Here is a 72,089-nt window from a genome sequence, read left to right on the forward strand (position 1 = left end):
ATAGAGGAATAAACACACTCCACAGCAGGGCCACTGTCATCTATATAAGACCTACCGGCCGTTAGGCTGTTGCTTACGGCCATACCACCCTGAACACGCCCGATCTCGTCCGATCTCGGAAGCTAAGCAGGGTCGGGCCTGGTTAGTACTTGGATGGGAGACCGCCTGGGAATACCAGGTGCTGTAAGCTTTTTTTCATTTGCCACATTGAATGAGCAATCGTCATTTATGAATGCAGCACTAACTAAGAAAATGGCACTGCTCAACAATGTCACTTCTAACCTTTAGCAGCCCAGCCTATAATAGAGGAATAAACACACTCCACAGCAGGGCCACTGTCATCTATATAAGACCTACCGGCCGTTACGCTGTTGCTTACGGCCATACCACCCTGAACACGCCCGATCTCGTCCGATCTCGGAAGCTAAGCAGGGTCGGGCCTGGTTAGTACTTGGATGGGAGACCGCCTGGGAATACCAGGTGCTGTAAGCTTTTTTTCATTTGCCACATTGAATGAGCAATCGTCATTTATGAATGCAGCACTAACTAAGAAAATGGCACTGCTCAACAATGTCACTTCTAACCTTTAGCAGCCCAGCCTATAATAGAGGAATAAACACACTCCACAGCAGGGCCACTGTCATCTATATAAGACCTACCGGCCGTTATGCTGTTGCTTACGGCCATACCACCCTGAACACGCCCGATCTCGTCCGATCTCGGAAGCTAAGCAGGGTCGGGCCTGGTTAGTACTTGGATGGGAGACCGCCTGGGAATACCAGGTGCTGTAAGCTTTTTTTCATTTGCCACATTGAATGAGCAATCGTCATTTATGAATGCAGCACTAACTAAGAAAATGGCACTGCTCAACAATGTCACTTCTAACCTTTAGCAGCCCAGCCTATAATAGAGGAATAAACACACTCCACAGCAGGGCCACTGTCATCTATATAAGACCTACCGGCCGTTAGGCTGTTGCTTACGGCCATACCACCCTGAACACGCCCGATCTCGTCCGATCTCGGAAGCTAAGCAGGGTCGGGCCTGGTTAGTACTTGGATGGGAGACCGCCTGGGAATACCAGGTGCTGTAAGCTTTTTTTCATTTGCCACATTGAATGAGCAATCGTCATTTATGAATGCAGCACTAACTAAGAAAATGGCACTGCTCAACAATGTCACTTCTAACCTTTAGCAGCCCAGCCTATAATAGAGGAATAAACACACTCCACAGCAGGGCCACTGTCATCTATATAAGACCTACCGGCCGTTATGCTGTTGCTTACGGCCATACCACCCTGAACACGCCCGATCTCGTCCGATCTCGGAAGCTAAGCAGGGTCGGGCCTGGTTAGTACTTGGATGGGAGACCGCCTGGGAATACCAGGTGCTGTAAGCTTTTTTTCATTTGCCACATTGAATGAGCAATCGTCATTTATGAATGCAGCACTAACTAAGAAAATTGCACTGCTCAACAATGTCACTTCTAACCTTTAGCAGCCCAGCCTATAATAGAGGAATAAACACACTCCACAGCAGGGCCACTGTCATCTATATAAGACCTACCGGCCGTTAGGCTGTTGCTTACGGCCATACCACCCTGAACACGCCCGATCTCGTCCGATCTCGGAAGCTAAGCAGGGTCGGGCCTGGTTAGTACTTGGATGGGAGACCGCCTGGGAATACCAGGTGCTGTAAGCTTTTTTTCATTTGCCACATTGAATGAGCAATCGTCATTTATGAATGCAGCACTAACTAAGAAAATGGCACTGCTCAACAATGTCACTTCTAACCTTTAGCAGCCCAGCCTATAATAGAGGAATAAACACACTCCACAGCAGGGCCACTGTCATCTATATAAGACCTACCGGCCGTTATGCTGTTGCTTACGGCCATACCACCCTGAACACGCCCGATCTCGTCCGATCTCGGAAGCTAAGCAGGGTCGGGCCTGGTTAGTACTTGGATGGGAGACCGCCTGGGAATACCAGGTGCTGTAAGCTTTTTTTCATTTGCCACATTGAATGAGCAATCGTCATTTATGAATGCAGCACTAACTAAGAAAATGGCACTGCTCAACAATGTCACTTCTAACCTTTAGCAGCCCAGCCTATAATAGAGGAATAAACACACTCCACAGCAGGGCCACTGTCATCTATATAAGACCTACCGGCCGTTAGGCTGTTGCTTACGGCCATACCACCCTGAACACGCCCGATCTCGTCCGATCTCGGAAGCTAAGCAGGGTCGGGCCTGGTTAGTACTTGGATGGGAGACCGCCTGGGAATACCAGGTGCTGTAAGCTTTTTTTCATTTGCCACATTGAATGAGCAATCGTCATTTATGAATGCAGCACTAACTAAGAAAATGGCACTGCTCAACAATGTCACTTCTAACCTTTAGCAGCCCAGCCTATAATAGAGGAATAAACACACTCCACAGCAGGGCCACTGTCATCTATATAAGACCTACCGGCCGTTATGCTGTTGCTTACGGCCATACCACCCTGAACACGCCCGATCTCGTCCGATCTCGGAAGCTAAGCATGGTCGGGCCTGGTTAGTACTTGGTTGGGAGACCGCCTGGGAATACCAGGTGCTCTAAGCTTTTTTTCATTTGCCACATTGAATGAGCAATCGTCATTTATGAATGCAGCACTAACTAAGAAAATGGCACTGCTCAACAATGTCACTTCTAACCTTTAGCAGCCCAGCCTATAATAGAGGAATAAACACACTCCACAGCAGGGCCACTGTCATCTATATAAGACCTACCGGCCGTTAGGCTGTTGCTTACGGCCATACCACCCTGAACACGCCCGATCTCGTCCGATCTCGGAAGCTAAGCAGGGTCGGGCCTGGTTAGTACTTGGATGGGAGACCGCCTGGGAATACCAGGTGCTGTAAGCTTTTTTTCATTTGCCACATTGAATGAGCAATCGTCATTTATGAATGCAGCACTAACTAAGAAAATGGCACTGCTCAACAATGTCACTTCTAACCTTTAGCAGCCCAGCCTATAATAGAGGAATAAACACACTCCACAGCAGGGCCACTGTCATCTATATAAGACCTACCGGCCGTTAGGCTGTTGCTTACGGCCATACCACCCTGAACACGCCCGATCTCGTCCGATCTCGGAAGCTAAGCAGGGTCGGGCCTGGTTAGTACTTGGATGGGAGACCGCCTGGGAATACCAGGTGCTGTAAGCTTTTTTTCATTTGCCACATTGAATGAGCAATCGTCATTTATGAATGCAGCACTAACTAAGAAAATGGCACTGCTCAACAATGTCACTTCTAACCTTTAGCAGCCCAGCCTATAATAGAGGAATAAACACACTCCACAGCAGGGCCACTGTCATCTATATAAGACCTACCGGCCGTTATGCTGTTGCTTACGGCCATACCACCCTGAACACGCCCGATCTCGTCCGATCTCGGAAGCTAAGCAGGGTCGGGCCTGGTTAGTACTTGGATGGGAGACCGCCTGGGAATACCAGGTGCTGTAAGCTTTTTTTCATTTGCCACATTGAATGAGCAATCGTCATTTATGAATGCAGCACTAACTAAGAAAATGGCACTGCTCAACAATGTCACTTCTAACCTTTAGCAGCCCAGCCTATAATAGAGGAATAAACACACTCCACAGCAGGGCCACTGTCATCTATATAAGACCTACCGGCCGTTATGCTGTTGCTTACGGCCATACCACCCTGAACACGCCCGATCTCGTCCGATCTCGGAAGCTAAGCAGGGTCGGGCCTGGTTAGTACTTGGATGGGAGACCGCCTGGGAATACCAGGTGCTGTAAGCTTTTTTTCATTTGCCACATTGAATGAGCAATCGTCATTTATGAATGCAGCACTAACTAAGAAAATGGCACTGCTCAACAATGTCACTTCTAACCTTTAGCAGCCCAGCCTATAATAGAGGAATAAACACACTCCACAGCAGGGCCACTGTCATCTATATAAGACCTACCGGCCGTTATGCTGTTGCTTACGGCCATACCACCCTGAACACGCCCGATCTCGTCCGATCTCGGAAGCTAAGCAGGGTCGGGCCTGGTTAGTACTTGGATGGGAGACCGCCTGGGAATACCAGGTGCTGTAAGCTTTTTTTCATTTGCCACATTGAATGAGCAATCGTCATTTATGAATGCAGCACTAACTAAGAAAATGGCACTGCTCAACAATGTCACTTCTAACCTTTAGCAGCCCAGCCTATAATAGAGGAATAAACACACTCCACAGCAGGGCCACTGTCATCTATATAAGACCTACCGGCCGTTAGGCTGTTGCTTACGGCCATACCACCCTGAACACGCCCGATCTCGTCCGATCTCGGAAGCTAAGCAGGGTCGGGCCTGGTTAGTACTTGGATGGGAGACCGCCTGGGAATACCAGGTGCTGTAAGCTTTTTTTCATTTGCCACATTGAATGAGCAATCGTCATTTATGAATGCAGCACTAACTAAGAAAATGGCACTGCTCAACAATGTCACTTCTAACCTTTAGCAGCCCAGCCTATAATAGAGGAATAAACACACTCCACAGCAGGGCCACTGCCATCTATATAAGACCTACCGGCCGTTAGGCTGTTGCTTACGGCCATACCACCCTGAACACGCCCGATCTCGTCCGATCTCGGAAGCTAAGCAGGGTCGGGCCTGGTTAGTACTTGGATGGGAGACCGCCTGGGAATACCAGGTGCTGTAAGCTTTTTTTCATTTGCCACATTGAATGAGCAATCGTCATTTATGAATGCAGCACTAACTAAGAAAATGGCACTGCTCAACAATGTCACTTCTAACCTTTAGCAGCCCAGCCTATAATAGAGGAATAAACACACTCCACAGCAGGGCCACTGTCATCTATATAAGACCTACCGGCCGTTATGCTGTTGCTTACGGCCATACCACCCTGAACACGCCCGATCTCGTCCGATCTCGGAAGCTAAGCAGGGTCGGGCCTGGTTAGTACTTGGATGGGAGACCGCCTGGGAATACCAGGTGCTGTAAGCTTTTTTTCATTTGCCACATTGAATGAGCAATCGTCATTTATGAATGCAGCACTAACTAAGAAAATGGCACTGCTCAACAATGTCACTTCTAACCTTTAGCAGCCCAGCCTATAATAGAGGAATAAACACACTCCACAGCAGGGCCACTGTCATCTATATAAGACCTACCGGCCGTTAGGCTGTTGCTTACGGCCATACCACCCTGAACACGCCCGATCTCGTCCGATCTCGGAAGCTAAGCAGGGTCGGGCCTGGTTAGTACTTGGATGGGAGACCGCCTGGGAATACCAGGTGCTGTAAGCTTTTTTTCATTTGCCACATTGAATGAGCAATCGTCATTTATGAATGCAGCACTAACTAAGAAAATGGCACTGCTCAACAATGTCACTTCTAACCTTTAGCAGCCCAGCCTATAATAGAGGAATAAACACACTCCACAGCAGGGCCACTGTCATCTATATAAGACCTACCGGCCGTTATGCTGTTGCTTACGGCCATACCACCCTGAACACGCCCGATCTCGTCCGATCTCGGAAGCTAAGCAGGGTCGGGCCTGGTTAGTACTTGGATGGGAGACCGCCTGGGAATACCAGGTGCTGTAAGCTTTTTTTCATTTGCCACATTGAATGAGCAATCGTCATTTATGAATGCAGCACTAACTAAGAAAATGGCACTGCTCAACAATGTCACTTCTAACCTTTAGCAGCCCAGCCTATAATAGAGGAATAAACACACTCCACAGCAGGGCCACTGTCATCTATATAAGACCTACCGGCCGTTATGCTGTTGCTTACGGCCATACCACCCTGAACACGCCCGATCTCGTCCGATCTCGGAAGCTAAGCAGGGTCGGGCCTGGTTAGTACTTGGATGGGAGACCGCCTGGGAATACCAGGTGCTGTAAGCTTTTTTTCATTTGCCACATTGAATGAGCAATCGTCATTTATGAATGCAGCACTAACTAAGAAAATGGCACTGCTCAACAATGTCACTTCTAACCTTTAGCAGCCCAGCCTATAATAGAGGAATAAACACACTCCACAGCAGGGCCACTGTCATCTATATAAGACCTACCGGCCGTTAGGCTGTTGCTTACGGCCATACCACCCTGAACACGCCCGATCTCGTCCGATCTCGGAAGCTAAGCAGGGTCGGGCCTGGTTAGTACTTGGATGGGAGACCGCCTGGGAATACCAGGTGCTGTAAGCTTTTTTTCATTTGCCACATTGAATGAGCAATCGTCATTTATGAATGCAGCACTAACTAAGAAAATGGCACTGCTCAACAATGTCACTTCTAACCTTTAGCAGCCCAGCCTATAATAGAGGAATAAACACACTCCACAGCAGGGCCACTGTCATCTATATAAGACCTACCGGCCGTTATGCTGTTGCTTACGGCCATACCACCCTGAACACGCCCGATCTCGTCCGATCTCGGAAGCTAAGCAGGGTCGGGCCTGGTTAGTACTTGGATGGGAGACCGCCTGGGAATACCAGGTGCTGTAAGCTTTTTTTCATTTGCCACATTGAATGAGCAATCGTCATTTATGAATGCAGCACTAACTAAGAAAATGGCACTGCTCAACAATGTCACTTCTAACCTTTAGCAGCCCAGCCTATAATAGAGGAATAAACACACTCCACAGCAGGGCCACTGTCATCTATATAAGACCTACCGGCCGTTATGCTGTTGCTTACGGCCATACCACCCTGAACACGCCCGATCTCGTCCGATCTCGGAAGCTAAGCAGGGTCGGGCCTGGTTAGTACTTGGATGGGAGACCGCCTGGGAATACCAGGTGCTGTAAGCTTTTTTTCATTTGCCACATTGAATGAGCAATCGTCATTTATGAATGCAGCACTAACTAAGAAAATGGCACTGCTCAACAATGTCACTTCTAACCTTTAGCAGCCCAGCCTATAATAGAGGAATAAACACACTCCACAGCAGGGCCACTGTCATCTATATAAGACCTACCGGCCGTTATGCTGTTGCTTACGGCCATACCACCCTGAACACGCCCGATCTCGTCCGATCTCGGAAGCTAAGCAGGGTCGGGCCTGGTTAGTACTTGGATGGGAGACCGCCTGGGAATACCAGGTGCTGTAAGCTTTTTTTCATTTGCCACATTGAATGAGCAATCGTCATTTATGAATGCAGCACTAACTAAGAAAATGGCACTGCTCAACAATGTCACTTCTAACCTTTAGCAGCCCAGCCTATAATAGAGGAATAAACACACTCCACAGCAGGGCCACTGTCATCTATATAAGACCTACCGGCCGTTATGCTGTTGCTTACGGCCATACCACCCTGAACACGCCCGATCTCGTCCGATCTCGGAAGCTAAGCAGGGTCGGGCCTGGTTAGTACTTGGATGGGAGACCGCCTGGGAATACCAGGTGCTGTAAGCTTTTTTTCATTTGCCACATTGAATGAGCAATCGTCATTTATGAATGCAGCACTAACTAAGAAAATGGCACTGCTCAACAATGTCACTTCTAACCTTTAGCAGCCCAGCCTATAATAGAGGAATAAACACACTCCACAGCAGGGCCACTGTCATCTATATAAGACCTACCGGCCGTTATGCTGTTGCTTACGGCCATACCACCCTGAACACGCCCGATCTCGTCCGATCTCGGAAGCTAAGCAGGGTCGGGCCTGGTTAGTACTTGGATGGGAGACCGCCTGGGAATACCAGGTGCTGTAAGCTTTTTTTCATTTCCCACATTGAATGAGCAATCGTCATTTATGAATGCAGCACTAACTAAGAAAATGGCACTGCTCAACAATGTCACATCTAACCTTTAGCAGCCCAGCCTATAATAGAGGAATAAACACACTCCACAGCAGGGCCACTGTCATCTATATAAGACCTACCGGCCGTTAGGCTGTTGCTTACGGCCATACCACCCTGAACACGCCCGATCTCGTCCGATCTCGGAAGCTAAGCAGGGTCGGGCGTGGTTAGTACTTGGATGGGAGACCGCCTGGGAATACCAGGTGCTGTGAGCTTTTTTTCATTTGCCACATTGAATGAGCAATCGTCATTTATGAATGCAGCACTAACTAAGAAAATGGCACTGCTCAACAATGTCACTTCTAACCTTTAGCAGCCCAGCCTATAATAGAGGAATAAACACACTCCACAGCAGGGCCACTGTCATCTATATAAGACCTACCGGCCGTTAGGCTGTTGCTTACGGCCATACCACCCTGAACACGCCCGATCTCGTCCGATCTCGGAAGCTAAGCAGGGTCGGGCCTGGTTAGTACTTGGATGCGAGACCGCCTGGGAATACCAGGTGCTGTAAGCTTTTTTTCATTTGCCACATTGAATGAGCAATCGTCATTTATGAATGCAGCACTAACTAAGAAAATGGCACTGCTCAACAATGTCACTTCTAACCTTTAGCAGCCCAGCCTATAATAGAGTAATAAACACACTCCACAGCAGGGCCACTGTCATCTATATAAGACCTACCGGCCGTTATGCTGTTGCTTACGGCCATACCACCCTGAACACGTCCGATCTCGGAAGCTAAGCAGGGTCGGGCCTGGTTAGTACTTGGATGGGAGACCGCCTGGGAATACCAGGTGCTGTAAGCTTTTTTTCATTTGCCACATTGAATGAGCAATCGTCATTTATGAATGCAGCACTAACTAAGAAAATGGCACTGCTCAACAATGTCACTTCTAACCTTTAGCAGCCCAGCCTATAATAGAGGAATAAACACACTCCACAGCAGGGCCACTGTCATCTATATAAGACCTACCGGCCGTTATGCTGTTGCTTACGGCCATACCACCCTGAACACGCCCGATCTCGTCCGATCTCGGAAGCTAAGCAGGGTCGGGCCTGGTTAGTACTTGGATGGGAGACCGCCTGGGAATACCAGGTGCTGTAAGCTTTTTTTCATTTGCCACATTGAATGAGCAATCGTCATTTATGAATGCAGCACTAACTAAGAAAATGGCACTGCTCAACAATGTCACTTCTAACCTTTAGCAGCCCAGCCTATAATAGAGGAATAAACACACTCCACAGCAGGGCCACTGTCATCTATATAAGACCTACCGGCCGTTATGCTGTTGCTTACGGCCATACCACCCTGAACACGCCCGATCTCGTCCGATCTCGGAAGCTAAGCAGGGTCGGGCCTGGTTAGTACTTGGATGGGAGACCGCCTGGGAATACCAGGTGCTGTAAGCTTTTTTTCATTTGCCACATTGAATGAGCAATCGTCATTTATGAATGCAGCACTAACTAAGAAAATGGCACTGCTCAACAATGTCACTTCTAACCTTTAGCAGCCCAGCCTATAATAGAGGAATAAACACACTCCACAGCAGGGCCACTGTCATCTATATAAGACCTACCGGCCGTTATGCTGTTGCTTACGGCCATACCACCCTGAACACGCCCGATCTCGTCCGATCTCGGAAGCTAAGCAGGGTCGGGCCTGGTTAGTACTTGGATGGGAGACCGCCTGGGAATACCAGGTGCTGTAAGCTTTTTTTCATTTGCCACATTGAATGAGCAATCGTCATTTATGAATGCAGCACTAACTAAGAAAATGGCACTGCTCAACAATGTCACTTCTAACCTTTAGCAGCCCAGCCTATAATAGAGGAATAAACACACTCCACAGCAGGGCCACTGTCATCTATATAAGACCTACCGGCCGTTATGCTGTTGCTTACGGCCATACCACCCTGAACACGCCCGATCTCGTCCGATCTCGGAAGCTAAGCAGGGTCGGGCCTGGTTAGTACTTGGATGGGAGACCGCCTGGGAATACCAGGTGCTGTAAGCTTTTTTTCATTTGCCACATTGAATGAGCAATCGTCATTTATGAATGCAGCACTAACTAAGAAAATGGCACTGCTCAACAATGTCACTTCTAACCTTTAGCAGCCCAGCCTATAATAGAGGAATAAACACACTCCACAGCAGGGCCACTGTCATCTATATAAGACCTACCGGCCGTTATGCTGTTGCTTACGGCCATACCACCCTGAACACGCCCGATCTCGTCCGATCTCGGAAGCTAAGCAGGGTCGGGCCTGGTTAGTACTTGGATGGGAGACCGCCTGGGAATACCAGGTGCTGTAAGCTTTTTTTCATTTGCCACATTGAATGAGCAATCGTCATTTATGAATGCAGCACTAACTAAGAAAATGGCACTGCTCAACAATGTCACTTCTAACCTTTAGCAGCCCAGCCTATAATAGAGGAATAAACACACTCCACAGCAGGGCCACTGTCATCTATATAAGACCTACCGGCCGTTATGCTGTTGCTTACGGCCATACCACCCTGAACATGCCCGATCTCGTCCGATCTCGGAAGCTAAGCAGGGTCGGGCCTGGTTAGTACTTGGATGGGAGACCGCCTGGGAATACCAGGTGCTGTAAGCTTTTTTTCATTTGCCACATTGAATGAGCAATCGTCATTTATGAATGCAGCACTAACTAAGAAAATGGCACTGCTCAACAATGTCACTTCTAACCTTTAGCAGCCCAGCCTATAATAGAGGAATAAACACACTCCACAGCAGGGCCACTGTCATCTATATAAGACCTACCGGCCGTTATGCTGTTGCTTACGGCCATACCACCCTGAACACGCCCGATCTCGTCCGATCTCGGAAGCTTAGCAGGGTCGGGCCTGGTTAGTACTTGGATGGGAGACCGCCTGGGAATACCAGGTGCTGTAAGCTTTTTTTCATTTGCCACATTGAATGAGCAATCGTCATTTATGAATGCAGCACTAACTAAGAAAATGGCACTGCTCAACAATGTCACTTCTAACCTTTAGCAGCCCAGCCTATAATAGAGGAATAAACACACTCCACAGCAGGGCCACTGTCATCTATATAAGACCTACCGGCCGTTATGCTGTTGCTTACGGCCATAGGTGGTGGTATGTGCTATAGAGACTGTAAAATATAACCCGCCATCATTAGTGTTGCCAGGTCCGCTTATTATAAGCGGCTTTGGGCTTCTTTTTCTGTGAAGCTACTTGTAAATATTGATAGTTGCGGATTGCGGTTTTTGGCCTTGTTTCTAAAGTTTTAAGTGTAGTTGCTTATTTGGGCTTGTTTCCTAATATTGTTTAAACCAGTGTTTCATAAACATTTTCACGGACTCCCATCTGAAAATATTTCTGTGTCAGACCCCGTACCAGATTTTTTATTTTATTTTCATAGCCGATCTACAAGCTCGCTTGTTTTCATAAACATGGTATGGTTGCTTATTTCTCTCGCACAATGTGGCAACACTGGTTGCAACCCGCCATCATTCCATGAGGAGGAAGCAATGTTGCCAGATCTGCTTACTATAAGCGACTTTGGGCTTGTTTTTCTGTAAAGTTGCTTGTAAATATTGATAGCTGCGGGTTGCGGTTTTTTGGGCTGAATTGTTTCTAAAGTGTAGTTGCTTATTTAGTTGCTTATTAAACCAGTGTTTCTTAAACATTTTCATGTCAACGACCCCCACATTAATTTGTATTTGTCTGCGGACCCCCATTTGAAAACATTTTGTGCCAGGGACCCCCAAACAAGATATGTGTTTAAAATATATTAAATCTAAAAATATTCAAAATGTTTCACTTTTTCCCCCAAGATTTGTTTGAACACAGCAGATCTACAAGCTTGTAGATCTGCTATTTTCAAATAGCCGATGCATAAAGGTTTAAACATTAAACCCAAAGTCTGGTGACGCGAGGTTCCACCAGACTTTTTCCAGGTTTAAAGTGCTCATGTGACCCAAGTTGCTTCTTTTGGGCATGTTTCCCTGGACCTAGTTGCTCATTTTTCTCACAAAATCTGGCAACACTGGCATTGCTGTGCAAGGCGGAAAAGGAGGACGTCCATCCACATCAACAACAGCTCTGCATTATATTATATTATAAAGACTATACTTTTATACACATTATAGCACAACAACATTTACCATTATCCTTCTATTCTGTTGCTAGTTGTGGTTGTTTCAATGTGTTGCTGTCGTCGTATAATAATATCCTAGACATTTAGTTTAGTTATAGTCGCTGACCCCGGGGGACGTGCACTGAGGTAAGATATCATATAAACATTAACAATATTAATGTTATTAAAAAAAGTGAAGTATGTATATGTGAAAACGTGTCGGAGTTATTGACGAGACTTCAGTATAAACGAGTCTTTAGTTAGTAGCCTACTCGGACGTCGGCTAACGTTAGCCTGTTAGCTTCGTGTGGCACATGCGTGTCGCAGCTGAATATTGTAACTTTCACATCATGAACAGTTTGGTAAAGAGTTTTACAACGGTTTGCATTAAGCCCGGGGCTTCTTGGTTGTTAAAGTACATGATGAAATACAGTGGTGGAAAAAGTACTGATTTTTTTTTTACTTAAGTAAAAGTATCAATACGGCAATCTGGTTGCAAAGTCAGGAATTCAAAATGTACTTGAGTAAAGGTACAAAATACAAAAGTATTTGCATCAAAATGTTACTTAAAGTACCAAAAGTAGAAAGTACTCATTATGCAGAATGTCCCATTTCACCACTTTTCCAAATGTATAAACATCTTTTGAAAATGGCAGATCTACAAGCTCACAATGAGTCGCATCGCGAGTGAGCTTGTAGATCAGCCATTTTCAAATGGCCGAAGTGTATATAGGGCTGAAGGGGTTAATGTATGTTTTGCAATAATAATCTAAATCTACAAAGTAACAAGTCATTTTTCAAATAATTGTAGTGGAGTAAAAGTGCAATATTTGCCTCTGAGATGTAGTAGAGTAGAGGTAAAAGTACAGAAAAATGGAAATACTCAAGTGAAGTAAAAATGCCTCAAAATGGTACTTAAGTACAGTACTTGAGTAAATGTACTTAGTAACTTTACACCACTGACTGCATGCTACATGTTGATGCTTTGTGTTGCTGTAGTAACTATATTATGCTAATGCTACGCTGTTAAGCCTCGTTTATACGTACGACGGTGTCAGAAGTTAGCCTGCCGAAAATAACTAATATACAAGGCAAGCCCTTCTTTTTCTTTCGTTTTTTGCACTGTGACACACCCTCGTGCTAAATACTTTTAGCACTACATTAGCCTTGGATCAAGACTACCATAGATGTATCTGATCGAGTCTTGACTTTTACTTTCGTAGATATGAAAGTAAAAGTCAAGACTTGATCAAATACATCTACTGTATGATGGTCTTGATCCAAGGCTAGGTCTAACATATTTTGCAGCTGGGCTGGGCCACAATGCTACAAAACTGAGCATGAGTGGGTTTGAGATGGTTTCTACCTTGGGGTCACTAGCAGTGTTGCCAAGTCTCGTGAGAGTAGTAAGCCAACTCTTGCTAGAAATATAAGCCACATCGCACCTCGAAAAACAAGCCACAAAATATGGCTATGTATTCCTAATAATTTATTATCATTTAGTTTTGGTTATTTATTATAGCATTACACACATATTTGAGCCAGGGGCTTAATAAGTAGACACAAGACCGATTCTGTTAGTCAACGTGATTCACACTAACGGGAATTATAGTATATACATCAAAGAAATGTTGGCTTGTCAGATTTGCCAAAGAAGCCACCGCGCTTTTAAAACGAGTCACAATCCGCGACTCCCCGCAACTCTGGAAAAAAACAAGCCAAAAGTTGCAGTAAATAAGCAGACTTGGAAATACTGGTCACTGGAGTGTTTAGGCCTCCGGGCACTTCCAGTACAAACAAGGGTTTCTGCATAATTACTAAATAATTAACTTTCTTTGCACTTGTTCAGCTGCACAGTTTGTTTTGCTTACAACAACATATTTGCTGTGTTTTTCTTTTATATATTTATACTTTTCCTTTTTTCTCTAAGGTGGATAAAATGTCAAGACAGAGGTCGCGATCGCCACGCTACAGGTGAATGCATTTTCATCATGCTGATCTGCATAACTGATTTTATCACGAACAATTTCAGAACTGTATTGAGTATGTTTGGACTATTTAAAAAAAATTGTTTTATTAATTGCCTTGTCAAATGTTCTCTTTGCAGATCGAGTCCCCCAAGGCATGAAGGCGCAGGAAGCCATTCACGGAGGCCTCCTTGGAATGTTGACTCGGGATCGCACATGGGGCCGGCAGAAACGGATGGGATACCGTTCGAGCGCAACAGACACCCTAGAGACGATTCTGGAGAACATTGGAACTATTTCAGAGAGGAGACTCGCCAAGCGCCAAAGAGACGAACGCCTCCCTTCAGAGAGGAGACCCGCCAAGCGGGCAAGAGACGAAGCCCTCCCTTCCGGGAAACACGTCAGCCTGGGCAACAACATCACCCCCACCCAGAAGAGTTCTGCCAGAGAACACCGCCCTCCCAGCCTCGAGAGCCAAGCTATGCCGAGCGTAGGAGGCTGTCTCCAAAGCAGCCTTTCCACAGACACGAAGGTGGTGACAGAGGAAGAGGAGACTTGAGGGTCTTTGAAGATGAGGAAAGGCAACACCTGTCGCCTCAGAGGCTGCCTAGGGAGAGATTCTTGCCGAACCCCACAGCTCCATCACATCCCAACCACCAACAACAGAGAGAGCAGCCTGTGATAAACTGGGCGAGAGAGGATCGCGGGAGCTCAAGGGGCAGAGTTGCCCGGTCAAGATCGCATGACCATGGACAAAGAGATGGAAGGAAAGACCCACTGGGTCCGTACAAGGAGCGACGAAGAGCAGAACCACACCATGAAAGAAGCCCCGCCTTCTCAAACAGGCAAAGAAGAGAGATGGATGATGCTTTGAGCCATGGGTAAAGTTTAAAATAAGAGTGGTTCATGCTGCTATCAAGGGGAAAAACAGAAAAGAAGAATGCTGAGGAGCTGCCATCTTTCCTGCTTTTCAGGAAAACCTGACCTGCACCTCATTCGTCGTTCGCTATTGTCACATTCTTTAGAAGCATTATTTCTTGCTTTTTATATTCTAACCCTTGTAAATTGTCTTGGTGTGGTGAACATAGATGTTAATTAACTGTCCACCATTTTGCCAATTCTAATCTTAAAGGTAATTTCTGACTGTTGATTTAGTTAAGTTCTTTTGAATTAGAATAAATCTCACAGATACGAGTGAGGCAAATAACATCACTGTTCTTGTATATCATTGTTGAACAGTTTCACCTGCTCTTATGTCAACACAGGTACGGGAAAGAAGAAGAGGAGTTTAGTTCACCAGAGAAGCCTAGAGATGGGTTTGGAGGAGGTGATCGAGAACTCGGGGGTCCCCAGAAAGGCTTCTCTCACAGGGAGGATCGGGGTGCACGACCAGTTATCGTTGAACACGATCACGGCATCACAAACAGTGGACCGTCGCAATGGGACCGTGACCTGGACTTTGATGGAGAGAGTCGCCCCCTACAAAAAGGTTCCTTGCATGAGCAGTTCAGGATGCTGAACAGATCCAACGCCAGGGAAGAATTGAGGCATCGACCCCTTGACAATGACGGTGGAGACCCTGGTCGTGATCGTGAATCAAGTAGGAGCCCTATGCGACGAGACACGACCAGCCCCACAGGCTTTCCTGACGGAGGCGGTTCGTCGAATTACAGAGACAGAAGCCCCCCTGATCCAGGAAGAGGAAGAGGGAGGATGAACCCCAGCTGGGGCCGAAGGATGGGAAATGGTCCCCCTAGAAACCACCCTCCTTTACAGCAACTTCCTCAGGAGCGGCACGGTCCTCCACAGCAACCCCAAAGGCGGGAGAACCGCTCTGCTGATGTGGGAGACTTTTACATGGACTCCAGGGAAGAGGATCCTGGCTGGACAGAAGAGGACATGGAGCCTAAAATGCCTCGTGGGCGGGAGCACAAATGGAACAGCCTGCAAAACGCCAATGAAGATGACATGGAGCCTAAAATGCCCCGTGGGCGGGAGCACAAATGGAACAGCCAGCAAAACGCCAATGAAGAAGACATGGAGCCTAAAATTCCCCGTGGGCGGGAGCACAAATGGAGCAGCCAGAAAAACACCAATGAAATGACCGTTGTAACCGAGGAGACGCTGACCATCAAAGTGGACATGAGTCGGCCCGTGAATCGAAACAGGTAGAGTATATTGTTTTAAAAAAATGCTAAGGAGAAGGGTGGAAGTTCATGCTTTTTTCCCCAGAGCTCACTGAACGATGCTGTGAGAAGAGTTAACAGAAAATCCATGAAGATCACATGCTACAGTTGGAAAAACACTGATAATACAGATGACTTTCATGAGACCGCACGGCTGTAGACATCACCAGCGCCTCTGAATTGTAAACCACTCATCTTATGTGAAAGGGAAATCTCTTACATTTCAAAAGCTTTTGGAAGTATCCCAGCCCTTGCCCTTTTCCTTACGAGGGAAAGAATATGAAGAAAAAATGTCCTTAAAGACTTTAAAATAATGCCTTGCTGAAAAGATTTGAGGAGTGTCTGACCATGGTTTGCCACATACTTCCATTTGCCCCCCAAGGTAATGGACACATGGCTCACTTATGCTGCATCATTTCAACTTCACTGTTCTACATACATTTTTGAGCACACGTGGAAACTCACATTTGTCAAAAGAAGATGTACACTAATGGTAATGGTTCACAAAGATATTCCTCTCGATTACAAGAAGAAAATGTGGAGGAATAATCAGGAATTTGAGATGCTGATTTGTGCCTGCCTGTTATCAACAACAAACCTGGAAACATCATCCACCTCCATTGAGATTGTTGTGAGACATGCCACCAGACTGCTGGTATTAAGCTGACAAATGGATGGATTCGTAACTTGAACATGGAAGAGACCGACACGGCAGAGAAGCCTTGCATTCCTACAATAGATCCCAGGACAGACTAGTCGACTAGAAATGAAGGGAGTTACATAACGAAATGACTGAAGCTACATATGGTCCTCGCATCCCTACATGCTACAGAAGATCACGGAGATGAAGAGAAACCACAAAGGAATGAGGAGGGAGGCTCACATTCTGAGGCAGTTTTTTGCAAGGAGGGAAGGAGAAGAAATACCCCCCCCCCCCCCCAACAAACGACAACAAACAAACAAACAAACAAACCTTCCAAACCAGAACTTTCATGAGGACAACTGGGCAATGGCACATATGATTCAAATGACCTGACTGTGTTGTTTTCACCAAGGAAAACCGTAGCACTGATGATGTTTTGGTGAAGATGTCATAAATAACTACCAGGAAGAAAAAGCAATGCTGAATTTCTGGTATTGAGTGTTTTTCAACCCAAGAACATTCTTGTTCCTCTGAAGTAATCAACTTGATGATTATTTTTTTGACTGAACACTACTCCAGACCTTTATTTTTTTACTTTACCCCCCCCCCCCCTCCCTTTTCTTTTTAGAGATAAAGGTTACTAAGAAGAATATGGAAATTACCATTCTCATGTAGGAATGGGTGTACCGGTAGTTTATTTTTAACATCACCTGTCCATAGCATCTTCTGGTTTTTGGAGGACAAAATAAGGGGGCGTAAATATCTATCTCACACCATAATATGGATGAACCTCAGTTGGTGCAAAACCTCCCATACTTAAAGAACAGGAGTGCTCCTTCGACGTCTTGATCTCATGACATCATCACACTGGATAGACAGCATGTATTAAACATCACTAACTTTGAAGGCCAATGTGAGTCCAACAGCTTTGGAATTGATTGATGCTACACCATCTGCCTGAGGTTGAACTGACTGACTGACCCATGACCATTTATGCTTCTCTTGCCATCTGAAGAATTGAGACCTTCACCATTGTTCAGGATGCCTGAGCAACAAACGGAGAAATTTGATATACCAGCAGCCAACAATTTTCCACATGGAGAAATCTGATCTGGACTCATTCGACCTTCTGTAATTGCATAAAAGAAGACATGGCATTGGCTGAGAACTTTTCCCATTATGAAGATGCAACATTACAGATCATGACCCAAACAGAAAGGGTTGTTATGTTAAATGTTCTTTCACCAAGTATTTGTGTGCGTCCAGGGCCAGGAGGTGCTGTACAGCTATATCGCTTTACTAAGGTAAGTCCAGCTGTGGTGCAACAATGGATTGACAAGACTCACAAGTGCCTTTGTCCTTTCTCATACTGAGGGAAAACATGGTGAGGATGTTGGCCATGCACGTCAAGAACATTCTCATGGAAACTAAGGAGAGGAAGTGGACATTTGAAGATGTGTTTATTTATGTATAAAACATTTACCAGAGCAGCCTGCAATGATTGAACAGGTGTGAGATCTTCCTCAAGGATGCCTGACAGAACAAAACACATGGCTGATCATTATGTAGACATTACCTGTGATGGCGCTGATCTTCAAGTTACTGATTGTTTCTCAAACCACTCAGCCACATTGATGATGATGATGCTGATGATGATTGGAAGCTAAAGTGAAAATGCTTGAAGATAAACAAATCATTGGTTCATGTAATTGGTGGTACATTTCTGTGGATTCTGAGGATTTTATCAGGACCTCGCTTACTACTGCTCTGAAGAAGGTGTAGAACACACCAGGCTGGAGAAACCTGAATGCATCATGAAACAAGCAGACAAGATGGCTCCTGTGAAGCTGAAAAAACTGGCATAACTGGTGGTATGAATAACTGGCATTCCAGTGGGCTCAATGCATGAAGATATTTGATGTGCCGTGAACAGGATAAGTGAAGCTTGAGAGGTGATTTAATTCTGTCCATTTGAAACATCGTCCAGCTCCGAGACAAGAGGTTCAAGAAGGACATGGAGACTGAGCAATGAAAGGGAAAGAAGTGTGAACTTTCACCCCGGCCCCCTTACACTGACCCGTGAACTGTCACAGTTACTGAAAGTGAACTTTTCAGTTTCCGGCTGACATTTCAAACCTTTTCATTTAAAAGAAAACCATATTCAGAGTTGTTTTAATCTCCCTCTTTTATTCGCTTCCTTCAGAAGCTATATACTTTGTTTTAGGATTTATTATAGCATGTAGTTAGTATAGGCAGGCTGTTCTGTCCATTAGGTTGTGTGACAGGTAAGTTTCTGCGGTATGGTAATGAAGTCACTTTTGTTTCAAATTCAGATACGATAGCCAAAATGTCTAGTTATGCATTTGAGCAATTGGACTAAAACATGTTGCTCGCCTTAAGTCGTCACTCGTCAGAGCATGTTTATAATCTTAAACTGTTCACATTCTTTATACCATTTGGGCTCATCAACCCAGCAGTTATCTCCCCCGTCCCTTTTAACGCTGGTACTGATTCCCGTTTCCTCCTCCTGCAGCCTGCAGTGTTACTCCTCAGACAGACAGCTGTCTCTGGACCTGGTCAACGTGGGCCGCCAGCGTCTCGACTTCCTGCCCATGCTGGAGCATTCTGGAACCTACCGCGAGAGCTCCATGCACACTGGGACGTTTGCCCAGGAGATCATCACACTGGTGCATCAGGTTAAAGGTGTGTGTGCGCAGTGTATAAACATTCACTTGGCAGAGTGGACATGGTTAAACATTGATTGCGTGGATTAAAGTTCACATTAGCCACGACTGATTTCAGTCATTTGGATTACATAGAAGTCAGCATGTCATCAATGGAAGCGTCACTCACCGAAAATAGCCTATTTTTGGTTATTCGTTATTTTGAGATTAAATAGTATTTATAGTGGTCAAACTAGCTATAGAATACATGTTCAATATGCATTTTCTTCAACTGGTTGGCTGTATGGCTACCAAAACATAATAATTTTACATATTTAGTTAGTTATATGTAGTAGTTAGTTAGTACATATTTAGTTTATTAAACTCAGCCCTAGTGTATGGGGGGCTCCTTTCACGCTATTTCATAAATCGCAGATTAGGACTTGTTCCTATCCGCCCATTTATCAGAGAAACTTGCAACTTACAATGACAAATGGGTAATACACAGCCATGACATCCTTGCACATTTTAACATTGGGTGGACTAGAGGAGTATTGGTTCGAAATTCATAAAAAATCATGGCGCCGCATTTTTAACAGAGACCGTCATGTAATCAAAAAAAGTTCAGGATTGATCCAACAAAATTGAATACTTTATTAGTCAGAACTGTAAACGGCACATGGTACAGTAAGACATTAAAGTCCTGGGGACTTGTTTCCATTGTGGTCCTAAAAAAAAAAGCCATGCAGTATGTAAGTGTCCTTGAGCAAGGCAGAACACTGCCCTCCGTATTCAGTGAGTCACTATATGAGGGAGTTGGGTACCTACCTAACCAATGTAAACAACACCTCAGTTAATGAGGCACACAAAGTCTATTTAAAGTAAGGTTCTAGTGGCTACTTGTCAGTTATGTCTGTGGCTGCTAGTGTCGTTCTGCTTGTAACTTAGGAAATGCGTAATTAAATTCAGAATGGTCTATTCCTGTGAACTCCACATTGCCTTGGTAATGGCTACCAGGGATCCTGATAAAGGATAAATTATGTTAAAAGTACCCGCTTTGTGGACTTAATCTTCATCATTTTTGCCTTCATCTCCACAGAGGTGTATTTTGGAGGTTATGGAACCACACTGAATGAGCGTTTTAGGGTTCTCAAGGAGGCCGTCTCCCCAGAGAAGGAGCAGCCAGTGGAGCAGCTAACTCTGAACAGGTATGTCTCCCAACAGTGTTAATTTTGACAGCAAATATTCATTTACTTTTAGTCAGTCTTTCGATTAAAATTCCATTTAGTTTTAGTCGTATTTTAGTCATCTGAAACGTTGCAGTTTTGATCTAGTTTTCATCAGTGAAAAAAGGTAGTCAACGAACATTTTTCATCATAATTCTAGTTGACGAAATGAACACAGTCTCCAGCTGACCACACAGTTTCACTTACTGACCAGTTAAGATAGAAAAGGGACGATGCACTCTTTAGGTGCTGGCCACGAAAGCACAGAACCAGAATTATAAAAGGTAAAGGTTTATTGTTTCCACGGTAGAATATTGTCTTGAGAAAAAAAAGTGATTGCTTTGAGCGATGTTATTCAATGTTAAGTCAATGTGAAGACTGAATGGACTAGTGAGAGAGAGAGAGAGAATTGTCTATCTCTGGTTAATCTCGCATGCATAGCCAGCCTGAGTTCAAAACTTTTAATCCATATCTGATCAGATTTCAATTTTTTTAATTGACTTTTTTTTTTCTGAGATAATTCTATGATCGCAGATCGGATATCAAAAAGATCGCTGTTGGTTTTTGAACGACACAAATTCCAAATCTGATCCACTCGGATATGGATTAATTGAACTCTTGGCCCCACGATCAGAGATATCTGCCTAATCTCTGTCAAAAAATAATGGGATGTTAGGATTGGTTCTAACAGCAGTGGGCGGTGGATGTAGTCCCTACATTGAAATTAGATTTATTGGTACGTAGTGGTACGTAGTACGTAGTTTTACTCTCTAGTTTTACCATGTTAAACAAACCTTGACTTACATCGCTGTTGCCGATTTATTTTATTTCTTGGTCCGGTGTCAATGCACCTTAACCAACCAAACAATACAATAAATATTATACAATATTATTATACAAAATGAAAACAATATGGACAACAATAATGGCAATCTAAAAGTGCTTCTGAAAAGCGTGTGCAATTCTTTTTTTCCTTCCTCAGGCGCTTCAATATGAATATGACTGCATTACCTGAAGACGAACCCCTGTTCTCCAGACTGGGAGACATGCACGATGATTCTCTGTTTTCCAGATTGGGAGACATGCAGGTAACCGCCCAATCCCCATTGAATCTATATTTCCTGAATATGTATCGTCTCTGTCGGGTGGAAACCTTGTATGTAGGGATGTCCCGATCCGATCACGTGATCGGGGATCGGGGCCGATCACGTCATTTTCAAAAGATCGGAATCGGCAAAAAAAGATCGGGAATAAAAGAAAATAATAATAATTTTAAATATTGTATTAATAAAATATTTATATTATTGTATTTAACGTTCTTAAAGTCATCATTAACAGCGTCATATGGAGAAGTGTTCTCCCTCGGTAAAACACCTCGTAATGAGAAGTCTCTCTCGTCTCTGTCTGTAACGTGCTGTATCTGCAGGCTGAGCTCTCCACCCCTCCACACACACACACACGCGCGCACACACAGGCACACACACGCACACACACACACACACGGTGGCCCCGTGGCGTTCATAGAGGGAGACGCACGCAGGAGGAGTAGCGCTGGTCGTCAACATTGTAAAACATCTTGGATCGACCAGTGCTGGAATAATAACTGATCATCATACATCTCAAATATAAGTCTACTACTAACCTTTGTTGCTGTTGTCATCTCAAATTGACCAGCCAAACTAAAATCCACCATTTTTAGAGTGTTACTCCAACTTCCTTGGATTAGATCAGATGCGATGCGTTTTCAACAGAAATGCGCATATTATTGCCAGTCAGCTGTGTAACACTAGCTGGTTAACGATGGCTCGTTGAGCCTGTATGGCATTTGACCACATAGCAATCAACATCACTAATTAATGTCAGCTGTGTGTGTGTGTGTGTGTGTGTGTTTAATGTCCAACTGAATGTTTTCTGTAGTGTAGATATTAAGTAGAGCAGGGGTCTTCAACAGGGGGTCGGGGACCCCTAGTTCTCAGAGTTACTACAGGGGGGTCTCCAAATCTTTGTGTGATAGGACCTTTTTCTTTTATTTACATTAACCACATGAACCCTAATATCCCTATATTCTGAGGGGAACTTTAGAAGAGGTAGAGGGGAAAAGAGCAGACCAAGTACAGAGCCTAGGCTCAACTTTACTAAGTACTGAGAGTTTGACATGTCTGATAAATACACTGATGACAGTGCTGTCAAACAAGTCTATGAAGCTATCTATGAAATCTATGAAAAGGTTTAATCTGCAACACAAATTTTATACAATATGTAGTGGGGGTCCCTGCTTCCTCTCTCCCATAGCTAAGGGGTCCTTGACCTAAAAAATCTTGGGGACCCCTGCTGTAGTAATCAGAGTAGACCCTCTCCCTCACGCTAAACATAAATGACTTCTAAGTTCCACTTCTCCCCAAAAGGACTTTATTTTCCATCCTGAATGACAAGTCTAATATTATTATTGTATTTTGGCTATGTGCGATAACTGCAAGCCAATGTTCAGAGATTCAGTATTTGTCTTCATTTCTTTAATTGTCTCCGCCAGGCCGAAAGGCATGGCGAGAGTATGTTTTCGCCCCTGTCCGTCCGTGTGTCCGTCCGTGTGTGTGTGTGTCCGTCCGTCATTCTGTCATTTTGTGTACAGCTAATCTCTGGCACCGTTGGCTTGATCGCAGAGAAACTGTGCACACACACTCCCTGGATGCCAGAGCAGAACCTCTGCCCCAAATTTTTCAAATGGGCCTGTTATAGCGCCACCAGGAGGCCGCTTTTTGCAAAACACATTTTTGGACAGTACTCCTACAGATCTTGGCCAAAATTCCCCAAATCGGTACACAGTATCTCTATAGTCATTAAAAGAAACGGCTAATTTCAGATTTTTCATATTCCATCCTGATTGGCAAAAATTGGCTTTCAAAGTTTGCAGGAGTACTCCGTTTCGAACAAAATGCCTCAAATCATGAACACAGCATGCAATTTCCGTGAAATTTTGCTCACACATTCCCATTAGGCCGAGGAAGAAATGCCATTTGAAAATGTTCAAATCAGCCTCATGGTGGCGCTGTAACAGGCCGATTCGTGTTTTTACCTATAACTACACCGATCAGTGTAAAACTTTGTATGCACACTCTCTAGAGGCCAAGGAAAAACCTTTGCCCTGCATTTTTCACATTTGCCTCTTATAGCGCCACCAGGAGGCAGACTTATGTAAAACACATTTTTTGATATTAAGCCTTCAGATTTGATCCAAATTTCACGCAAATAGGTATACATGATCTCTATAGTCATGTGATCAAGACGGATCTGATTTTTCATATTCCATCCTGATTGGCTAACATTGACATGTAATGTTTGCAGGAGTGGCCCGTTTTGAACAAAATGCTGCAAATCATGAACGCAGCGTCCGATTGTGGTGAAACTTTGAATGCACATTTGCACTACGTTGAGGAACCTTTTAACATTGGCATGTTATAGCGCCACCAGCAGGTCAAAATTAGCAAAACACATTTTTAGAACAAAATGCCTCAAATCATGCATGCAGTGTCCGATTGCCGTGCACAGCCTAGGAATAAATGGCACCCTTTTCACATTGGCCTATTATAGCGCCACCAGGAGGCCATAATAACCTACCTGACCTGGTGGAGACTTGTGCTCCGAGGAGCACTTTTTCTAGTTAACATTTATTTTGTTGGCAATAATTCAACTGTCAGCCAGTGTTTTGAGACATAGTCTTTTATTGCTACAAAATAAATGATAAAAATAAATGCATAAATTATAATTTAAAAATATTTTTTTAAATGAAAAGATCGGATCGGGAAAGATCGGGATCGGCAAATACTCAAAATCAAAAGATCGGGATCGGATCGGGAGCAAAAAAACGTGATCGGGACATCCCTACTTGTATGTCCAAACCTTTCAGGGTTCAAATTCATAAATGGCAAAAATAGCAGAGCTACAAGCTCACTTCGAGCCGTGTTTTAAGCTTGTGGATCTGCTACTTTTGATACTTGTGTGTGACGCTGTAGTATGATCAAGCAGGGCGTTAAATCTACGAAAAAAGTAGAAAGAGACGGCAACAATATGCAATGTGTTTTTTTCTTTTTTTTTCTTTGACTAGGCAGTTAAAAACTTCCGTATTGGATACAGCTTGTAATGTAGAATGAATTAACCTCATCTGTTGAGATTGGTCTGTGATGATGATGTGTAGAGTTTTGATTGGTTTGAGTGTGTGAACAGCCCCCCAGACAGCAGCAGCAGCAGCAACAGGAGATGGTCCGAGACCCTGGGGACCTGAGGTACGATCTGGAGCGGAGGAGGCAGGAGAGGCTGGAGGGGGTGAAGGTGACCATACCTGGAGGAAGTCTCAAACAGTACCCCCTGGGGGTCAGGAGGTGAGACTACATGAATATGATTATTTTTAGTAGGTTGTTTGCGTTTTGAGGCGAGATGCATTTAAAAAGCCACTTGGCAGATTTGTAATTGAAATGTAATTGATCCCCCCTTTTCTTTGCATTCATTTAGTTTAGGTTCATAACATGAAACGACATGTGCTTGTGCTGATATTTTTCACATATAAATATTGCCTCTCCTAACCCTAATGTGGTGTTTAGATTTCAATTTATGGTGCAAATGTATGTGTTACCTAATCTACCTAAGGTACCTAAAACAGTTGAATAGATGCGCAGACGAAAACCAATAGTAGTGAATTTGTTATGGTAATCACAATATTGAACTGTGTGTGTATATATAATATATCGTGGCTGTCGGGCTCCATATTTTAACTTTTTGTGTTTTTTCGTCAATGAATGCCCTACTTGATCAAGTCCTCAAAAGTAACAGTTTTGGACATATGAGGTTCCCACCCTGACCCGACAGATGAGATATAGTCCTGAGTTGGTGTCGGCTAGTCCCAGAGATAATGTATTATTTACCTGTGAACAAACTGAACCGGACGTTTTTGACGGCACCCCCAATGTACTTGGAGGTGACACTACAGAGGGCATATTGTTCAGCTGAATCCATGTTAAATAGAAAGATGTATGTGACCTTCATTCTAACTCTCTACTAACTCTGCTCTGTCTCTCTTGTCAGTGATCAGAATGCAGAGTATGATGACCAGGAATCCAGTGATCAGGGGGAGAAAGGAGAATTTTCCAGCTGGTCAGGGGAGGAGCAGCAAGAGAGGAGATGGAGAGGAAACATGGTTAGTAGCAGAACACTACAATGTGTTTTTTTGTCTCCAGTATTGATAATTGGACAATATTGACACATTGAGATACAATAAAAATCTTTCTCAGTATAATCTATCATCATAGATAAGACGAGTGTGATCAGGATTGTTATTTTAGCAGTATTGCAACCAATTATACCAATGTGTATTTTGGATGTTACAGTACATGTACATGTTAGGCTTTGAGCCTTTACTCTTTCCTTTCTTTGCCTTTACACTCTCCAGAGTGACATAACCCCTCCTTCTCCACACACACACACACACACACACACACACACACACACACACACACACTCTTGTATTACTTGTTGAGGACATCAACATTTTAAGACAGTGATTTTATGAATGCCAGATCTACAAGCCCACAAGAGCTTGTAGATCTGCAATTTTCGGTTCACGACACCAGCGCGCAATTAAGCGTAAATTAGGTATAACTATTTCCAAACCCTAGACCAAACATTTACATGTCTAATCTTAAGCCTAACCCCAGCTGGAATCTTTTTCTACGTATAAACACATTTCAAAAAATATTTTTCTTGTGAGGACCAGAAACATTGTCCAACGTCTATTTCTCAAATTCTATTATACTTGTGGGGACATTTGGTCCTCACAAGTATAGTAACACACACGCGCAATCGTAAAGAATACTCTAATGTGAGTAAATGTTGGAGGCGTCTAAAGTTACAGTGGCCTTTCCCTCCTCGCCCCAGGGACCAAGAAGAGGTGGTCCTAACAGACAGAACTCGGGACCTCAGAGGAGGAACCATCGCCCTGGCACCCGTCCTGGGCAAATGAGATGGCAGAATAACCGCAACAATGTAGACGGTAGGTCGCATGCTGGTAAATATAAAAAAAATCTCTGCACTGCATTTCATATTGGTTTTTGGTCGTCAGGCCCAGTCATTGTGTAGTGATTTAAACCATGAGTAACTCCCCCGATCACCTGGGATTGAATCTCACCAGTATCTTCATGGGGTTTCTCAGAATAAAGTCGTCTAGTTGATTAGCTGACCATCAAATCCACTATCCGACACTATGAATATACATTTTTTTCCATTTATGAGAGATGAGGTATACTTTATTAATCTCCGAAGGTAAATTGAGGTGTTACAGCAGCATAATGTGATAAAATAAATATATACGAGACAATACAATAACACATCAGACACACATGGACACAATCACACATGAACAAAGCCTACACAGAACCACAACAACTTGCGCAACAACACAATAACATGTTGATCATCTCATTTCTGGGAACTTACGGTACAAACCCTGCTTCTAGAACACACCACTGCCTTCCCAGACGCGCTGAGTGCTGCTGCCTTAAGTAGAAACATCTTTATAACAGTGGTGTAAAGTAACTAAGTACATTTACTTAAGTACTGAAACATCTGGAGGCCTCCTGACTGTATCATAGGATTTCAACCTGTCTATATTTAGGTATTTGCCACTACATTCCTCCCTCTGAGGCATTTAGCCTCACTACTGTACCTTGCCTACCCGTACCTTACCTACCTGTAAGTAAATCTTTGATCTGGAGGCCTCCTGACTGTATCATAGGATTTCAACATGTCTATGTTTAGGTATTTGCCACTACACCAACAACAGAGCTTAATTTCATTTATTTGCAGTGGCAATATATCTACACTATATATGCAGCTGGGGGTGTTGATGTTGGGTAATTGGTTCACTAATGCATCCATATGGGTAATTGACTTGTTGTCAAACAAGTCATAGTTGTCATACGTGACACTGTGCAGCCAGCGTGGGGCGCCAAAACAGCAGACATGTAGAAAAAGGCATTAAAAACTAATGCCTAAGTCCACAGTGTGGAAATACTTTACTTTTCTTACTGCTTTACTTTATTGGTGAGATTACTACTGTTGTGAACAAGTTATATACAAAGTTGATCTTGTAAATCAAAATGAGCATATAATCATAGTGCATCATAGCCTTCTACTGACCGAACATGTCAGTAGACATAACATTTGTTGTTGTTGAACATGCTCACAACTATGTACTATTTTCACTATTTGTGAATGTTCCTGAAACATTTCTTTTTCATTTTGCCTCCCCTGGGCTGTTTCCTAATATCAGCCTCACAATAGAAAATACAGAGCATACTGCATAATCTTTGAACCATCTTTACTTACTACATGGGGAACAGACAGATGCGCAGAGATTCCGTGCATTTATAGATAGATTCTAGAAAGATATCAAGATATATCCTTTACAAAAATGGTAGGTTAAGTGATATTATTTGGTTAAAACAAAACGTTTTTTGTTAAAAAGCTAAAGCACTATATTCTGATAATAAAATCTGCTCATTTATTTGTCATTACCTCCAATTTCACTTGTTTAATCTGTATCCTGTGCGAGTTCTCTCTCCTGATTGGATAAAATTGGTATCTTGACATGAAAATGCTATTTCTGTTTACCAAAGAGCTGGCGAGACAGGGAGACTCCTGTTACTGAACAACAAACACTCTATAACAATGAGGACTACTAGAATATAGAGCTATTTAACAAAACATATCACTTACCCTACCTTTTAAGATGGGAGACTTAATAAATTCAAATGGCAGTTCTGACCCGCCTTCCTTTGCTCTGTTTCACTCCATGTCTCGCCTTTGTTTAATTTCCTGTACTTGATGTCTTAATTTAATTTCTGCTGCATCACATTTTGCTTTTTATACTATCTATGCCATTGCTTGTCTGTCTCTCTTTCTCTCTCCTTTTCTCATCTTGTTCTCTCTCTCGCCTCACATACACACAAGCCACCTCTCCTTTCTCCTTGATTAACTCTTTTTCCACCTTTCTGTCTTGTAGGTGCAAACTGGTGATTGGACAACATGAAGAAAAATCAACGCTCAGATCTCCGCTCTGATGCTATTGGCTGAGATCAAGCCAATTTTAAAACTGACCAAATAGGAGACAGAATGACTACTAATTGCTCTCGCAGGTGAGCTGACTCGGCACACGGTTGACATAATACAGCACTGGGAAGAAAGTGTCCAGGGAGAGAATTGGGCTACTGAGGGAAGATGGTGTTCAAAAGTGTCAATTTCAGTGTATTGAAATCCACTGGTATTCAGGTAGCTTCAGCAGAATTTATTGTATCTTTGATTTTTTTAATTTGCTCTGGTTGAAAACGGTCAATATGTTGTTTATATATATCCTAAAATCTATTAAAATGATTTTGTTGACTGGATCTTCAAAGCAAGATCTGATTTTAGTAACCGTAATCACAATATGTAGCACAATAATTTGCATTATCTTTTTATGATTTGTTTTCTTTTATACATTTATTTTCTTAACATTTTTCTCCCCACATTATTCGTTATGCCAATTCCCGTTAAACACTTACGTACAAGTCTCTCTGTTGTTGACCCCACTTGTTTGCAGAAGGGCAGATATCTACTGTAAATCAAGTGTTATATCTTCCCCTATTGTGTATTCAGTCAATATCGCCCACCATCACTTGTTAATCTATCCCTCCATCTGCATATCAAGGAACTGCGAATCCCTGATGAACATAACGGCTATTATTCATTCAGCGTTTAAATCTTTACCAATTATGGTATAGAGTTATTTTGATGTTGAAGAAAGTTTATGTATGCTTTTGTTTGCAGATATGTGGGGAGCCGTGTCTCTCCCCGGCTGCTGCCGTTACATGTTTTGTTATAATCTTTTAATTTCTGTATTGTTTTATCCCTTTTGTGCCAGCCTTAACATTGCCGTCTCATTTTTCTGAAGTAGATCTCGCTTGGAGTACTTATGACCAAGTGCCCTACAGAGCTGTATATATACGATTGTCCAAAATAAAAATATTTGTCTTTGTTCAACCTGGATCTCTCTGTGCTTTGGGTGGGTGGTTGATTGATTGAATATTTTATTGAAAGTTTGCAAAAGGTACAGAGGTACAGTTATGATGAGTGTGGATGTCATGATTATCCATGACCTGATCTGAAGATTTGAGTTATTAGGCATAGTTTTGCTTTAGCTGTTGGATACATGCATCTAACATCTGAGGAACAACTATTGGAAAGTGGTTTGCTCAAATAAAGCGTAACGGACACATTACAGCCAGGTCTGGCCTAAACGTAAATCAAAATATCAATTGACATTGAGCTTGAGTTGAAGCTTTTATTTCCAAACGGATTGAGTGAAAATGTGTAATCCATAAAAAATGCGACAAAATATATACATTTATGTGAACAGGTTTTACATCAGTTTATATATATAAAGGAAAAAACAACAACGGACTGATTTCTTTTCAGGAGCTGCCCTGTAAAGCAAAAAAGTCTGATAGAATGTTCGATAATCACAGCTTATGGACTGGTTATGACATCATACCAGTAGTGTAAGGCACAGTGACAGAGGCTGGCACTGAAATTTATCCAAGAAGTAACTATATTGGCAAGTGCAAATAAAACAGTATCTTGATGTACTTCCTTTGAAACGTAACTCTCACAACATCAGTAAAATGCTGGGAGGAGTGGTCCCTGAACGTTTGCCCATGCAATTTTAATTTCCCTTCTATTTCCCTTCATTTTAGGATTGTTTTGTATTATGGTGTTCATGTAAACCCGTATGTAGTTAAAGATGAATAGTCACATTTGAAGTGCCCCCTGCTTTTTCTAGAGTGAAACATAAATCAAGATGGAACTAGACAAATAGATCTCCCCATCCTGTGGTCCAGGATTCTTCCAAATCCTCTTCAGAACAGGGTTTTGGTGTTCACAAGCATTAAGAGTCACCCTTTTCACTTGACAAAACAGCCAGTCAGCCAGTTAAGTGTTAACAGAGAAGGGACAACCAAGAATACTTATATAAAATAATTCTTCTTTTTTGTTTTTACTGGTACAGTACTTGAGCTTGTCCCTGTTGCATTACCCTCTGCTGTCATACACTGTAGACCTGAACCCAGTGCAGTCAGCTTGAAGTGCCAGGATGCCCCTGTAGAACCCATGTGATGGTTGGTGACTTGGTTCCTGTGGTGTGGGGGCAACCTCTGTTAGCAGTGGGTGGGTTTGATGGAAATGTTGTTTTGTGTCTGAGAGAGGCGTGTATGTTTGGAAAAGGGCCTCAAAGGTTAGAGGCGCAAGGCAGTGGGCGGAAGGCAACCTCCATGTTCTCCTCCATGATGATGTCATACCGGCACATCAAAGGCCTGAGTGTGAGACAGTGGAAAATATGGATTAAAGCAAAACCGAGTGAAACGAGCCCCACACTAGCACTGTTTACTAAACAATGAACACTATGTGAAATTAGGATGGTTTAGTCATATTGTTCCTGCTGCTCTTTAAAATAAATAACCGCAAATAGCCTATCTACAAGCTTTGGAATCCAAATGACTGAAATCAGTCGTGGTGACTGAGAACTTTAATCCATGGGAAGAACAAAATAAGAACAACCTGCTGATATATTGTCAATGTACTGTATGTGTTCAGCCTATCTTTTCAAGTATTCTCAAACAAGAATGCCTCTTTGTAAAGCCTAATTTATACATAGTCACACAACTATTGCTTGCCGTTTACTGCACGAACATGTTTATTACAGCAAGCAACAATTTGGCTTATAAAGTAATCTCCCCATCCCGAGTCATGTTACAAAGCATAAATTAGGCTTACCCCCCCCCCCCCCCCCCCGAGCATATGTGTGTTAAAAAAAAATAAAAAAATAAGCACTTTCAAGATTTTTCACAAATGTAGCAGATGTACTTGTAGATCTGCTATTTTTGAATTGCCAACGCTAAAATCTAGAAAGACACCAATGCTTTCCCGGTTTTACTGGATTGAATCAACTGTGATACCAGGTAAGGGAAATGTACACACCTGTCAGGCTGTTCTAGGGGAGTGAAGCGTATTTGTAGAAGTCTGATCTTGTAGCGAGGGCCGATCACATTGCCGGTACCGATGCGCAGGGAGATTTTCTGCACAGGCTGCAGATCTTCATCAAACTGAGCCAGCAGTCGTGTGGATGTGTACTGCTCGAACCTGAACAGCTTACTGGGGAGAGAGAAACGGAGTTAAGCTGACATCTTTCTAGATTTAAAGTGTGGCAAGAAGCGGTCTAAATGTAGCAAAAAAATCTGGGCCAAAATGTATACAATCTCCTAAACTGTGGCTATGCTTTGGCATAAAAGTGTCTACCTCCAAGTGGCACATTTCATGTTGGCGACTTGGTGTATAACAAGTCACTCAGCGTTGCTGTCGGGCAGAAACCTCTTACTTCCATATTTTAACTTAACGTTTTTTCCTGTAAATCAACGCCCTACTTGATCATACTACGGCGTCACACAAAAGCATCAAAAGTAGCAGATCCACAAGCTCGAAACGCGGCGCAGCGCGACGCAGCGCGACGCAGCGCGACGCAACGCGTTTTGAGCTTGTAGATCAGCTACTTTTGCTATTTTTGAATTTGAATCCTGAAAAGTAACAGTTTTGGACATTTCCACCCGACAGAGAGGTCATATTCAAGAGGAACTACTGAGTTCGAGTTACAATAAAGTGTGTGTTTTTAAGTTGGGTATGAGACTCACTGGTCTATACGTGTCTCTGTATAGCTGCGTCCACTGTGCAGTCTGATGTAGATGACCCCCCAGCGAAGGTACTGGTTCCAAGTCACCATGTCCACTCTGTAGGTCGGCCCTGCCACACACAGAGCACACAAGGTTTTACACTCTCAACAGCAACATAGTAGACCATACATGGATTTGGCCAAGAGGGGTGTAATTAGTGAATTTCACTTCCTCAGTAGAACAAAGACATGAATTACCATTAAGATGTTGATGCTGAAGTGAGTCATAGAAAGCGAGACACTTCATTTATGACATATTAATGACTTACTTCTATAGGGCAGTGTGGCAGTGGTGCTGAAGAACACTTTAGTCTGGCCCAGTCGCAGCAGAGTGTCCCTCCACCTGCTCTGATCATATCCTGCAGACGAAACCAGAGTGATGCTGATTAGCTTCAGTTCAGTGTTTTTCAATAAACTATAATATCGTTGCTATCGGGCAGAAACCTCTTATCTCCATATTCTAACTATTTGTGTTTTTTTGGAAAATTAACGCTCTACTTCATCATACTACAGTGTCACTCAAAAGTAGCAGATCCACAAGCGACGCGTTTCGAGCTTGTAGATCTGCTACTTTTGCCCTTTTTTAATTTGAATCCTGAAAAGTCACAGTTTTGGACCTTCGAGGTTTCAACCCGACATACACGATAAGCATTTTGAACATCAGTGATCGCGTTAGATTAGTTTGTATTGCCAAACTGCCTCTCACCGAGCATAGGGCAGGGCGCAGGCTTGAACGCCTCACACTGCAGGCACCGCCCATCGATGAAGTCACTGTAGGACGCACAGGGGTAGCCTGTGATGCTGCAGGTGCGGTTGAGAGCGCACAAGTACAGGAACATGGAGCGCTGGTGGTCACACACGAAATACGACTTCCCTGTCGGATTTCAGTGATTGAATACTTTATTAGTCAGACATGTATACGGCACAGACATAGACATAAAGGCTAAAAGGATGACACACAAAAAAGTCCTGGGGACTTGTTTCCATTGTGGTCCTATGTATTGAATGCATCAACCAAGCATAAAGAAATTACACAAACAATAATTAACATTATCAACAAATACAAACACTATATGTACAAAAGAGATGGGAAAATGACATTTGCCTTGTGGTCTCCTGATGGGTGTTTTTTTCAGGCCAATTTAGAAAGAAACCAGTGTTACACATCTTTTATGGATGGTGTGAGGGCATTCCACATTTTGGTGGCAGAGCACTAGAAAGAGAATTTCCCCATGTTTGTTCGAAATTTGGGTGGTACCAGAACCCTCTATGGCAGCACAGCAGTGGGGTTGATGTGTCTGGTGTGTGTGTGTGTGTGTGTGTGTGTGTGTGTGTGTGTGTGTGTGTGTTCACCTGAGAAGATGGTTTTGGGGCAGCCTGGCTGGTCAAACCCGCCGTTGGCATAGTAGTCAATATGGCCATGTGCCCCGTTGAGTCCAAATGCTACACATAGGAAACAGAGAACACACATGGAGTGTGGTGTGACATGCTGCCTTGTCAATAGGTGGATTCACTGTTCAAGTAGTATCGAATCAATCAGTTTTCATTGTATACGGCTAGAGAAAGCAAACAGACTCTTTCGCCAACATGCATACACAACACAGTGATTCACACACTCATAACTTAAAGAAGCGCTCATGTACTGTAGTGTGTATACAACACAAAGGCTTCCTCTGTTTCTCTCTGTCACGTCAAACACAAAAGCATCTTGGTACTTACAGTTCATATCAGTGTGCAGCACATCTACAAACATGGCGTCCGAGGGGTCCAGCCTCTCGTCTGGTGTAGCCCCGGTGAACATGGGTCCAGCGGGGTCCAAACCTAGAGGAGGGAGAGCATGGAACATTATTTAAACTCTCTTAATGCTTTCTTGAAAGGTAGGGTAAGTGATATTTTTTGGTTAAAAGGTTAAAGCTCTATATTGTGGTAATAGTCATTGTTATAGAGTGTTTGTTCAGAAACAGGGGTCTCCCTGTCTCTTCAGCTCTTTAATAAACAGAAAATACGTTTTCAGGTGGGTTGAACATTTTCTGCCAATCAGGAAAGAGTACCCATTTATCAGCTTCCATTTTCAATTTTGTCTGCTCATTTCTTAGTGCCACCACTTCCAATTTCACTTGTATAATCTGTATTCTGTGCAAGTTCTCTCTCCTGATTGGATTAAATAGGTATCTCCACCTGAAAATGCATTTTCTGTTTACTAAAGAGCAGGAGAGACAGGGAGACTCCTGTTACTGAACAAACACTAGCAATGAGTATCAGAATATAGAGCTATTTAACACTTAGTTTAACAAAATAATATCACTTACCCTATTTGAAGAACCTGGTCTACAGTTGTATAATGGTCTCTCTTTCTCTCACTTCGTTCACACTATTTCTCTTTGTTACATATTTAGAAACATATTTTGTTGTCATCCTTGACACGTTTTCCTGTTCTATTTATTTTTAGGTTCACACTCAATCAATATTTTTCTTATCTACTGCATTATTTTCTTTATTCACGTTGCCCCACCCCTGGTTCACATTTCACCCACACACCTGTGATGCGTCCAATCTTTCCCTTCAGATAAGCTCCCACGAAGCCGGCCAGGTGAGCACCCAGACTCACACCGATCAAGTGGACAGAGCTCAGACAGGCGCCCTCTTCCTAGATGCAGACAATAGAAAGATTATAGTTAATGTCAAACACACGACTGACAATAGAAATGTAATAGTTACTGTCAAACACACTACAGACATTAGAAAGAATGTTATAGTCAGGGGCTTTGTCCACCAAGGTGCTGAGGCTGGATTTTCTTTTTTTCCCCAGCAGAAAACGCAAGGCACTCTCTTCCAAACGGCCAGAGTTGAAAATATTTCAACTCTCTGCGACCAGCTAAAAACACCAGACATGAACGTGCAGGTGCAGTGCAAAATAGACTCTGCTGGTGTTTCCAGCATAGTGTAAAAAAAGCGCCCATTGAAAACAAATTTTTTTCAAATCAGGGCATTTGGATTGAAGTAATTTGCGTTTTCAGCTGGGAAGCAACACTTTGGTGAACACACAGGTTGTGTGTCTACTCACAGAACTCACTGTGTCTACTCACAAAACTCACTCTCACTTTTATGTATAACTTGCACAAACCCACAACCTACCACCCTCTCTCTATTCTCTACAATCTATTCTCTCTCTCTCTCTCTCTCTCTCTCTCTCTCTCTCTCTCTCTCTCTCTCTCTCTCTCTCTCTCTCTCTCTCTCTCCTCACCGTACACCATTTCGTCTCACCTCTATTTCTCTTTGTCTGTCATTCTATTTCACTTTCTCCTATTTGTTTTTCTCACTCATAACCCTCTCTCTCTCGCTCTCTGTCACAAACAGTAGCATACTCGCATTATTATTTGCCCCAGCCTATTTCACTGTTTTCTTCTCTGTACCTTTCTTGTAGTCTTCACAGACCACATCCTACTTCTATAGAACAGGACGTTTGTGGTCAGAGAAGGACACATACAACTGAACTACGCCCTTACAAGAGCGTATATTGCCGAAAAGGTGACAAAAAGGGAGACAAAAAATCTAACTTGACTTCTCTGACAAACAGAACATGTTTGTCAGGCCCGCTGCTGAGCCAACAGTTACAGGACATAAGGCCATCAGACAGAGTACATTATTACAGTTAAATCTATTTTACTGTCATGTGGTTTGTACTAGACAACTCCTAGTCCTAATTTCCATCTTCAAACCAGTCCAGTGACTCTTGAGTATGAACTTTTGAACTCCCTTTCATGAGTTTGTACAAATATTGGTCATTTGTAATTAAATACCAATCATTTATTTATCTCACTGAGGGTATACTACGTATTTAATACAAATGAATTCCTAACCCTTAAATTATTACTGTATTTCAGTGGACTTAATATCAGTGTTTTATTTGATGGCCTTGCTGTCCTGGCATTTGGCCTCAAAACATTTACAAGACCAAAGGCCAAGTGGCCTTTCCCATAAAAAGATGGCCTGACTTCACACACTCACTCACCTGCATGGTCATGATAAACCCGGTCAGGTTGTGCGCGGCCTGCCGCGTGTTGGTCACGGCGGTGAAGTAGTTGAGGTTGGCCGCACCGCGGTTCCAGTCCACCACGATCACGTTCATGTCCTCCTGCTGCGCCAGCAGGCTCACAATGTGGTCTATCCAGATGGGGGGCGCGCCTGTGGGCCGGTAGCCGTGGATGACGAAGGCGGTGGGCAAGGAGAGGTTGAAGAGGGGCTGGGAGGACAGGTGGTGGTGGTCGAGCTCGCGGCCGCAGTGGAGGTTGTGGCGGGTGTAGAGCAGCAGGCGCACGTAGAGGCTGGTTCCCATCAAGCAGTGGGAGAGGTCCAGGTCTGTGAAGTTGTCGCAGGACTCGCCCGACCCACTCTCCTCCTGGCCTGAACAACACAGACACAAGAGAGAAAAATGCAATGAATTTTAAAGCTGTGAATGGACAAGTGAAGCAGTAGTAGCTCAGAGCCTCTGCCTGACGACCAAAAGCCTAATATCTCCCCCGGCCAAGAGGGAATTCCTAGTGGATAAGCTTTCCATGCGGGAGACCTGGGTTCGAATCCCAGGCGTTACGCAGGCTCCCAGTTATATCTCAGACATGGCCCTCTTGGTCATTCCCAAAGCCCACCTCATCACAAAAGGCAACCGGGTCTTTGCAGTCCGGGCTCCTAGGCTTTGGAACGCTCTACCCGATGACCTATGGCGTGCAAAATCAGTGTCATCTTTTAAAAACTCACACTGAGACTTTTCAAAAGTGTGCGGAATTCTATTTTTTATCCTGGATCCACTGTTGGTCCTGCACCTGCCGTCCAGCAGATGTGCCATCTTTTTTTTTAAACTCACCTCTATGTTAAGTCCTTTTCTTAAATCTCTATTTTTGTAATTTATTGATTTTATCTGTGTTTATTTGTAACATTTTGTGGTTTGTTGTTATTGTGCTATTTTATTCACTGGTCTTGTGTTGTTTTATCTCTAATGTTTATCATGCTGCTCTTTTACCTGGTTTTGTAAAGCACTTTGTAACTATGTTATGGAAAAGCACTAGACAAATAAAGAAGCACATTGTGAGCTTGTAGATCAGCTTTTTCGGAGTGTGACACTGGCGCTCAACTAAGACAGGATAAATCACGTTTCCCAGCTTTCCCCCTGGCCTGGACACACACATTTTGTCTGAGAGAAATGGTTGGAGTTGGAGGACTGTGAGCTTTGCTTTCATTCAAGTTTTGTTGTTAAATAAAGTATGCATTGTTGATGTTCTATTACTTTTGTGTGGACTTGGACTACACCAGGAGATGATGGCCGAGAACAACAGCTTATTGACCTCTTGACCTTGAGCAACACCAGTCAACTATTAAGCTCACTCAAAAAACAAAAACAAAACAAAATGGAGAGTGACACACAAATGTGACCCAACAGAGCATGTGCAGATGAAGTCAAAGGTCACAGAAGCATAATCAATCGTCAGTCGCCGGGTCGTCTGCAATTATATGGATTCTGTTTATCTCAGCCAGATTTTTGTGCTGTTTACCCTTCCTCTAAAGATAACTACCATAATACTTATAGATTTAAATTATTGCTTTTTATTTTACATTTTTGTCACAAGATTAAAGAAATTGTGGAAATAGCAAATCTACAGTACAAGCTCACAACGTGTCGCATCATGACCCGTTTGTAGACCTGCTGTTTTAGATATAAAAAGGTGTGCCTTGACATTTTCACATTTCCATTTGTGTGCCTTGGCTGCAAAGTTTGAAAACCACTGTGCAACAGTACATTCAGGGCAGCTGTGTGATATCTGCAGTTATTACATATGTCATTTTAAGGCTTGTATCCGAAATTACCATGAGAGCATACATTTTGAACACAGATGGCACTTATGGGAACAGAAACCCAAACTCTGGCAGTTAGTGCTGTGTTCTGCACATCAAATGCCTTGCCTTAGCTTTTGTGACGGTGAGAATGTGAGCATCTTGATTCTATTTTTCACATTTGCTTTCAGCCTCTGAATTGTATTTAGACCATGACTCTGCTATTTATTGCACGTACAGTATATGTATCTAACCCCCAGGAATCGAACACAGATCTCCTCATTGGACATATAGTACCAGAAACTCGAAAGTCTGCACTGATAGAAAACAAATAGAGCTCGCTCAGGGTGGATTGGATATTGCCTGTTATGTGTAAATGCTCTTATGTGTGTTACGGTTCATGTTATGTATGTCACACTGAGCTGATTATACCACTCTTATGTCAGACAGCTGTCAGCCTGGCTGTCACAATATGCAGCAGTTTGCATATCTTATCACTGCCACACACCTGCCTCTACCTGGCTATAACAGGTGATCAGTGTACTGTAATTAGCACACACAGGCCCCTTTCTGTCCTCAATTGGATCATGCTGCCTTAAAAAAAGACGTCTCATCCCGTTGCCCCGCCCCCTCCTCTTCCCTTTCCCAAATGCAAGAGGTGATTACAGCTGTCAATCATGCTTGGATTGTGGAGCAAACTCAGGAAGTGGCCCCGGTGCTGTGCTCAACCTCTCTGCGCGAGCACACACACACACACACACGCACACGCACACGCACACGCACACGCACACACACACACACACACACACACACACACACACACACACACACACACACACACGCACACGCACACGCACACGCACACACACACTTGCTCTGCCTGACAGTCATTCATGGTGTCTGTCTGTCTGTCTGTCTGTCTGCATTTAAATCTAAACAGACCTATTCATTACAGACCAAAACAAGACAGACTAACACAACTCTAAACAATTAAACAATTCCAACATTTAATAATTTATAGAAGTAAGTAATTAAGAAGTAGTGAAAATAGCAGAAGTACAAACTCGCATCGCGGCGCTAAGCAACGCGTTGTGAGCTTGTAGATCTGCTACTTTCACTGGTTTAGGTCCCGGACAAACTAAGAGTCTAATTTCTCTTTTGGGTCTTGAGCTAAAAAGTTTGGGAACCACTGACCTGGACACATCAATGAGCCCTTACACACAGAGACACACCCACCTCCACATCACATACTGACCGGCATTCACAGCTGTATTTGTCTCAGTACACTAAGAGTCTTTGGGGAAAAAACATATACATATATCTAACCCGGCAGGATATATTTACCATTTTACCTCTGTAACCTTCACTCATATAAATGTACCAAAATAAACTCCACTCCGCTGTTAAGCCCTTGAATAAATGGAGGCGTCAGCAGCAGGGATGATTGGCTCAGGACATTCAATCTCATCAACAACAACAACAACGACAAGAACATCCAACAACAACAGCGACAGATCCTAATCTGTAGGGGTGAGAAGCATTGAAGACAACTTTGCCAATTTGCTTTACCTTTGCAGAGCATGAGCAGGCCTACCAGACACAGGAGTCGCCAGGGGAACATCCTTCCAACAACTAGACCACGGGGGAAGACAAGAGGGAGAGAGAGAGAGAGAGAGTGGGGAAACTAGACCAGTGCAGGCAGTCTGACAGAGAGAGAGAGAGATCGGCGAGGAGATCTCAAGTCATGCAGGGAGAGGGAGGGAGGGAGAGAGAGAGGGAGGGAGGGACAGACTAGAGCTCAGTTACAGTAAGGATAATGTCGAGAAGGATGGAGAGATTGAGAGAAGAGGGAGAGATTTAAATAGAGCGGGAAACAAAGAGCTTAGGGGGAAGAAATAGCAAATACAGTAAAGCCAGCAGTGGAAGTCAGCTGTTCATTTGTGGAAGCAGAGAGAACAGGACACATCCTGAGGAACGCAGAAGGGACGGACAGTCGGACAGTATACAGTCAGTATACAGTCTGACAGTATACAAATGGAATCAAATGGACCCTGACGGGTCCATTTGATTCCATTTGTATACTGTCAGAGTTATAGACTTGTAAGGGTCCTGTAGCTGTGGAGTACAGACCTTATACACTACACCATGTCCAGACTATCTTAGACTGCCCTGGTCACCCTGTCATCAGGCTGTGGACCCATGCTACCACAGGCTTAAATCGATCTGATTGAAGGGTCCCAACTATACCATCATGTGCCAGAAACGTCCCATACCCACACTTCCTATACCCAAAGGGCTCGCCCACAGCCCCTGTGCTCAATGCTCCGCTCGTTCCATTGTTGTCTTGTGGCCTGTAGTATAGTTATAAATAGTATCGCTGCCACTCAGATTTCATGTGAGGTCCACTTAACCGAGGAAGGAACCTGCTGCAGCTGCATGAAAACCAATACGCTACTACAGTACCATCCATTCCAGCACAATGAAACCCGGGCACCTCTCACCCTCTCACTTTCTGTGCAAGGTGAGAGGGTGAAAAGACCACCTACAGTTTCCTCACACTTTAGTTACTGCCTGATAGACTTTCATTTAAACGTGAAACTCTAATGACCATCCATGGTTAGTTACGTATGACTGAGTACAGTGAAAAATGTACATAATAGGTACCGCATGTTTACAAAGACCAGAATAGCACAACTATAAGTAGTAGGTGGCACATAAGTTACAGGAGTCCTAATCACTGAATATTGAGAGTAAAAGGTTTGATTGTGGGTTTAGTTTCACTGGCAAACATTGGAACCACACTAGCTTTGGTTAATAATAGCTCCACATAGGGTTTGACCACATTCTGCACCCAGCCCTGCCCTGCCCTGTAACTTGCTACATTAAACGTACTGTACAGAGATAAATACATGTAATTTACATCAAGAGGCAAGTGCTTCAAAAACATGTAAAGTGATGAAACTAGGCCGAATAATAATGTACAGTATGTGTACTATGGATAAGGCCTTTGCCAACGGTTCCAACAGACTTTGTAAGGCAAAACCGGCATTTTGTCTGAAAACACACCTGCACAGAAAGGCTTTCGCGTCATTATTTATAATATTTTGGTTCATTGTCTTTTTATTTTGCTTTTACTCATTTATACTCATTTTCTAGATTGTTTCATTTGGTTGCTGTGATATATTTACTTGCCCTGTTAGTAAGTATTTGTAAACTTTTCATAACGTGTCATAGTTATTTGTTTGTTAGTATGGTGACATGCCTACTCACTTGTATGTCAACCATAGAGAAATTACTTACTTTGTGAAATCTGTTAAATTGAGGATACTGATACACACGTATACTGTTTGTTGTCAATGAGCTCTGAGTAATTTAAGAGTGTACAGCTCTGTATGTCCAGTATTTAGTGTCTAATGCTTTTGACATGAGCTAACTTCCATTAAATACACAAAGTGCATGCATTAAACCCTTTAGTGTTAACGTACTGAGTTGACCAAGTAAAACAAAAAGTGATGCAATTTAAATTTGTGTTATAATGTTTTGAAATTGGTTAGGGATTTTAGGCTGTTTTCAGTTTTCATTTTGTGAATTCATGTGACATGCTGTGTGCTATGTAATGTACTGGTGCTATGTAATTTTATTGGAATATTTATTTAAATGTTATGTACGCTAATTTAATTACGCTTTTATGTGTATATCCTGGATTTAAGTTATATTGTGTTTCCTTGTATTTCTTTCTTGGGGCTTTTTTATGGATAGGACAGTAGGCCAACAGGAAATGGCGAGAGAGATGGGGAGTGACACGGCAACGGCCGTCGGGATCGGGACTCGAACCCGCGATGCGCTGTCAGGCTACATTGTAGCCTAGGTGCCCGGACCGCGACGCCAGCAGTCTGGGCCACTTGTATTTCTTTCACCAAAATCAAAATAAATCTAAATCACGTCTTTGGTAAATAAGTTGTGCAGTAAGTACTGGGAGCTGATGGTAGATGTAGCGCTCTACCTCACTAACCTAAGCAATCCATCTCTCAGGGGTCTAGAACACTGAAAAGGGGATAGACACCCTCATTCTCTGCCAATACCGACTATAAGCCACTATGACCTAGCTACTTACTTACTTTCTTGATGTATTACTTAATGTATTAAGGATACCACCTAGTGCAGGTCAGTTTATGCATTTAATTGTGCTGCATTTACACACCTGCGTGTGTTAAGGGGTCTGACGGTGTTGACCTGCACTTGTACAAAACAGCCCAGGTAAAAGGGCACGCTGAGGTCACTTTGTTCTAGCAAGTTAAAGAGCTTAACTTTAGACAAGGTCGTGGCCTCTCATCAGTCATCTGACTTGTTGGTTAGATAACACATCACAGAGTATGACTGAGTGCAGTGAAAAATATACATAATAGGTACCACATGGACAGGAGATGGAGTGTTGTGATGTTTCAGTGTCAACTGTCTTTCGATACTGCTCTACAAAGCCCAAGAGAAAGTTGATCTCCTGTTCTACCAAAAATACAGCTGGTCCAGACGTGGATAGTATGTCATTTAGTTGTGTTCAGTGAGTATATTGAGTCATTACAGCCACTGTGTACATCATATTCAAATAACCATAACCATTGTGACGGTTAATTTTAAATCCCTTTGTGAGCAGATAGGGGTTGACAAATTATACCCTGAGAATTCATTTTAAAACATGGAAAAAATGTATGAACAGGCTGACCAAAAGAAACATGTCGGTTAATTCAATGGTAAAGGTTAGTGGAGTAGATTTCCTGTTATCCATTGTTGATGTAGATTTTAATGACACAAACAACAGGTTTGTTGTTAGTCAGCATGTATCTATACTTGATTTTATTTGGCGTAACAATATAGGTCTTATTTGAAGTGATCTCCATAACAGCAAATTTCCAAGATTCACATATTCTGTTGGAGTATTGCTGAAGATCCCCTTTCACTCATTCTATGCCCCTCTGATTAAAAGGCAATGTCAGCTAAGTGGGTAAAATCAAAAAATGAAGGGCAAAAAAACTGGTCTTGAAGTTACCTACAAATAGGTAAATTTGCCTCATGTTGTTGCCTTGTTCTTCTGGGACAGAGAAGGTCAGAGGGTGATGCTGCTCTGTTACGTAGTGCATTTAAAGCTACCTGATTAGGTAATTGAGCTAAACCATTCTATGCGAGGAACTGGAGCATTAGGTAACGATGAACCGAACAGATGACCTGCTGAGACCCACAGTATTACTACTGGCCTGGGTGTCAGTGTGACCGTGGTTGACTTCATTAGGTGTTTTGAGGAGGCAAGTTGTATTTCTTCTGATACCTATGCATTTCACCATCTCAAATCATTGGCAAATTCCAAACCGTACTTTGGGTTTCATTGGTAATTAAATGTAATGCAGTTGCGGTAGCATTTGGTATTCTCTACTGGTGTTCAACACAAAGACAGCGTATGATAACTGCTATAGTAGTATTAGACGATGTATGGGAAGTAGCAGAGTATATGTGTCTAAATCACCACTCTAATAACTACTATAGAATGGGCCACAGTCCTAGAAAGGTAAAACTATATACTGTAGCATAAGGGAAGCAGGTTTTGCATACTTGGATCTTTAATATAAGCTAAACTTTTGGTCGGGGCAAAGCACCCTGTTGTTGTTTTTTTCATTATCATTTGTATCAGTGGTTCTCAGCCTCTTCTGCCCACTTGAAAATCTTCATGGCCCACCCATCTGAGAATAATAACCTGAAAATAACATTCAGAAATGAGGAATATGCTGGTAAAAACAGAATGTTGAACCTGATATATTGGGCACGCTCTGGTTGCCCTATAGCTCCAGTTCCTGTTGGAAGAATGTTACTATGCAGCTCATCTACAAATTAAAGCACTTCGACATGGTGGCTGCTGCATTGTTAGGATCCATTGTTCCAAAGCAAACGGACATGCCTCTAGTGTCTAGTCAGTGCATCTGTCGGTGGTTCTCAAAGTGAGGTCCAGGGACCCTCTGGGTTATTTGAAGGGGTTTCAAATTAATAATTTTGAGAGACTAGTGTACAAATACAAAGAGTTATGGGGGTCCTTGAAATTAAAAGGTTTGAACTTTTTTTAGAACCACTGGTCTAGGCCCTACTTATTGACCATGCAGGGGACTAATGTAAGAGTATGGGCAACAGAGGAAAAAAAGAGTGAGATATGACAAACAGGCTGGATACTGCATACATTTATGTACAACATTGAATATTCACTTATATAAACACACATAAACAGTATGGCCTACACACACACACACACACACACACACACACACACACACACACACACACACACACACACACACACACACACACACACACACACACACACACACACACACACACACACACACACACACACACACACACATGTATGTGTGACCGCTGATTACAGGAAGTGGAAAGATATTTAGTAACAGTCATCCATCCGTTAAAAAAATAGAGTACCGGTAGAACGGCGTTACTTTCACTTCTGTAGTGACATAAATGGTTTCCTGAGATACTTGTTTTCTTGACATCAAAGGGGGCTGAGCCCCTGCCCTTTTACCTCTGTAAAAAGTACCCTCTCCAGACCCTGAATGCAGCATTTACTATGGTGAAAGAAATGCAAATACCTCTCTACCATTACTGGTAAATGGTAAATGGTGCATTTATATAGCTGGGGAACTATATCATTTCTTTTCATGAACTTAAATGCAGCATTTTATATTGACAGAATTGCACTCAGTGTAGAAATCAATGCCGTGCACCGAATCTCCAGTAAAGGCTTGATTATACTTAATCTACAAGCTCACAACGCGTTGCACTGCGACGCGTTGTGACGTGAGCTTGTAGATTGGCTATTTTCGCTATTTTCACCAAAAGTGCCCTTTTAGAGATTTCAGCCCCTACTAACATTCTCTGCACGTCTCTGGGCTAGGAGTATTAGAGGATGAAGGCTTCCAGGAGGTCGACAGGCCAGGGGAAGACCACGGTGGAGGTGTGGTCCGAGGCGGTGGAGGACAGCGTCTGGAGGTAGCGCAGCTGGAGAGCCACGGGAGACATGCCCGATGCCGCCTCCTTGAGGAACCAGGACGCCTTCACCTCTCCCTCCGCAGCTATCATCTAGACACACAGACACAGAGAAAGATTATGTCTAGACAAGCCTAAATTAACCTTTTGAACGTAATCAGACGAGGCGTGACTTGCGTGTGCGTGCGGCCACGCAGGGGTACACATGTGTGCATGTGTTGTTGTGCAAGTGTGCACACATGTGTACCTTAGAGCAGTGGTTCTTAAAGTGGGGTCCGGGGACCCCCAGGGGTCCTTGAAGGGGTTCCAGGGGGTCCCCAACCAAATGATTGATTGTTGGGAGCTAAATGGACCCTTATGTGTCCTTGACATGAAAAGGTTTGAGAACCACTGCCTTAGAGTGCACTTTCCTCATATTAATGACTTGTATGTTTCATCTATGTGTACTTTATAAAACACACAGTGATGAAACTACACTCACTGGCCGGCCACTTTATTAGTCACACTTGACTTGTCCAACTGCACGTTAATAAAAATTTCTTATCAGCCAATCACATGGCAGTAGCTCGATGCATTTAGGCCAAGCCCCCAGAACCGAGAGGGAGCAGTGAAGCGCATTGGCCATGCTGGCCAATCATAGGTACTGCAGCTTATTACGGCTGGGGCCAAACACATGAACAAGCGAAAATGGGCTTGACTCACAAGCTTGTGCACAAGCTTGCGCACGGAGGTGAGGCAAAACGCATCACCTCCATGACGCAAAACGCGTCACATAGGCCCCGCCCGTCACATTTCCCAACCCGGAAGAAGGGGTGAAAAGGTATACTGTAAGTATGCGCTGGTTGAGCAACTCCATACAAGTGGATGGGCAGGAAGAAGGATGATTGCACGTTGTGTCAGAGTCTGTTTACTGTAAGCGTATACACGTGTCTGTGTACTGGTCTCGCCAGCGATAGGTTACCCAGTGAGTTAAACACTCAGTTCAATAATTCAAGTAGAAGCCAGGACTTGTTTTTGAAGCTTTACTGAACCAAAGTGTGAAACTGAAACAAAGCATAAACAATACAAAATGTTTCAGAATGAATGTAAATACAATGTAGCATACAACCAAGATATAGGTAGTGTATTCACTAACAGATAATTAACCACAAGAGGTAAATATTGCATACAGGTGGTGATTGACAGATGAATACTGTACTGTATGCAACAGTGAAGTAAGGAATAATTCTCAACACAGCATAAAATAACATTCTCTTTTCACAAGCTTACAAACAATGAAGGCAAGTATTAAATAAATGATGAATTGGCATTAGCTAGAAACATTAGCATAGTCCCAGTAGGCCATCATTAGCATCCACAATGGCATGAAAAATAATATGACCTTTTGTGCTAAAGTTCACAAATAACATGCTCTTATCAACAATATAAGCCTCATAAACAATTATACTCACAGACATTGCGTCTTAATAAACATATGAAGAGGATGGAGAAAGATGAAGAATTCACAGATATCACACTGGCAGAAGCACATTTGCAGAGATGCATTTACTTCCTGATCTGACAACAACATCCTTTCTAGAGAGGAAGTGTAACTGGACGATTTTTACATGTAACTGCCAGCAGAGGGCTCCTGCCCCCTGCTGGTAACAAAGAGCAACAAAGAGTCTATTCAGTCCAGAACACTCCCCGTCTGGGGTCTTTTAATGAGCCCAAATAAACTTTACTTATCACTTGGGTCCTCAGGAGACAGAAGGAGGACCACTTCGGTAACAGGTCGAGAGAAAACCTTCTGGGCTCCATCTTTGAAGACTTTTACATCTACCTTTCTCACTCTTCCGTCCTGGCTAGGTGAGGCTTTCACGATGATGGCCATAGGCCACTCGTTTCTTTTGGCCTGGTTGTCCTTCATCAGGACTATGTCTCCTTCCTTGAGATTAGGCCTGTTGTCTTGCCACTTGCGTCTGCACTGTAAAGTACTCAAGTACTCCCGACGCCACCTGTTCCAAAAGGTCTCTGCTAGACTCTGTACACGTTTCCATTCTGCTTTGAGGAGTTCTACTCTCCCAAACTCTCCAGGAGGAGGAGGAGGGGTGCCCGTTTTCTGGGTCAACAGTACAGCTGGAGTCAGGATAAGAGGTGCTTCCGGGTCCGAAGACACAGGAATGAGGGGTCTTGAATTAATCACAGCTGTGACCTCTGCCATGAATGTCGTCAGCACTTCATGTGTAAGACGAGATGATCCACTTTGGAGGAGCATACAGTCGAGGATGCGACGGGCGATCCCAATCATTCGCTCCCATACGCCGCCCATGTGGGATGAGTGGGGTGGGTTGAAAACCCATTTGCACTCCTGCTCTTGAAGATACTTTTCCACAGTGACTGAACTGCAGCTTCGGGCATCCATTTTCAGCTCATGACAAGCCCCGATGAAATTAGTGCCGCGATCAGAGTGTATTTGTTTTGCTGGGCCTCGGATAGCAAAAAATCTTCTCAGGGCATTTATAAAGCTGCTGGCACTCATGCTCTCAATCACCTCTATGTGCACAGCTCTTGTGCACATGCAGCAGAACAACGCAGCCCACCGTTTGCTATTGGCATGCCCTCCTCTGGTGCGGCGTGAGACCACTTCCCACGGCCCGAAGATGTCGACACCCACATATGTAAAAGGTGGTGTTGTTTGTAGTCGCTCTGCCGGTAGATCAGCCATCTGTTGGTATTCTGTCTTACCGCGAAGCTTTCTGCAGGTGACACATTTGAAGAGAAGACTTGCGATGCACCTTTTGGCTCCGATTATCCAGAACCCAGCAGCACGGATGGCGCCCTCTGTGAAATGTCTACCTTGATGCTTCACGGCCTCGTGGTGTCGACGTACAAGCAGGGTTGCCAGGTGATGGCGACCAGGAATGATGATTGGGTTGGTTTCATCCATTGCTAGTTCAGACTTTGTAATACGGCCTCCTACTCTCAGCAATCCATTCCTGTCAATGATGGGACGTAGCTTCCTTAGACTGCTTTGAGAGGGGAGATTTCGCTCTTCTGCAATGCACTTCAGCTCTTTGAAGAAACACTCATGTTGAACACTTTTAATCACCAGGATCTTGGCTTTTTCAAGCTCTTCTTCGGTAGGGCCTGTACGACAGATGTGCCAGCCATGGCAGGTGTTGTCTGCAGTAGGCTGAGAGAAGGAACGGGCTATGTGGATTAGGCGTGCCACTGATGTCATGAGTGTGTTCCATTCAGAGAAATGCTCAAACCTCTTAGTGCTCATCAGGTCTTTTGAGACTTCTGTGGCATTAACTGTGATCAGCGGACGTATATCTGAGTCGGAAAGAGGGTTGACAAGGTCAAAGGTCTCTTTTGGTTCTGAGAAGCTTGTAGATGGTTTCTGGAGGAAGGCTGGTCCAGACAACCAAGTTGTGTTGCTAAGGCAGGCTGCAGCAACTGACCTAGACCCATGGTCAGCTGGGTTGTGTTCTGTGGGAACGTATCGCCACTGGTCTGGGGATGAAGATTGTCGGATGCGCTGGACCCGGTTATTCACATAGACATAAAACCTCCTTGCTTGGTTGTTAATATACCCCAGCACCACTTTGCTGTCTGTGTAGTAAGTGATGCGGTCAAACTTCAGGTCCATTTCCTGTACCACCAGCTCTGCAATCTCGACTGCCAGGACTGCTCCACATAGTTCCAACCTAGGAACCGTGATCTCTGGCTGAGGTGCCAGTCTGGCCTTCCCGAAGACAAAGCCAACTTCACTTTTTCCATCTTGAGTGGTGAGTTTCAAATACGCCACCGCAGAAATTGCCTTTACAGAGGCGTCAGAGAATACACAAAGTTCTTTGTCTTTAGCATCAGAGAGTGAAAAAGATGAGTAGGGTCGTGGGATCTGGAGCTCCTGGAGATCTTGAAGGGAGCTTTTCCATGTTGTCCACTCTCCTTTCATGTCAGTAGGGAGCGGTGAGTCCCAGTCCTTAGCTTGCTTAGAGAGTTCTCTGAGTAGTAGTCTGCCTCGTATAGTGACCGGGGCCAGGAAGCCGAGAGGGTCATACAGGCTGTTGACTGTAGAAAGAACTCCTCTTCGGGTGTATGGTTTCTCATCATCAGAGGTCTGAAAAGTGAATGTGTCTGTAGCAATGTTCCAAGACACTCCAAGGCTACGCTGAAGGGGGAGATCGTCAGTGAGGAGGTCTAGGTCTTTTATTTCTTTGGCGCGGTCGTCAGGAGGAAAGGCCTCAATTACTGCAGGTCTGTTTGAGGCTATTTTGTGCAGCCTAAGGTTGGATGCAGCGAGCATTTCCTGAGCTCGCTTAATGACACTGATGGCTTCCTCTTCAGTCGAGAAGGACTTTAGCCCGTCGTCTACGTAGAAGTTGCGGTTCACGTAATGTTTAGCGTCGCTGCCAAACTCTGCCTCTCCTTGATTGGCTGCCCTTCTGAGGCCATGAATCGCAACTGCAGGGGACGGGCTGTTGCCGAAGACATGTACACGCATCCTATAGTCTATGATGTCATTGTTTGGATTGTTGTCGCGGTACCACAGGAAGCGGAGATAATCCCTGTGGTCTTCTCTTACCACAAAGCAATGAAACATGTGCTGGATATCGGCGGTGACAGCCACAAGTTCTTTCCTGAATCTTAAAAGCACGCCCAGCAAGCTGTTGTTGAGATCAGGCCCAGTAAGCATCACGTCGTTCAGAGAGACTCCCTCAAAGGGAGCACTTGAATCGAAGACCACACGTATTTGTTCGGGCTTCCTGGGATGATAGACCCCAAATGAGGGGAGGTACCAGCACTCTTGCCCTTTAGGTAGTGGTGGAGCTACCTCAGCATGCTGGTTGATGAGCATCTTCTCCATAAACTCCAAGTATTGTGTCTTCATCTTTGGTCGCTTTTCTAGAGTCCGGCGAAGTGAAGAGAGGCGACTGTTGGCGTAATCTCGGTTGTTTGGTAGCCGCTGCCTAGGTGCCCGGAAAGGCAGAGGTGCAACCCAGCTATTGGCGCTGTCTTGATAGCATTCCTCCTTCATTAACTGAAGAAAACTCAAATCTTCCATAGATGGTGCGAGTTTGTGGTCACTAGCTGACTGATAGAAAACTGACTGACCCAAACTCTGTCCGATATCTGTCAGTGAGCGATGTGTGGTGAAATCCATGTTGAGAGGAAGGCAGGTGAAGTTCTCTTTCACTTGGACTTTGTTGGTGCATGGTTTAAGGTATGTATGACGGCCATTTTCTAGGATAGAAGTCTTGAAGGTGTTAACTTGAGATGATCTGTGTGCTCCCCGAAGACATACATCGCCAACGATGACCCACCCCAAGTCGAGCCTTTGGGCGAATGGGGCGTCATGTGGGCCATTGATCTGCTCCCGTACCTTATGTACTCGCAGTATGTCCCTTCCCAACAGGAGAAGGATGTCAGCCTCTGTATCGAGGGGAGGGATTTCTCCGGCGATGCATTTAAGGTGGCTGTGGTAAAGAGCTGCATTCAAGGTGGGAATCTCAGAACGGTTGTTTGGAATCTGATTGCATTCTAGAAGTGTTGGAAGTGGGACACTAATCTTCTCATCCACTGACTCGACCATGAAATCGCAGGCTCTTCTGCCGGCTGTCTGCTTGAGTCCAGCACACGTCTTCAGTGTGTATGGCTGTGGATCTCCTGTGATGTTAAAGAGTTTGAAGAAGTCGGATCTAGCCAGGGAACGATTGCTTTGGTCGTCTAGTATGGCATACATCCGTCTCGATTCCTCACGGTGTCCTTTGGGAAACACGTTGACAAGGCATATCTTTGAGCATGCTCTTTCGCTCACTCCATCTCCACACACCTCGGTACAGCTTGTGGTTACCTCGTGATTGTCAGGTTCAACAGGCTCCCCGCCATGCTCTGAGACAGGAGAACCTGACCTAGGTCTCGGAGGAGCTGGGCCTGGATGGAGTGCTGAAATGTGATGGTTGCTTTCGCATTCCTTGCATTGTATTTCTGCTCTGCAATCCCTTGCAAGGTGACTTGTGGATGAGCAGCACCGGAAACATATAAAATACTCTTTCAGAAACTGTTTGCGGTCTTCATAGCTCTTGTCTCTGAAGGCCCTGCATGACTTTAATGGATGAGGCTTGTCCTGGTGGATAGGGCATTGTTTGGTGAGATCTACACCTCTTTTTTGCTCTTCCTTCTTGCTTACGGATGAAACTTGGGTCTTGTGGACTGCTACAGGTGTACGGCCATACTTGTCTGACTGGTCTCTCTTTGCAGGGGTCGTCTGGAAGGAGATGTTGTTAAAGCTAGGGTCTGTTCTAGCTCTTGCCTCGGTGCGGATGAAATTTACAAACACACTGAAAGATGGGAAAGGAACGTTGTGTTGAAGCTTATACCTTGATCCAAATGATGCCCACTTTTCCTGGATGCCGTAAGGGAGCTTCTCTACGATCGGGCAGACCCCTCTGGAGTTATCTAGGTAGGAAAGGCCAGGTAGGTTGCCGTCCAACTTTGCAGCTTCGACCTCCATCAACAGGTCCGCTAGCTCTATGAGTTTCTGTGGGTCTTTGTATGACACCTTTGGAAAGTTGTCCAGTTTGGCGAAGAGGGCATGTTCGATGGCCTCGGGTGAGCCATAGGTTTCTTCCAACCTTTCCCATGTCATAATTAAGCCTCTAGATGGGTATCTGATATTGACAGCCTTCATCCTGCGTGCATGTTCAGATGATTGTTTGCCAAGCCACTTGATGAGAATGTCGAGCTCTTCTCCTGGTGAGAGGTCTAGGCCGGCAATGGCACTTTGGAAGGATGATTTCCAGGCCCAATAGTTCTCTGGCTTATCATCAAAGGCAGTTAGCCCTGTCGTTACCAGCTGGCAACGAGCCATATATTTGGCTAGGTCAAAGGTGGTGATTTGCCCACCCTGGTTATGAGTCCCAATAGGGTTGTGGTGGGGTTGGTAGACAGCAGACTGTTCCTGGCTGCGTTCTTGCTGACCGTCCCCATGCTGCTGCTGCTGATGATGACTATGTTGACCACCCTGGTTGTGAGTCCCAATAGGGTTGTGGTGGGGTTGGTAGACGGCAGGCTGTTGCTGGCTGCGTTCTTGCTGACCGTCTCCATGGTGCTGCTGCTGCTGATGACTATGTTGACCGGTGTCAGGTACGAAGAGCTGTTGACCGCCCGTGTTTGGTTCCACTTCGATGTGCCTGGGGCTCGCATATTCACTTGGGTGGATGTTATGACTTGCATTGGGGAAGGCAGTTTGCATCTGCATATTCTGCACATGTTCACTTGAGAGAACGTTGTGACTTGGAGTTGGGAAGGCAGATTGTATTTGGACATGTTCTCTTGGGAGAACGTTGTGACTTGGAGTGGGGGATGTAGATTGTACTTGCACATGTGCACTTGGGAAAACGTGGTAACTTGTAGTGGGCAATGCAGATTTCACTGGACTAGTAGTGTCTTGGGGCAGGTAGAGAATTGTGCTTTTTTCATCTGGGGATGATCTGGCTGGTTGGTGGATGGATTTGACACTGGCTTGATCATTCACATAGTCTGCTGTGCGCTGAAGTCGTTGTTGGAGAGAAACGGGCATTGCTCTACTTTTCAGCGACTCACGATCTGGTTCCATTAGGCCTGCTTCCATTATTTCCGCCTCAGCTAGAGCAGCATTCATTTCTTTTTCTTGTTGCATAGCTTCTAAGGTGGCCTGGAGACGAGCAGTTTCAACCTTCAACTCTATTTCTCTATCTGCGTAAGCAGCTCTGGTTTGGGCTGCTTGTGCTTTGGCTCTTGCTCTGACGACAGCTATGCTGGCACTGGAGACTGAAGACTTGAGAGATCCGCATGACAATTTAGATGATGTGGAATGATTGTCATCATGCTGTAATGCATTGTCCTGCTGGTTTGAAGCCATGATGATGCGGGATGTAGACGTGAAGACTTAACTTGACTTGTGAGGTTGAGACTGCAGTGGAGGTGTCCTCTGTGCTGGCTGACAGCTTGTTGAGTGGGGAATACTTCCAGGCTCTCCTTTCTTCACAGCCTATCCTGTGGCTGTCTTTTCACTGTACTGGTCTCGCCAGCGATAGGTTACCCAGTGAGTTAAACACTCAGTTCAATAATTCAAGTAGAAGCCAGGACTTGTTTTTGAAGCTTTACTGAACCAAAGTGTGAAACTGAAACAAAGCATAAACAATACAAAATGTTTCAGAATGAATGTAAATACAATGTAGCATACAACCAAGATATAGGTAGTGTATTCACTAACAGATAATTAACCACAAGAGGTAAATATTGCATACAGGTGGTGATTGACAGATGAATACTGTACTGTATGCAACAGTGAAGTAAGGAATAATTCTCAACACAGCATAAAATAACATTCTCTTTTCACAAGCTTACAAACAATGAAGGCAAGTATTAAATAAATGATGAATTGGCATTAGCTAGAAACATTAGCATAGTCCCAGTAGGCCATCATTAGCATCCACAATGGCATGAAAAATAATATGACCTTTTGTGCTAAAGTTCACAAATAACATGCTCTTATCAACAATATAAGCCTCATAAACAATTATACTCACAGACATTGCGTCTTAATAAACATATGAAGAGGATGGAGAAAGATGAAGAATTCACAGATATCACACTGGCAGAAGCACATTTGCAGAGATGCATTTACTTCCTGATCTGACAACAACATCCTTTCTAGAGAGGAAGTGTAACTGGACGATTTTTACATGTAACTGCCAGCAGAGGGCTCCTGCCCCCTGCTGGTAACAAAGAGCAACAAAGAGTCTATTCAGTCCAGAACAGTCTGTGTATGTACTGTATATTGTGTGTGTGTGTGTGTGTGTGTGTGTGTGTGTGTGTGTGTGTGTGTGTGTGTGTGTGTGTGTGTGTGTGTGTGTGTGTGTGTGTGTGTGTGTGTGTGTTGTGTGAGTGCGTACGTGCGTACGTGCGCATATGCGTGCGTGTGGCATGTACCTTAGCTCTAGCCTGCCGGGCAGCCTCGGCCTCTAAAGCCATGCAGCGCTGCAGGCTGAGGGGAAGGCTCACGTCTTTAAGCTCCACCCTCTGCACCTGTAAGCCCCACCCCTTGGACGTGGCATACAGAATCTCCTGTGGAGCAAATGAGAACCAAGGAATTAAGACTTATTTACAACAAAACACATCCCAGTGGTCCTCGCTGACTATAATACACATACAGTATATATGTAATGCAGTGGTTCTCAAACTTTTCAGGCTGTGACCCCCCAAAATAATCATATTTGAAGTTTTGAACTGAGGACCCCCCACCCTGACAAGCCCTTGGAATTGTAGGAGTTGAGGCATTACCTTTAGTTTGACTCGGTTCCACAGATAGGCGTACATATTGTGAAAATAGCTAATTGCGAGGCGTTGTGAGCTTGTACATCACATCGGCTATTTTCACTTGTTTTTGTATTTGACCTTATGGCCAATGTTTGACCATTTATAGTATCATTTATGGTATAGTTTGATGCAGTAATGGTCTTTTAAGTTTGTCACTTTAGAAATGTGCAGATATCCTGTATACACTTATACTATATGTTGGTTTGTTTACTGTTGAGTGAGAAAACTCTCTCGGTTTTAGACTATGGAGACATTATTTATAGAACTGCTGCTCCATCAATTTTAAAGCGCCTTGACACTGTGTACCATTCTGCCCTAAGATGGGTCACTGGTGACACCTATGGTACCCATCACTGTACACTATACGGGAATGCAGGCTTATCCTCTTTAACTGAGAGGCGTGATAAGCACTGGTATCTATTTATTTTTAAAGCCATATCAGGAATGCTCCCCCCTTATATTTGTTCTATGTTGGTTCAGAACCCTATTACATACCAGACCCGCTCGAGTGATCTCCTGACGCTCAAGGTTCCTTTTGTGCAGACTGAGTTAGGCAAGACAGCATTTTCTGTCAGTGCTCCATCTGCCTGGAATGAGCTCCAGAGGTCCTTGAAAATCAAATCACTTCCATCTTTAGGTAGTTTCAGGGAAATGATTTCCAACATTTTTGTTCAGGATTGTAACTGCTTTATTTAATTATCTGATTATGGTATATCTGTTCTAGTTCTTTGACTATTTTAGTTTTTGAGTTCTTTCTGTATTTTGATTCATGTATTTTATTGGTGTATGTGAATGTCTATTCCTGTTGATTACTGTGTTCTGTATCTCGGCTACATTGAAAATGAGGGCCTGCCCCTCAACTGTACTCCGAGCTGAAATAAAGGTTATGATGAAAACACTGTTGCACGAGAAAACACTGTTGCACATTAAACACATCCGCCCCCCCCCCCCCCAAAATCATTCGGGGACCCCCCTCGGGGACAAACAGTTTATGAACCACTGATGTAATGAATTCACATATCACTCACTTCCATTCTCTGTGCGACAGCCTTCCTTCGTGCGAGGATGTCTCCCAGTGAGAACGTGCCCAGCGTGCTCCTTAGGGTGGTCTCTGCCAGGGTGTGTGTGGCCAGGTAGCCGTCAGCCAACCGTGTCACCCAGAGGGCAGGATCTAATACTCGATAGAACATGACGGCATCCACGCTCAGCGGCACTAGATCTGCGGTCAGCACCTATAGGCAGAGGAAATTATCATCATTTTAATAAGTAGGGTTTACTTTAGCAAAAAAACATTAACATTTGCAAAAAGCTTTGCATGCGCTAAAGAATCGGGGAGTTGGCTATCTCTAAACATGAAATAAACTAGGCTAAGAAATGTATGTTTGCTGGGGTTTCATTGACATTGTCTAGCTATTAAGATAGACAATGTCTCATATTATACATTTTTACAGAAACGGAAACGATGTCTGCTTATGACTGGTAATTACTGTTATTGCTGCTAACGTGATGGGAAATAAACTGACACCACTGACAAATGTTGGTAAATAGGTATACATGTCAGACAAACAAGTTTGTGGTCAAAGTGTGTTTTGCTCAGTGGAAGTGGTGGAGCAGCAAGCTGTTGAGCAGACTTTTCTTTTCTATCTAGGTTTGCTTTCTTATCCTATTGACCTCTTGTCGTGAAGTGGTGAAGGAATTTGTTCTCAGATCCACTATCTGGATGACATCCAGCCAGGGGATGACCCAGAACAGACCTGCAGAAATTACAAGAGACCATCCCAGTTGAAACACACGCACGCACGCGCGCGCGCACACACACACACACACACACACACACACACACACACACACACACACACACACACACACACACACACACACACACACACACACACACACATGCACACGCACACAGAAACGGGGCGGAGTGTCCCGTTGCGGTGCGTTGTAGCACGTGAAGTCTGACGCATGTGAAGTGTCAGGTTCTATCTAGGTTTTATTTCAAGTTTGAGAACTACTGATTCAGAAAGCATTTGTAGCATCGGCCTCAGGTCTTAATGGGTTAGAGATCATTTTAGATAACTTTGCCCCACTCAAGGAAGCTCTCCCATGTAACAGTGTATATCCTGTTACCCCACAGCATGTCAAACAGCACTAAATAATTCTGTATCGCACGGGACAATAATGTAGCTTTTTAAGTCAAATGCATGTCCACCATCATTGAGCCCATGTCACACACAGGAGTCCAGAGAGGTGAGAGAGAGAGGAAATGAAACATAACTTATATACCTGGTCCTTTGGCGCGTCCGTTAAGGAGCCGACCCAGGCGGAAAATAACAGCCCTCTCATACTCCTGCACCACCTGTTGAAGAGAGGACCACGGCTTATTAATGAACACAACTGTACGACCAACATTTGTGGATATGGAGAGTGAGACCAAAGTGTGGTTCATGCACATACACAATACACCTGCAAAAACACTCATCACACACACATGTAGAAGAGGAGTATATGAAAAGGGGAGTGCCACTCCCTTGTCCCCCCCCCCCCACTACCCCTGACTATAAAACCAATTAAATAATTTATCATTTATTAAAATAAAGTTATATTTGTTTGAGAGTGGCTGAGCCTGTGGGGGGCATTCATAACAATATCATTTAGATGCATGCCAGGATTGGGCCTCAAAAACAGGGGCATCAACCCCACATTTGTGAAAAGGGTGTCTTTAAAGGGCTTTAGCAATATTATGTTCTCCAGAAAAGGAGTGGGTTTAAGATGTTTCTTTGTGAGAAAAGTGGGACATTATGCATTATATGATGACAATTTTTTAAATATGATGATGATACTGGCAACCGTAAAGGATAATGTGTAACATATGAGTTACTACTAGTCCATGTATGGCTCAGCCATTTTTGGCTCAGGAAAACATTTTTTCTGGCATAGATTTTCTGGCCCTAGAACACTAACATTGAATATTATCACACCATCACTAACGTTGGGTATATTTTACCCAATATAATATATTCCATAAAAAATACTTCTCATCAAAATATATTAAAGTACAACAATACATGGCAAATTGAGGTACTCTTCGTTAATGTTTCAATATAAAATATCACAAAACATTTAAATCGGGGGGCCCTATAAAAAAGCAATACCATAATAAGACCTCATGTAGGCAAAATCTGTGAAAAATGTCAAATAACAAAGAATTCCCCCCAAAAAAAGAAAATGGAGCTGGGAACTTCTTCTTTGGTCCACCCATTCCTGACTGACATGACTGACATGTGGGAGAGCCCACCCAATATCTTTTACTCTCTATCACTAACGTCGGGTGAAAATCACCCAATCACCCAAAAATCACCCAAAAACCAGGGATGGGGACAGGGAGGGAAACAAGCCTACCTTCAATGATGTCACTGAGCAACCTGTAGGTACCTAAGGTACCTAAGGACCCACCCACCTCAGACATCAGCAACATTATGAAAATCACATAACCATAATTGTGTGGGTGAAAATCACCCGACGTTAGTGTTCTAGGGTTAAAAAGAGGAGAGCTTAGCTAATCAAAATATCTGGCCATTTGACAAAAACATTAGGGCTTTTCCCCCAGCACTTGTAAAACATGGACTTCTGTTCTGTGTCCCAGCATAAGCACCAAGGTCTTCTAGTTCTATGGAACAATCATCACTGAAGCCTGAAGCCGATTCTAGAAATGTCTTCTAGATCCCAGTATTCAGAAAAACGTATGTTTCTATATCAGTGGTGCTCAACCTTTTTCATGTCAAGGACCCCCAAAATTATATGTATTTGGCCACGGACCCCCATCTCAAAATATCTAGTTCCAGGGACCCCCAGAAGCAAAGATTTCAGTTCAAAATGTTCTCTTGAAATGAATATATATTCAAAGATATGCACACATTTTTACGATTTTTCAAAAATAGCAGATCTACAAGCTTGTAGCGCGGCACTCAGTGATGACTATGAGCTTGTGTATCTGCTATTTTTGAATAGCCAAAGTGTAAAATAATGCTTTTTAGCTCAAATAAAAAAATGACACAGATGCGTTCCAGGTCTTATTTGTGGGTTAAACTCCACAAATAAAAAAATATGAAACTGTCAAAAACAGCGAGGTTTTCCTCCATCAATAAATCTCACCTTGACACAGTGCCAGACCGTTATGGGGAAGGTAACAATGATGAAGAGGATAGATAACATGGTCATGATGGTCAACAACACGTCTGCTGCACGCTGACTGGGCCCTTCTCTCACATCTATTGGAAACAAAGTGGATTTACAACACGACATTACGGATTCATGGAAAATCACTGAGTCACTTGACAAGAAATAGCCAGTGGTGTAAAGTAACTAAGTACATTTACTCAAGTACAATACTTAAATACAATGTTGAGGTATTTTTTACTTTAGTGTTCAGTACTTTTACTTACTTACTTACCGCACTACTACATCTCAGAGGCAAATATTGTACATTTACTCCACTGCAATTATTTGAAAACTTGAGTTCGGCTACTAGTTACTTTGTCAATTTTGATTATTATTACAAAACATACAGTACCACTTCAGCCTTATGTACATTCTGGCCATTTGAAAATAGCCGATCTACAAGCTCACAGTGACAATTGTGAGCTGGAATGGGACATTCTGCACAATGAGTACTTTTTACTTTTGGTACTTCAAATACATTTTGATACCCAATACTTTTGTACTTTTACTCGAGTACATTTTGAATACGGGACTTCTACTTAACAGAGTATTAACAGAGTATTTCTACATTGCAGTATTGATACTTTTACTTAAGTAAAACATTTGAGTACTTTTTCCACCACTGGAGCCTACCTTTAGCGGCTCCTCCGTCATCAAACTCGTCGACATCACCATGTCGAACTCGATTGCCGCGTGTCATCCTTATTTTCAACTCTATGGTGTCATCCTTATTCATCTTGGGGGTCGATTAAATGTGTTTGTTTACTTTGTTATCAGCATAATTATGACAACACAGCTACTACAGACACTAGTCTGTGGATCCGACTCCAGCTTAGTCTTGGCCTAATTCCATAGCCTAATTCGCACTACTTCCGCGTCACGTTGCTTAGCAACGGCGTCACGTTGCTTAGCAACGGCGTCGCAGTGATGACCACGTGTTGTTGTTTGGTTCTTCTCACAGAATAAGTGGTTGGTGCAGTAGCCTAAGACAATAGGCGGCCTATCCCTGAAAAAAATGATGACTGGATCCCCCCAATAAATATTTTAAGCAATGGAGGAAAAAGTTGCCTACTCCATTTAGTGTAAGTATCAATAGGCTGGCTACTGCATGTAGTGTTTCTAGTAGAAACTGTTGTAACTCTGTTACAAGTAAAAGTAATGGCATCAAAAAATACTTCAAGTAAAAGTACTTATTATGCAGAATGTTGCGTTACACAAGGTATATCATATGTCTAGAAGATATACAAAATATTTTAAAAATAGAGTGAAAGCACTACAGAGTGCAAACATACATCTCGCCACAAGATGGCACTAAATGATTTGAGCGCTGTCACATTCTGATGCCGTCAAAGAGGAAGGTTCAATGGGTTCAAGGCTCAAGCCAAAAGAGAACGTCTTTATGATGATTTAAAAAAAAATACATACGAAAAAACGATTGTGGTGTGGTTTTAGGCTAACAAAAGCTTATAGAAGAAGCCAAACTTTAATCTAAAAACGGATTTGGGCATTGTCAAGAATTTGGGGTAGAACAAGTTCAAATGATTTAGATTTGAGTAAAATCCAATTGGAGTTATTTAACTCCTAAGGGTGCACCGTGCACAAATAGGCCCAGAACCAAATGGACTGGGTAGTTTAAATATGGGCTAATGATCTGCAAAGGATAAATTAACATGAGGTTAATCAGGGAAACTGGGGCAAGTGTTAATTAAAAAAAGAAATATATGTGCTATGGTTATGTTTTCTAGCATTGGTCAGTATGAACTCTTATATTGTATCACCAGGTGAATCTGGGGTAAATGCAGCAATTTTGCACTACTTCAGGTCAGACGAAAAGAACACATTCTTGTGTTATTCACTAGTTTGGGGTGACGCTAACAGTATTATTCTGAATTAATTTGACTCTCTCATTCAGGTTGCTGAGCTTAACCCTACCAGCTATAAAATAAGGGTCCTACCACATCCACTGCTGGGCTGACACTGTCACTAGTCACCAAGCCATACACACAAACGCACACGCACACGCACACGCACACGCACATGCACGCGCACGCGCACGCGCACGCGCACACACACACACACACACACACACACACACACACACACACACACGCTTTCACAGGTGTTTGATTGAGCTGGTTGATCTGAAAGCCATTTGCCATGTCACCCAGCCTTACTGGTTTCTTAGAGTTTCATTGTTACTTAATACATTGTGTCCTGAGTCTGACATAGCAAATTTCTTATCTCATTGCAGAACCACTGTTCGAAGTTCAGTCAGTTGTCTTAAAGCACTGTAAATATGGGTAGAGATTTAGGTTGTGTAGTTACCTTGCCATGCTTTAACTCCCAATACTAGTGAGAAGTATTTGCTCCATATATTCAATGAATATATATCATACAATAGTCTCCACATTGAGTTTGCACAGTACCTGAAACAGGTCTCATAGTCTCCTCTTTTAGCACACAAATGAACACAAAGCGGATTCTGACAATGTATCCACGTTCCAATCCACGATCCACGTTCGCTTGTGTGCTAAAATTGTGACTTTGAGATGTGTTTAACCATAAGTCATTGAGGAGAATACATTTGATAATAAATGTTTTATCAACTGAGAAGACGACAACTTAACTAATATTTGGAGATACATCAGGGCAACACTGGGGTCCCCCAGGGATCTGTTCTTGGCCCCTCCTTTTCTCCCTGTACACTAAATCTCTTGGCTCTGTCATCTCTGCTCACAATCTGTCTTATCACTGTTATGTTATGTTATCAATGTTATCTCTCTCGCAGGTGCTGCCGGCACAGATAACAAAATACAGATGTTGGCCTACAAAGCAGAAACCAAAGGTATGGCACCCCCATACCTTCAAAGCCTGATCCAACCCTAACCTGCTTATGAAATTACATGGGATGTATCAATATAATATATAATGTTTACATAAAAGTTTGATTTACTTGTTTTTAACTTTGGATAAATTCAAAACTGATTCTGGGAAATATTGTACAGCCCTACTGCAGATATTGAAGCATGCAGATGTCACTTTAAATGTATTGTTTACATGTACTACCTCCATACCAGGTGTTTTTATCCCTTTTTACGGGTGCTCAAGAACCGATATTGGTAGCCTATATCCACAGTTCTGTAGCCTTATCATCGACTGCCACTGTTTGCGTCTTTTTGTACTGTACAAATGTGTCAATAAAAATATTCAACTCCATTCAATTTAAATTGGCCGTTGAAGTACAGGTGCTTGAAGTAAACAATATACCAGCAGTTTACCAGTGGCTGTTGGCTTAATTTGAACAAACGGCAGATGGCCACACTGACTGTGTTCAGCTTTTGAAGGATACTCAAAAGCTTCTTGAAACCACTGAAAGCTATTTCAGTCATTATTTCTCTCTGAACCAACCCATATGCACGCGCACGCGCGCGCGCACACACACACACACACACACACACACACACACACACACACACACACACACACACACACACACACACACACACACACACACACACACACACACACACACACACACACACACACACACACACACACACACACACACACACACACACACACACGCTTCCTGTGGAACTTTGGCTGCAGTATGTGAACTCTTTGCTTTTTGTTTTGTTTTTGTTTAGTGCGGGGGACCAGACTGTCTGCCACTCTGCCTGTAGTTTTATGCATACATCCTATCGTGTGCCTTTTTCTTTCTGGCCTTATAGGAGAAGCAAAGACGAAGGAGAGGACAAAATATACACCCAAGACATGCATTAGAAAGAGGATTACACACTTCAACGATGGAGAGAGGGGTCCTTGTGCAAGTTGAAAGTCACGTTCGTGTGTGAGTGTTTGTGTGTTGTGTGCGTGTGCGTTACACTTTACTTGGGTTGTCATGGCAGCGTCTCTGCCACTGTGCTACCATGGTGCCCTCACCAAGCAGGAGAGCGAGGACCTGCTCAGCAAGAAGAATAAAGACGGAGCCTATCTCATCAGAGACAGTGAGACCATCCAGGGAGCCATGTGTCTGTGTGTCTAGTGAGTATACGTTACACCCCTGATCTCTTTTAACTACTTGGCCTTCCGTGTTGTAATTTTTTTTTGAAGGCACAAAGGCCAAATGCCAGGGCATTCTTAAGTGCACGGATATAATTAATTTAATGTATACATTTTTCAATACATAGTATAACTATCAGTGAAATAAGTAAATGAATAAGCAGTTTATTTCATAAAATAATGTATTGGTATTTACCAATTACCAATCACTGGACTCATTTGAAGATTGGGATGTTGAGGGGGGGAGTTAAGAATTCAGAATCTTAAGAAAAGACACTGGTGTTTAAAAACCTCATCGACAGGAAAGAGGCAGAGAAGAAAACCGTGAAAACAGCTGGGGCAGTGTGGGTGGGGCATCAAGGCAACTGTGGCCTCAGAGGTCAGAGCTTATCATCTCTGTCCGGTGGAAACCTCATATGTCCACAATGTCAGGATTCAAATTCAAAAACGGCAAAAGTAGTAGATCTACAAGCTCAAAACGCGCCGCTTCGTGCCGCGTTTCGAGCTTGTGGATCTGCTACTTTTGATGCTTTTGTGTGACCCTGTAGTATGATCGAGTAAGACGTTAAATTACGAAACAATCCCTTTTGTAAAAATGACAATGCCTGTTTAATACAGTACTTTTCTGGAAGGACTCACAAAATGTGCAATATATAAACAACTAAAATGTCTGTGACTATGATTTGCATTAAAATGATCATTAACTGAACTCTAACCTCCAGTCCTTGACTGACTCTTCTGCACACTTTGTTTCCCAATGTATGTATCGCTGTCTGCAGCAAAAAGAAGGTGGTGTATACTTACAGAATTCTCCTGACACGTTCTGGAAGCTACACTGTTCAGGTACACTTAAAAGGATACTTTTTTTGAGGATACTTAAAACCCACTGAAAGCTATTTCAGTCATTATTTATTTCTGAGCCAATGCACACACACACACACACACACACACACACACACACACACACACACACACACACACGCACGCACGCACGCACGCACGCACGCACGCACGCACACACACACACACACACACACACACACACACACACACACACACACACACACACACACACACACACACACACACACACACACACACACACACACACACACACACACACACTTGCAAGAATGCATAATGCGCGTGCGCCAACACTGAAGGGCATGAATGTTGTCATAGTATTTGTTAAAAACACATGTGTAAAATCAGTATGCTAATGATGCCATGGGCCAGTAGGTTGACAGCTGTTCACCATATTGGACCTTACACTGTATGCATGCCAACACTAATCCCAAGATACTTGAGAGTTGTAGCACTGCCGTGAATATAACAGTAGGCCAACACACTTTTTCATGCAATTTATTTTATTCTGTGTTTTTATTTTTTTGTAGACAGCAGCAGGTGTGGAGGAGAAATTCTTCAAAGCCTTGGACGATCTGATCCACCACTTCAAGAGAAAGGACCAGGGCCTGGCCATTCATCTGCGCCATTCTATCAAGAGAAAGACTGCACTGCTGATCCGCCCACCCAAAATAGAAGCGCCCCCACCCACAATAGAAGAGCCCCCGCCCAAAATAGAAGAGTCCCCACGCAGATCAGTTGAGGAAGATGTAGAAAGGCTACGGGAGCAGCTCGTACAATTTCAGCATCCGATTGAAGATGAGGATGGAGTATATGCAAGTATGTTACTTAGTGCCCATATGGCACGACATTCCTTTTATTGTCTCTGCCAGGCTGGATGGCCCGGACGCCGGATGGCTGGAGATTATGTTTTTGTCCTTGTCCATGTGTGTGTGCGTGTGTGCGCGCGTGCGTGTGTGTGCATTCCACCTTTAGCATGTGGTCATTTCAGTTATCATTTTAGTTATGCTGTAGATTTATCTGTTTCTCACAGTCAGTGGTGTATAAGAAAACTAAGAGCCCATGCTCTGTCTCTCTGCCTCATAGATGTTCCTGATTCAGACGATTATGTTGAAGTTCTTGCCCCCTGACCCATCACTGAAATGTGATTCATCAGCTGGTGTGGGTGATGTGGTATTGTGTTAATGTGGACTCACCAATGATGAGGAATGTCAGACAAAGTTTCCAAAGAGAACTGTCTGTGAATGCAGCATCAACGTGCCTTGGAAAAGGCTTCACAATTATGTTCTTTTTGTCTTAAAATCTGTTGACAATACCGTAAGTGGGTTGAATTACTGCTGCTGCAGTTCTGTCGAAGTGTTGCATGTCATGTGTCTGGTGTTGACGTGCTGATTGCAAATGACACAAGATTCCATTTCATGACATATACTGTAGTAGTACCCCTTACACCCCCAAGTCTTCAGCTTCCAGTTCAGTTCAGGTCTTTTGCAGCTAGCTCGCTGATACAAAACTCAGACTTTAATACTGTTATACTGACAGTTGGGTTTATTGTGCTTTTTGTGGTCTGACTTTTTCTCAGACCACAGCTCCTCCATTGTTCATCATATCTGCGCTGGTCGCAAACACAGGAAATCTGACAACCTGAGGCTGTACATTGCTGTACGGTATATAGGACCTACCGTATGGGTCATGGCAGAATTGTGGGTACATTTTGCGTCTCCAAGATAAACCTTTTTATTTTTTTTAAATGGAAAATCTGTATTGAGTGGGTTTTAATAATAAAACTAATTAGATTCAATAGTAATTATGCTTCATGTATATTTTAAGAAAAATGTATTCATACATTCAACTTGAATTAAAATGAAATAATCAAGTCTTATGTTCAATTTCTTTATGCTTACTCACTCTTACAAAATGTCAGGTGGAAACCTCATTATGTCCGAAACTGTTGGGCAAGTAGGGCGTTAATTTACAAAAGAAAACACAGAAAGTTAGAATATGGAGATAACAGGTTTCTGACAGACAGCAGCGATATATTATTTTAGTGACAAAATATAGACGTTTCCAGTTTCTGGTCAGTTCTAGTATATATATGTGCTAAAAAAGGCACACAAAAAGGCAGTTATGCACTTATGATGTGGACCGCTTTTTATCAGCTGTCAAACCACGACACCGATTATATTTGTATGTATTTTTTATTCCATACCCTGAAGAAGACATATTGTGTTGAAACGTTGGTGTCTTTCTAAATCAAATTTTAAAAAGATATTGCATCGTGGCTAGAGCTGTGCGACAAACTCTCTTTTTAAACAGATGTATTTTTTATTGTCTTAATTTTATTACATTAATGGTCTCTACACCTCCCCCATGTGATACACGCACGCACACACACGCATGCACTGCTACCACAGACACAGTACTTATAGAGGCATAGAAGCTTTATGCCTCAGTCTGAGAACATCATTTTAGTCATTAGACCACAGGAATTATCACAGGTTTGATAGCACCACCTACTCTGTCTAAATCACTCTGGGACCCAGAGCGATTTAGACCATCAGAGTCTGGGTGCACAAACAACACGTGAACAAATGTGGTTTTCACATCCCCCTCACCAAACACAGAAGCAACACGACAAGTAAAGACAACACACACACACACACACACACACACACACACACACACACACACACACACACACACACACACACACACACACACACACACACACACACACACACACACACACACACACACACACACACACACACACACACACACACACACACACACACACACACACACACACACACACACACACACACCCCGCATATTTACACCAAAAAAGGACCACAATGGAAATAAGCCTTCAGGCTTTTTGCTGACTTATCCTTTTGACGTGCTGTATGTGTGCATCTGTATGTTGTTGCATAATATGCAACAACCACTTTAATAGATACATGCCTAACCCTTTATAATAATAGTAAACATAATTTATCTACAACAACAAGGAGAATATAATTTTTTCTTTAAAACAAGGAATAAACAAGAATCAGAGAGTAGCTTCAAATAGTATCAAAACAGGTTGTATCTTGATTCTAGCACTTAGCCTACTTGAAGGTGCTGTGTGCAAGGTTCTTACTCGTAAGTTACAAACATCTATATGTCAGTAGCCTACAGTTATAATAATAATATTAATAATAACTATTTAAATAGCACTTTTCTAAGTTACAAAGTGCTGCACAAAATCCCAAAGATTAAAATGACAAAAGGGAACATAAAAAGGGAACACAAAAATATAAGAGTGCTTCAAAAAAAGATTCAAAAAGCGATTTAAAAGATGAGAGCCAGTGGTAGCTCTTTAAAAGGCTTGCAAGACCTTAGAGCATTTATTTCTCAAACCTTTTTGTGCCAAGGACTCCCAAATTGATATGTATATGGCTGTGACCCCATCTGTGCCAAGGACCCCCCAGAAGCAAAGATTTTAGTTAAAATGTTTGCACACATTTTCAAGATAAAAAAAAATACAAAATACAAAAATACAATCTACAAGCTCATTAAAAAAAACATACTGGCGCTATGAGCTTGTATATCTCCTTTTTTTATAGCCACTGTATAAAATATGGTTAAAGTGGTTAAAGGTATAGTAGGCAACATTAAGCCTATATTTGAAAAATACCTCTATATATATATTTTGCATTTTTTCCCCTCTATCAGCCACTATATAATGATGCTGGGGTGTTTTCCTGCATTAAAAAACACTCCTCTTTCTGAAATCCGTATTTTCCCTACTATTTAGGTTACACATCCGGGTATCCGGTGCGTAAATTCACGCACGCATGTGCGCATCCGTGCGCGTCCGTGTCCGTGTGAACTTTTTACTTTCGGTTTTAAAATGCTCTCAAACTTCTTTTTTTAGGCACATAATTTACTTTTCAAAAAGCGTTTGGATAGAATTTAGTTGTTTAACTTCATATATGTGGTCAATTTGTCATGAAAGAGCCTATTTAAAAATAAAAATTTAGAGAACCGGCAGGGGCGGGCAGTTCCGCGAATTGTATCCGAAAAAAGTAACCTATATTCGGCATGGCCCGTTTAGAAGTCTGCTTACTCTATGGAAGTCCTCCGTGCGTCACCCCCTGGTGGTCGGGGAAACGAACTGCTGGATTTTTTCCCTTTGTTTATCTCTGAATCGCCAACAATCCCTTTAAAATGATGTGTGATTGTGTGATAAAAAAATAAAATAAAAAAAATAAGCAGAACGTAGCAATCAGTCTGGATTCCAGGCTACCATTGACAAAAAAAAAGCAAAAAAATATTTGTCACATGGGGTGACTAATCAATAGGAAAAAATATTTTTTTTTGGGTGAACTGTCCCTTTAATCGGTTCAGGAATATAAAAGAAGACATATCACAGGTTGTTTTCCAATCAATTGTTTTTCGATTAGTTTTTTTTAATGCACACTGTATAATTTTATTGAGGCATCTAAACAGTGACATGTATCGTTTCTTTCTGGCTCTGCAGTATCAGACGATCAGTGCAAATACTAAAAATACTACTCAAATACTTTGGCACGTTCAGAAACTAACTTTGTGCTCTTTGATAGCTCAATAAACTTATACAGTGTACTGTGTGTACACATCGAAAAGCAACACAGCAGAAAACAATGATACGTGTCTTCTTTTATTTTCCTGGGCCGAGTATTTCACAAAGGTCACACTCGTCTAAGTCAAGAGCTGGTCCGCCATGGTTCTCACGGTTTGGCTCCCTGTCGACGAAAATGACGTAGGTGATTAGACCTTCCTTTTATATACCTTGGTTCACGTTGCACCCCCCTGCTCTGGGACATGATGGACCGTTCCTACTTCCGTCACGTTCGAAATAAAACCGGGAGGAAGTGGCTGCTGTTTGTTTTCACTTCATTCATCATCATCACTATCAACAACGTCTCTCATACTGTTACTGTTTAAAGACTGTGGACGAAGGAAAGTATAACGTAAGGTTGCACGTCTGAGGAATATAAAATGATGTTATTTGACTGAAGTAACGGTTTATACATCACCAAGCGTCTGTCTCTGTCAGGACAATAAGACAGCAGCTAACGCTAGTAGCCACACAGGCAACGTTAGCTTTTGACAGGAGGAACAACACCAGCAGCAAACTGTCAACAGAGGTAGAAATAGTACTCACTGTAAGTAAAAGTATCAATACTGCAATGTAGAAATACTCTGTTACAAGTAAAACGTCTGGAATACAAAAATTACTTGAGTAAAAGTACCAAAGTATTGCTTATCAAAATGTACTTTCTAAGTACCAAAGGTAGAAAATACTCATTATGCAGAATGTCGCATTTCACACGTTTTCAAATGTATAAAATGTATAAAGATCATTTGAAAATAGCATATCTACAATCTCACAACCTGTCGCAAAGCGACACTATTTTCAAATTGCCAAAGTATATAAGGAGAACTCCTAATTCTAACGCTTTGGACCAGAGCTAGGAACGTTTGTACATTTAGTTAGAGCACCATTTTGACCCTTTCTGTTTTGTTATAGCGGGCGTTTCAAAAGAAGAGAAAACACTCACCCATCCATTTTTGTTTGGTTTTGTTAGATCGGCTGTTCTTAACAGGGGGGGATCATGGACGTAACGACTTGTTTAAAGTCCCTGGTGCTGGCCATCCGGCAGTACAGGGATAACAAGTCATCACAAAGTACCAGCCAACTTCAGAAACAAGTGGAGGTGAGTCTCCCTGTCTTCCTGAGAAAATGTCCTATTTTGTAGTATTTTCTTAGGCCAGTGATGGACGAAGTACTAAAATGTTTTACTTAAGTAAAAGTATCAGTACCCTATCGTAGAAATAGTCTGTTACAAGTTCGGTATTAAAAATGTACTTGAGTCAAAGTACAAAAGTATTGGCATCAAAATGTAAAAGTAAAAGTACTCATTTTGCAGAAGGTCTCATTTAGCAAGTTTTCAAATGTATAAAATGCATAAAGATCCTTTGAAAATAGCAGATCTACAAGCCTTTGCGACACGTTGTGAGCTGGTAGATCGGCTATTTTCAAATTGCCAAAGTATATGTAGGCCTATAGGTCTGAAGTGGTTTTGCAATAATTATCAAAATCTACAAAGTAACTAATGTTTTCAAATAATTGTAGTGGAGTAAAAGTACAATATTTGCCTCTGACATGTAGCGGAGTAGAAGTAAAATTATTAACAATGGGAAGTACTCCAGTAAAGTAATAGCCTGGTAAACCCTCCCTCCGGAAATCTCATTTCTATTTGATTCCAGGAATCAAATAGAAATGAGATTTCCGGAGGGAGGGTTTACCAGGCTAGTAAAGTAAAAGAATACCTCAGAAATAATTGAACTTAAGTACAGTACTTAAGTAAATGTCCTGTTCATAATCACTAATGGGTGGCCTATGGTAATTGTGTGTGTGTGTGTGTGTGTGTGTGTTCATTTGCAGGAGTTATCAGAGCTGAAATGTACGCGCCTGCTGTCATCGGGCCAGGTGCTGCCCAGTGATTGTGTGAGTGGCTTGGTGGAGGTGGCGGGGGACCCAAACTGCAGTCCAGCCCTCACAGGCACCATCATCTCCCTGTTGGGACAACTAGGTACTGTTTACATACTTAAACTTGGACTGTCTGCTATACCTCATCTAGTTCTCCGATTAACTTGTGGTGTTCTCAGGGTGGGATTGATTGATTGATTGATTGATTGATTGAATACTTTATGAACAGTTTGCAAAAAGTACAGCGGTACAGTTATACAATAATGCTAAAAGGATAACACAAAAAGCCCGGGGGACTTGTTTCCATTGTGGTCCTATGTATTCAATTCATATTGTTTTTGTGTACATGAATGCCCTACTTCATCATACAAGAGTGTCACACACAAGTTGTGAAAATAGCCGATCTACAAGCTCACAACGCACCGCAATGCGAGGCGTTGTGAGCTTGTAGAGCTTGTGTGAGCTTGTAGCAAAAAATTATAATAATAAAAAAGGGAATGGTTTTGGACATACACGGTTTCCACCCGCAACGATATGTATGAATACAAAGGAAGATGGGTTTTCTGACGCTTCTGATGCAGCTGGTAGAGTAGACCAGTGGTTATCAACCTGTGGGTCCCCCACATGATTTTTGGGGGGTCCCCAGATGACAGTGAAGTGACAATTTAAGGACTTTTAACACCTTTTAAAAACCAAAAAAGAGACCAATTAACTATACTATAAAAATGTTTAAAAACATTGGTGAAATTGTCAAATAATATAATAGTACATTTTTCACTATTTATCTGTGGAACCGAGTCGAACAAAATGTAATCCCTCACTTCTACATTCCAAGTGCTTATCAGGGTGGGGGGTGGGGGTCCCGAGTTCAAATATAATTATTTTGGGGGGGGGGGGAGTAGACAAGCTGACCAGTCGACAATTCTTGGCTTGTGTGTGTGTGAGTTTGGTGCTAGTTGTTTGTCGTTTCCCTCAGCCTGTGATGATGAGAGCAGAGTGATGCTCCACAGCAGCTACAACCTAACCAGCAGTCTGTCCTCCATCATTCACTGGCACAGCGCCACACCTACACAACCGCTGGTACTGCAAGTAAGTGTCATGACTCCTGAGTTTTTTTTTCTTTCAATTTCCCTCTTTTAAATGGCTTATTTATCCAAGTAAAGTGACTGAACATTTTGTGCTTGGAGCCTGGTAAAACCATAATCTTGTGTATGGCTGAGAGACCTGAAAATTGTGTCATTTGCTCTCTGTGCTGCCAATGTAGACATTACACACGTCTACTACTGATGTATAATAATTTTGCGGTTTATGTATGTATCAGTGTTTGCAGTTGCTGCAGAAACTGACTTACAACACACGGATATTCCACTCGACTAACTACATCCATGAGCTAATAGCTTTTCTGATGTCAAACATGTAAGTGACAATATATTGTCCTAATACAATATATTGATGACAAGATGAGATTAAAACGTCATTGATTGCCGAGTGGATGTCGGCCTGTACTGCTTGTTACTCACATGATTGCTTTATGTTTCTCACCACAGTCAATCCTGTAATGAGGACATAATTTTGCCGTGCCTGGGACTCATGGCCAACCTGTGCCGCTACAACTCCTCAGTACAGAATCAGATCAAGTCCCTGGTGAGTCTGTTCCACCTAATATATGATGCAACTTTGCCAAGACAATTTTGAACACATTAGTGTGTGTGTGTTAGGATATGACGGATGGATGGATGATGTTATTTTGTCATTGAACA

At 43.1% G+C, this 72,089-nt stretch overlaps 4 protein-coding genes across 4 annotated transcripts in view; 3 read left to right on the top strand and 1 right to left on the bottom strand.

Moving 5' to 3' along the window:
• The first annotated feature begins 11,879 nt into the window (after positions 1 to 11,879).
• LOC308076706 (uncharacterized protein) lies at positions 11,880 to 29,707 on the top strand. The gene is made up of 11 exons (XM_080417139.1): positions 11,880 to 12,103; positions 13,887 to 13,930; positions 14,064 to 14,804; positions 15,189 to 16,091; positions 19,286 to 19,455; positions 20,515 to 20,623; positions 21,624 to 21,729; positions 24,863 to 25,017; positions 25,718 to 25,829; positions 26,567 to 26,681; positions 28,692 to 29,707. Exons 2-11 carry the CDS (start codon positions 13,896 to 13,898, stop codon positions 28,703 to 28,705), a joined length of 2,460 nt encoding a protein of 819 aa, XP_080273265.1. The 5' UTR covers positions 11,880 to 12,103; positions 13,887 to 13,895; the 3' UTR covers positions 28,706 to 29,707.
• A 1,224-nt stretch (positions 29,708 to 30,931) lies between these two features.
• lipib (lipase, member Ib) lies at positions 30,932 to 39,891 on the bottom strand (the record flags this gene model as incomplete). The annotated part of the gene is made up of 10 exons (XM_080417902.1): positions 30,932 to 31,035; positions 31,700 to 31,873; positions 32,407 to 32,515; positions 32,714 to 32,803; positions 33,151 to 33,318; positions 33,798 to 33,887; positions 34,164 to 34,265; positions 34,983 to 35,091; positions 36,457 to 36,848; positions 39,840 to 39,891. The coding sequence occupies 10 exons, from the start codon at positions 39,889 to 39,891 to the stop codon at positions 30,951 to 30,953; spliced, it is 1,371 nt and encodes a 456-aa protein (XP_080274028.1). The 3' UTR covers positions 30,932 to 30,950.
• A 22,655-nt stretch (positions 39,892 to 62,546) lies between these two features.
• On the top strand, positions 62,547 to 65,552 carry LOC308076683 (SH2 domain-containing protein 1B). Its single transcript, XM_080417088.1, has 4 exons — positions 62,547 to 62,930; positions 63,728 to 63,791; positions 64,343 to 64,631; positions 64,899 to 65,552. Exons 1-4 carry the CDS (start codon positions 62,788 to 62,790, stop codon positions 64,940 to 64,942), a joined length of 540 nt encoding a protein of 179 aa, XP_080273214.1. The 5' UTR covers positions 62,547 to 62,787; the 3' UTR covers positions 64,943 to 65,552.
• A 3,161-nt stretch (positions 65,553 to 68,713) lies between these two features.
• The window catches only part of cip2a (cellular inhibitor of PP2A), a 17,919-nt gene continuing 14,543 nt past the window's right edge, over positions 68,714 to 72,089 (top strand). The window contains exons 1-6 of the mRNA XM_080417487.1: positions 68,714 to 69,001; positions 69,425 to 69,553; positions 70,285 to 70,432; positions 71,306 to 71,418; positions 71,651 to 71,745; positions 71,877 to 71,973. Of these exons, the coding sequence (XP_080273613.1) occupies positions 69,452 to 69,553; positions 70,285 to 70,432; positions 71,306 to 71,418; positions 71,651 to 71,745; positions 71,877 to 71,973 (555 nt within the window). The 5' untranslated portion in view covers positions 68,714 to 69,001; positions 69,425 to 69,451. The remainder of the gene's footprint in view (positions 69,002 to 69,424; positions 69,554 to 70,284; positions 70,433 to 71,305; positions 71,419 to 71,650; positions 71,746 to 71,876; positions 71,974 to 72,089) is intronic.

Source organism: Gymnoscopelus braueri (assembly GCF_963280865.1).
Source record: "Gymnoscopelus braueri genome assembly, chromosome: 21".
Taxonomy (NCBI): domain Eukaryota; kingdom Metazoa; phylum Chordata; class Actinopteri; order Myctophiformes; family Myctophidae; genus Gymnoscopelus; species Gymnoscopelus braueri.

Coding starts and splice junctions, on each gene's coding strand:
- LOC308076706 (XM_080417139.1), top strand. CDS start 13,896: ATGTCAAGACAGAGGTCGCGATCGCCACGCTACAG. Junction 14,805..15,188: donor GATGATGCTTTGAGCCATGG/GTAAAGTTTAAA, acceptor ATGTCAACACAG/GTACGGGAAAGAAGAAGAGG. Junction 16,092..19,285: donor CGGCCCGTGAATCGAAACAG/GTAGAGTATATT, acceptor CTCCTCCTGCAG/CCTGCAGTGTTACTCCTCAG.
- LOC308076683 (XM_080417088.1), top strand. CDS start 62,788: ATGGCAGCGTCTCTGCCACTGTGCTACCATGGTGCCCTCACCAAGCAG. Junction 62,931..63,727: donor GCCATGTGTCTGTGTGTCTA/GTGAGTATACGT, acceptor CGCTGTCTGCAG/CAAAAAGAAGGTGGTGTATA. Junction 64,632..64,898: donor TGAGGATGGAGTATATGCAA/GTATGTTACTTA, acceptor TCTGCCTCATAG/ATGTTCCTGATTCAGACGAT.